This window comes from Chelonoidis abingdonii, chromosome 4 (assembly GCF_003597395.2).
Source record: "Chelonoidis abingdonii isolate Lonesome George chromosome 4, CheloAbing_2.0, whole genome shotgun sequence".
NCBI classification, from domain to species: Eukaryota; Metazoa; Chordata; order Testudines; family Testudinidae; genus Chelonoidis; species Chelonoidis abingdonii.
Window position 1 is genome coordinate 22,976,169 of NC_133772.1, and position 70,247 is coordinate 23,046,415.

The 70,247-nt window shown below is 50.1% G+C and overlaps 2 protein-coding genes and 1 long non-coding RNA gene across 5 annotated transcripts; all 3 read right to left on the minus strand.

Annotated features, from left to right (window-relative positions):
* Positions 1-4,494: 4,494 nt before the first annotated feature.
* On the minus strand, positions 4,495-23,311 carry TNNT2 (troponin T2, cardiac type). Of its 3 annotated transcripts, none has more exons than XM_032791911.2 (9): positions 23,286-23,311; positions 20,722-20,782; positions 20,269-20,385; positions 19,737-19,814; positions 18,832-18,942; positions 17,225-17,334; positions 16,097-16,187; positions 15,019-15,059; positions 4,495-4,718 (listed from the first exon to the last, which is right to left on the minus strand). In XM_032791911.2, exons 2-9 carry the CDS (start codon positions 20,773-20,775, stop codon positions 4,670-4,672), a joined length of 651 nt encoding a protein of 216 aa, XP_032647802.2. In that variant the 5' UTR covers positions 20,776-20,782; positions 23,286-23,311; the 3' UTR covers positions 4,495-4,669. The 3 variants fall into 3 exon arrangements, with proteins under 3 accessions (XP_032647802.2, XP_032647803.2, XP_032647804.2); XM_032791913.2 differs by lacking the exon at positions 4,495-4,718 and adding an exon at positions 11,388-11,423; XM_032791912.2 differs by lacking the exons at positions 4,495-4,718; positions 15,019-15,059 and adding an exon at positions 11,379-11,423.
* An 832-nt stretch (positions 23,312-24,143) lies between these two features.
* On the minus strand, positions 24,144-27,753 carry LOC142046835 (uncharacterized). The gene is made up of 3 exons (XR_012655875.1): positions 27,707-27,753; positions 25,473-25,502; positions 24,144-24,219 (listed from the first exon to the last, which is right to left on the minus strand). It is a non-coding gene; the product is annotated as an uncharacterized LOC142046835 (long non-coding RNA).
* A 10,023-nt stretch (positions 27,754-37,776) lies between these two features.
* On the minus strand, positions 37,777-58,300 carry LAD1 (ladinin 1). Its single transcript, XM_075065995.1, has 10 exons — positions 58,119-58,300; positions 50,019-50,147; positions 48,463-49,009; positions 47,707-47,856; positions 45,337-45,380; positions 42,851-42,923; positions 42,227-42,355; positions 41,586-41,675; positions 40,163-40,240; positions 37,777-39,367 (listed from the first exon to the last, which is right to left on the minus strand). Exons 1-10 carry the CDS (start codon positions 58,154-58,156, stop codon positions 39,362-39,364), a joined length of 1,284 nt encoding a protein of 427 aa, XP_074922096.1. The 5' UTR covers positions 58,157-58,300; the 3' UTR covers positions 37,777-39,361.
* Positions 58,301-70,247: the final 11,947 nt, after the last annotated feature.

Sequence of the window (70,247 nt, forward strand, 5' to 3'; positions counted from 1 at the left end):
CACCTCCGTTTCCCTTTCATCCAGCCAGATGAAGGAACATCAAAACAAAACAAGGACAACACAACAGCTCTTCAATCCCTTTCAAAGGGAACCATCCCCTGTTGACCCTCCAGAGAGTCACTAACCAGTCAGCCCGTTCCCAGTCTCCATTCACTAGACCTTCTGCCTGAGAGATCCAAGATTCCTCCTTGCCTGAAAGTCCTATCCCTGCTCAGGGGAACTTCTCTCCTGCCAGCACCTTCTTCCTGGGTCAGGCCTGCTGCAAGGGGAGCGTCCCACAGCAGCCCACTCCACAGGTCTCCTTGATGAGCCCTACCCCACCCCCTCCTGAGAGTTACCCTGCAGAGTCAGCCCCTTGCTTCCAGCCCTGCTTGCAGTGACCAAGCTGGTTCATCCCCACCTTCCTTTACACAAGCCCTCTTGCAACTCAGCCCAGTGCTAGCTAGTCCTCATCATTCATCACTGGTAACTCACAGGTACATTGCTCCTTCAGCTTCTTTTTCCCAGCTGCCATTTCTCCCTCTGTTTTCTGGTAGTTATCACGTGCCCCTTCCTAGCAATCTCCCTTTCTACAGAGCCCAGGTGCCTTCTCTTAAACCTGAGCGACAGCTGACCAGTCAGCAGTGCACAGGACCCTTCTCCCTCTTAAAGGGCCAGTCACCCTGCGACAGATGGGATTAGTCACATGCTTAAAAGTAAGCACATTTAAAGGCTTTGCCAAATCAAGGCTTGATTTTCAAAAAAGCTCAGTGCCCGTTTAGGCACCAAAATATATGGGCAGATTTTTCCCCTCTGTTCGGCAAGTTGTGTGCGCATTGTGTGTATGCTGGGTGCATGTTGGGTGTACATTGGGTGTATGTTGGATTATATTGGGTGTGCATTAGGTGTGCGTTGGGTGTGCATTGAGTGCATGTTGGGTGTATGCTGGTTGCCAAGCTCTTTGGAATATCTGGCCCCGTATGGAATGTGTGGTCACAGCTGACTCAGGCTCAACACATGACAAAAAGCGGTACCACTGGTTGGCACTTTGAAGAACTGCCAGATCCATCCCCTCAGCAGAATGTACCTGATCCTGGTGGTCTTGCTGGGGCACAGGTTGTGGTCCTGCCAGCCTTATCTCCCCACCTAGACTCTCAGAGAGCAGGGAGTGCCAAAAATGCCTCTTTCTATCTACAGTTGGCTGAGGAGACCATACTACCCACCATGACATGAAGGCCAAGCAAGAGGCAGCTCCCAGCATCATCCCAGTGATCAGTCACTCACAAGCAAAACGTTCTACAGTGCCTCTGCGATTACCAGGTCTGGGGTCCTGTTCCCTTTCCATGTGCACAGCTTTCTGCAGGGCTAAGGGATTCCCAAGCATGCAGCATGGTCCTGAGCCAGCTGATGGCTTCTGCTACCCATCTCTGCTCTAACCTGCACAGCCCCTGTAGCAAGCAGAAAGCTGCTGATGGATGGATGGATGGATGATGTCCCCGGAGCCAGGACCTGGTGCTGTGCAGCCTGACCCCAGCAGAAGGAACATGGGGGCTGAGTTCTGACCATGCTAACATCCACCATCACTCTTACTGCCCTGGATTCCTCTGCTGCTCGCTGGCTCATTCAGAGAAACCACCCTCTGCAGTTAGGCCCCTGGCTGGGTCTCTGGCCCTTCTGAAGCTAGTAGGTGACTGCTACTTGGAGAGGCCTTTGAGGCAAAAGGGAGAGGGACGGGAGCTGTGGCTGGAGCTGGCCCGACTGAGAGCTGGCTCTCCCCACATGCTGACTCAGCCGCTCCCTCGTGGTTCAGCTTCAGAACAACACACATAGGGTGGGGCAGCGCCCGGGCGTTGCCCTGGGAGAGCGCACAGGTGTGGCCTCATCAGCCTGGCCTGGCTGGGGGCCAGCACTGCTTTAAACAGGTGGCTGTGTGGGAAGCAAGGTGACACCCCAGGGTGTGGCCAGCACACCAGGCCTTCGGGGAGCACACGCATGGTGCCACCTCGTGGTGAGCCCAGATGGATGTGTGTCAGAGGCCCTTTCTCTGCATGACTGCCAGGGTCCCAGCACCCACTGCCCCCTGCTCATGGCCTCTGTGGCAGACGACAGATAGGAAACGATCCCTTCCCAGCCAGGCTGAGGCCTCTGCTGCCCTCAGATAGTCCCTATGAACTGGGCTTTTCTGAGCTCTGCTAGATCAGCTTCACCAACTCAACCACACTGGCCCATTTGCCAGGGGGCGGGCAGGGAACACTCCTCTCTGCCCCCTCAGCAAAGGTCAAGCGGGCCCCCTCTGTTCACGTTGGCCTTTTGTGGTGTGGATGGTCACTCCCCCTCAGAGAGGCTCGTTGCAGGCTGGCTGAGGCCTGATGTGCCCCTAATTCCTTGGAGGGGGTAGGATGGTGCCCCCCACCTTCAGGGGCAGTAGGGAGATGCCAATTGGATGACCCCACTGCCAGCCAGCTCAGTTACTGAGCACAGGGCTGGGATAGATGCAGACAGCTCACAGGTGCCATAGGGAGGGCAGCCAGACAGGCAGCCCTGCAAGACGAAGGAGCCCATGAGGTCACCCTCTTGGCCTGCCTCATCCATTCGTGGGCAGCTAGAGCCTGTTGTGGATCCTCCTTCCATGTTCGGGAGATCCCTGCACAGTCCTGGTCTTTACTGAGCAGCTACTCAGAGCCAGTCCCTATTCTACTGCAGGACTCTGCCGAGCAACAGCGAGGTACTCACTGTCCCAGGAGCTAGGCCAGTTGGAGATGCAAAGGTCCCACACCCAGGGACCAGACATGCTCTCCCATGACATGCATGTGCAGAATCATACACTAGCCCCATTGCAAAGAGATTATATCCACCTCTGTTTGCAGTGGATATGCTCCGTACACACGAGCAAATATCATAGCTGCTGTGCTGACTCGTCCTAGCAATATTCCAGGCTAAGAGATTTGATTCCATAGACACACAGGTATGGATTTATAGAGCACACTGGCACACATCTTTAGCGGATGGTGTCAAGAGCAAAGGAAGGCTCCTGGGTCTACCAATCTGGAAGGCAAGGCAGGGAGCTGCTGGGAGATGGCTGCAGGGCCTCCAAGTATTCATGGGAGCAAGAGGTGTTGCAGAGACAACCCATCACCTGCTCCATGGGGCAGGCCCAGAGGCACTGGGGATCTACAATGCCTACCTGTGGGAGCAGAGAAGGTCACTTAGAGATATACAAGGGCCCTGTGCTCCAGGCGAGACTGGCACGTGAGAAAAAGCACACATTCCTTCCATTGCGCCAGGTGGGAACTAGGTAATGAACTACACCAAGTGGATCTGAAATTAGAGAGTGAGTCGTTCCTTCTTGATCCTGTTTCAAGTCACAGTTTTTCACTCTTGCACAAGCTGGACAACCTCACAGCTATAAATCTAGGCCAGAGATTGAGCAAACCAGCCTAGATAAAATATAAACCTTGCACTGCAACTGAAATTAAGAGGCTGGGGCAGGGAAAAAGCTTGGTTAACTGTGTTTTCCATTAGCGTTTATTTTCCTGCAGCTCTGTAGTTCCTGATCAGAATAGGGAGCACTGGTATAGTATGGGAGAGGAGCCATAGCCTCAGCATAAATCTACAGTCCACTGAATTGCCATGTGGCAACGTCCCATGTAGATACTGCTACAGTGCAGCAAAAGTCCCAGAGGCCGCTTTAGCTACTGCTACTACTTGTAAAGTGCAGGAAGGCTTGGTCTGTACTTCAAATGTATAGCAGCCTGGCCATGTCTCTCAAGGTGTGAAAACCACACCCCTAGTGCCAGAGCTATGCCAGCAGAACCCCTAGTGTAGACACAGCTGTGCAAACAGCTGAGTGCTAATGTCATGTGGGGAGTTGGTGTTCCTGGACTGGCAGGACTCCCCTTTCTGGCAGTGGCTCTGCAGCATAGACGCAGCCTAAGTCAAAGCGCTTTCAGAACTTAACCATGCACTGGGGCGGTGGCCACATGAGACATTGCTGCCTGGCAAGCTAGCGCCCTGTAGAGTCACATCCTGGCTTACTGCACCCAAAGATCCCGTGTAGACATGCCCAAATTCATTGGTTTTCAACAGTTTCCCAGCCTAGCTTCTCAAAATCAAGTGGGCTGTTTGGATACTTCTCTGGAATTCATCTAACAGTTTTGGGACCTTTCTGAAACTGAGGTTCATCCAGCACCAGCAGGGAGCAGACACTCAGCTGCTGTAGCTCGACCTAGCTCCACAGAACTCAGCGAGCTTGATCCTCTGGTAGCGTATATTTACATGGTTCAACGGCACCACAGTGGCATACACCAGCTGAGAGTCAGCTCCACAGCCTGTATCTTCTGGATGCAGGGCAGCAGGTCAAGTTCAGCAAGCAGACCATGTGGGAGATGGACTAGGCAGGAAAGGCACGTATCCCTTCCTGATTCTCTTTATTTACAGACACAGCAACATCCCGGGGTTCAATGAAAAGAGCAAGCAGCGCCGACCTAGCAAAGCATTTGCTCCACACACAGACAGTGCTGCCACTGCAGTGAGGGCTGTGCAAGCACAACTGGTTTGTGTCCTTAGGGGTGGCGGGTGGGTTCGTGCAGGATCCATGGTGTAGTAAAACGGAATCCAGCTGGCTGACCAAACAGTAATGCACCGATCCGTGCCTGGGCCTCTCCTCTGCCTCATGCCCATTGGACAGGTGCTACTTCCATCGGCCGCCAACCACGCTCTTCCCACGGGCAGTCTTGGAGCTGGAAGGGAAGCAGAGAAGCACCTGCTGAAAGGTGTTACTTTGAGGGGCTGTGAAGAGAAAGCTGACAGCAGGGAGGGGTCTGGGTTCCCCAGGGGCTATGCTCTCTGCCCAGTCGGAGAGGGAAGGGAAGACTGAAGCTCACTGCAAACAGAGTGAGGAAATCCCTTGGGCAGCCTTCCCTAGGGCCAAATCCTGGTCAAGGGGCCTTTACCATTGGCTTTCATGGAGTTAGGAGTTGGCTCTTAGAAAACACATTTCACAGACAAAGGTTGGACCCAATGAGACTGGCCAAAAAACTCTTTGCCAAGTCACGTACATCAGTCAGCGACACCCCCTCTCCAATCCCAAAGAGTCCTTAGGAAAACGGGGAAGAAGTCAATCCTGAGGACTCAGCCAGGATAGAAATAGCTGCACCATGTCCCCCTTCACCAAGCAGCAGTGATGGTGAGTGGGTGTTATCAGAGTGCATTGGGCCCAATTCTTTTCTCATCTACACTGGCACTCCTGATTTGCACCAGGTGCCAGTCAGAAGAGAATCAGACCCAGTGGGGGCAGGCGAAATGGTCTTCTAAGAGCACTCCAGTCCATGCATTTTATAGTAAAAGTCACCAGCTCTTCTCACTTGGCCCTTCTGACCCCAACAGACAGGGAAGGGCCCAGACAGTGGTGCAGATGTGAACACAAGCTAAGATGGTGTCTCTGTGGTCATTAGTACTGGCCAACGTGTTAAAGTGCATGGGCCAAACCCTTAGCTGGTATAAACTGGCACAGCTCCATTACAGTCAGGAGAGCAATGCTGCCTTACACCAGGAGGGATCCGACCCCAAGTCAGTGAGGAGAAAAGTGACTTATTTCCCAGAGTTCAGAACAAACTCCCAACTCTGTCCTGGTAGCCAGTCAATAGGGCTTGGGCCTTCCCTTCTGCCTCTGCTATGGAAGAGCCCTGCTATTGCTAACTCTTCGATGACCATGGCCCATCCTGGGGCAGAGAGGGCAGGCTGAGACTGCCCAGGTGCCACAAGCCCCAAAGCCTGTATATCTCCAGCTACTTGCAGTGCCTGACAAGTTCAATGCCTCAGAAATTCCTTCTGTTTATAAGGATTAGTGCATCCAATCATGGAAGAGAAACCACTCCATGTGACTAAATGACCAATCACAGAGCTCAAGATCCAAATATAACAATGCTCTAAGGAGTGAGATTTTTTACTGTAATCACTGAACCCTTCCAATAAGCTGAGCCCAAAAGAGCCGGGTATTCTTCTTGCTCTGGTCTATTTGCAGCTGCTTTGCTCAAACCCCAGGACGCTAGGAAAAGTGGCCCTGACAAACATACCATGGTGACAGAAAGTTGCTTAGACCACTCCTGGTTTGCCCTCCCCAGACCCAGCTTCACTTCAGACCAGTTTCCCCGTGCAGCATGCATGCAGCGTAAACCCAATCAGCCCCATGCAGCACAAGGACAGCCATGCTACTCACCCTTTGCTGTAGGGCCGGGTCATGTCAAAGGGGAAGAGAGAAGAAAGATTTGGTGTAAACAGTGAAGAATGCTCCTAGCCGCCACATGACTGGGCCTCAGATTCTCAGAGAGCAGAGTCTAAAAGGCGCTGCTATTGCAGAGTGACATTTACCTCTCTGTATGGGTTAAAGATTGGCTGACGCCTCAAGGCAAAGGCCAAATGACTTGCTAGCTAATGGGCTTCCCTTGTCTCTTTCTGCCCGTTGCTCTTGATTACTAGAGAGACATCAGCATGGGAATGTGATTCCGATTCCTCACCAAGTTCCGCTGCTCTGACAGCTTATTCCCATTCCCCTCCCAAGTATGAAATGACCCTATGTCCAAACTGCCCCCAGCTGTGTGTCAACATGTAGCTGCAGCGGGGTTTGAGTTAGGTGTGTGACAGAAGCAAAAGGAAATGGGCCTGGAGATGTAACACGTGGAGCTAGCTGAAATGTTCTGAAAGTCAAAATCGTGATTAAAAAAAGGGACAAAATTTTTGAGAAGATTTTCACTAAAATGATGTCCCTCCCTTTTTTTAGAAGCTCTAGTGATGCACCTGAGATCACTCTCACTCACTCTGGTGAAAATCAGGAGTAACCCCCTGAGGCCAGATTCCACTCTCATTCACGGCATTGAAATCAGTTACACCGATGTGAGAGCAGACCGAAACCCGCTGATTCTCGTAAGGAGATCAAAATTAGAGGGAAGAAAAAGTAGGCAAGAGAGAACTGGATCCAAAGAGGCTAGTGCCCTGCTCTCACCTGGTGGAAATGGGAATTCCCAACATTCAGTGGAGACTCTAGTTTACCAGGGGATCTGACCCAGAATGGGCCAGGTAGGATCCATGGCACTGGAGGGCCCGATCCTGTCATCCTTACGCCATGTGACAGGACTACTGAGGCCAGGATACTGGTTTAGATGGACCGTCGGTCTGAAACATTCAGGATTGGGCCCCTCTTTGTGCCACTTGGGCTGGCTGGAGAGAGGACATGGCTTCCAGATGACTTACAGCAGTCTGGGCGGGTTATCACACTGCCTGCATTTGCCCCACAGAGGGCAGCCCATCCCCGGTCCTCCGAAAGAGAGTGGAGATTGAGGGGGTCTCCTATGGGGTGGGGCAACACCCCACACAAGGAGCTGGGGATATCACCCGCTAACCTTGTGGGTTCTGAGATCCACTGGAGGCAAGGAGTTTCCATACACAGGCCCTCACGCTATCCCCCTGCAGGAGCAATGGTGCCAGGCCCCCAGAATCCACTGCAGGTGGGTCTCAAAACCAAGAGCAGCTCAAAGAATGGCAACACGGGAAGAAGCAAAAAATCAGAGCCAAGGGGGCTGGGAGGGGCTGGCAGCAGTGGGTGGGAGGAGGAAAAAGGAGCTGAGTGGAAGAGAGAGAGGGGAAGGGTGGGGGACGAGAAGAGACATTGGAAGGGGGAAAGGAGGAGGGAGAAACTCAAATGAAAGAAAGGAGGAGGGAACACAAGGGACAAGGCTCAGCAGGGCCCCGGAGAGTAAGTGGGGTAAGAGGGGAGGGGAACAGTGGTGGAGGAACAAAGACAAGGGGGAGCAGGGACCCTGAGAGCAGAGGAGGCAAGATGAGAGACGGAAGAGATCCTGCTAGGATGATAAGAAAGGAGCTGGGTGTGTGTGTGCTGGAATGATGAAGTGTATTATACCATTCAGTCACCAGGTGATGCTATGTATGTGTAAAATACTGTGCTTAAGCTAAACTCAGCCATACCTGGCAGTGCATTAAAGGAACGCATCTAGTGTGTATCATGGTCAGAAGTAAACTCTGGAGCCAGTCTATATCTGATCCAGGAGCATGACACGGGGTCACAAGTGGGATCGAGAAAAAGGATGGAACAACTCCAGCTGTTGTAAAGAAAATGAATTCACTGCCCAGATCATGTATGATGGTGGCACAATACCAACCCCCACCCCCCCACTCCACACACAGGATGGCTTCCTTCCACAAGTGAAAGGAGTGACAGTATTCTCCAAGGTGGATGCCTCAAGCGGATTCTGGCAAATTCCTTTAGCCAAAGACAGTGCTAAACATGTATTGCACCTTTGGGAGATTTTGTTTTTGAAGATTACTTTTTGTGATCACCAGTCCACCTGCAAGCTCGCAAAGAAAGATGGCAGAACTGTTAAACACAAACGGAGTTATACTTTTCATGGATGATATTCTGATATATTACTCTTCGATGGAAGAACAAGAAAACCCTCAATGAAGTCCTGAGCCTACGTCGGTCAGTCCAGACTGAAGCTAAAGCTATACCAGGCAAAGTGCATTTTCTGCCTAACCCAAATCTAGTTTTTGGGACAGACAAAGATGGAATCAGTCCTAGCACTAAGAAAATGGAATACCTTCATTGGTGGAATACATTCACCAGAACTGAGACATGTACTAGGGATGGTAAGTTACCTTGCTCGATATCAACAAGGTCTCTCTGCAGTGACGAAACCACTGATCAAACTGAACACATCTGGGCTATGGTAAAAGAAATGATCTCCATTGCTCCAGTTCTCAAGTACTACGATATGCACAAATCCACAATCATCAGTGCAGATGCAAGTAGCTACGGACTAGGCGGTGTATCGTTGCACCAACATGGCTCTGAGTAGAAGCCAGCTGCATTTTGCTCTTGCCCACTCACAGAAGCAGAAAAACTATGTGCACCAATTGAAAAAGCCTGGATCAAGTACCACTAAGATGCCAATGTCTGTTGCAGAGGTCGATACAATTTAACCCAATTGCTAAATATGTTCCTGGGAAAACTCTGGTAGTACCAGACACAGAGCCCAGCATCACACTCAGCTAACCATGAGCTTAAAGATGATGTAAAGGTGTCCGTGGACACAGTTGACACATACAGACCAGTCTCAGGAGAAAAAGACTACTCCATCTACAAAAAGCATCCTTGACAGACTCACAGCTTCAGGAAGTTCTAAGTTACATTGGGGTAGCTGACCCAAGTATCTAAAAGGACACTAAGTAAGTGACAAAAAGACTACATTGCACTCAGGGGTGGCTCTAGGTATTTTGCTGCCCCAAGCACAGTAGGCAGGCTGCCTTCCTCGCTTGCCTGCGGGAGGTCCCCGGTCCCGTGGATTCAGCAGCACACCTGCGGGAGATTCGCCGAAGCTGCGGGACAGTGGACCCTCCACAGGCATGCCGCCGAAGGCAGCCTGTCTGCCGCCCTCGCAGCAACCGGCAGAGTGCCCCCAGTGACTTGCCGCCCCAGGCACGCGCTTGACGTGCTGGTCCCTGGAGCCGCCCCTGATTGCACTGCGCAGATAATGAAGTCAAACGGACTTATGAAGAAAGGCAACTGAATTGTAATTCTAAATGAAATGAGAGGAGAAATCCTAAACCTCATCCACGAAGGACATCAAGGATTAACTAAATGCTGTGAGTGGGCCAACCCGTTGGTGTGGTGGCCGGGCAGCAGCAAGGATGTAAAGAATAAAGTATCTGCATGTGAGCACTGCAGAACTAACAGACCAATGCAAAACAAAGAACCTTTAATAACTACACCCCTACCAAAGAGACCTTGGAAGAGACTAGCTGCAGATATATCTGGATTCAGAGGACATTATTACCTAGTCATTGTGGGCTATTTTTCCAAGTATATAGAAACACTTTACTTGAAAGACAACATGTCACAGTGTTATTGAAACACTGAAGTGCTCTTTTGCTTACCTTTAGTATTCCAGAACTAGTGACTGACAATGAACCACAACTCACAAATTATTGGATATTGTCCTGCACAGCTCCTGGTGGGATGACAATTCAAAGTCTTTTCCAAAACTGAAACAAATAGTTCTAGCTCCAAAGTGGCCAGACACAAAGACAATAGCCAAATTGGATAAAAAGGCTCACAGAGTTCACGAACACTTTTACAAAAGACTGCACTCAGAGCACCGCTGGGTCTAGAACCAGGTGACTAAGTTCTTGTCAAATTGGATGGACAAGATGGATGGTTGTCAATAAAAAACATGTAGTGACCAGATCATGTGATCGAGACTGACATTGGAGAGCTCAACAGAAACCGTCAACACCTAGAGATTGTTCCTCAGAAAGATCAATCAATAGAGCAAACTCTACAGATGGTGGATGCAGAATGAGATGACAACTCAAAGATTCCAAACCAACCACAGCTAGTCATTGCAACTAATGGACAGCCAGATGAGCAAGCTGTTATGCATTCCGGTCATATAATTAAAAAAACAGCGTGATTTCAGAGACACTTAGACTGACCACTACTGAACATCAAAGACAGCACAATAGTGTAAATATTGCAAATGGTAGGAATGTAGAACTTAAAGGGGGCAATGTAAAGGAATGCTAACTATATTATACTGTTCAGCCCCCCATGTGCTGGTGTGTGTAAAATACCTTATTTAAACAAACCTCAGCCATAACTGGTAAAGCATAAACTGACCTTATGGTGAACACACCTGGTGTGTACCTCACTCAGATGTAAGCTCTGTAGCCAGTCAATATCTGATTCAGGATCATGAGAAGGGAGGCCAGTAGCAGAGGCTTACGACCACATCATCAGAGTTTGAACCCAGCACCTCCAGCACTCACTGCTGACACTTGAGCTAAAGGAGTCTCAGCTGGCAGCAAGAGTAGGTTGTTATCTTCTCCGTGGGCCAGCCACTAGAGGTGGATGTGGCTCGCCCTGTGCCAGATTAAGGGAAAAGTGATGCAAAGTGGAAGTGACAAGGAGACAGGGAGGTCAGAGGAAAAAAAAAGTGGGGGGGGGGAGGTTGATGGGTTAGAGAAGCAGAGGAAGAAGGCAGCCAAAGGAAGAACAGGGAAATGTGTATGCAGGAGCAGAGAAGAAGAAGGAGGATGAAAGTACCAGCAGGATAAAAACACTGGCTCTGGATCTTCTCTGTGTGCCTGTGAATGTTAGTAGCAACGGGGTGAGCAGGGAAGGCAGAGGACGGGGTGAAGGAACAAAATACAGGCAAGGAAGAGATAGGGGAGGGAGAGGAAGCACAGAGGGGAGGGGAGAGCTGAGAGCCATGGGGGCAACAAGAGGGGAAAGAAGAGGGTCAAGGGGAAAGGCAGAGAGCAGAGCAGGAGAGTGGTGAAACAGGATGGCGGAAGGGAGCCGGGGAAGCAGAAGGCAGCCCTGGTACTTACACCTTCTGGTGATCGCTAATGCGGTTTCGGAGAACGTTAATCTGCAAGAGAAATACAGAAGGACAGTGAGGTGGGGCTGACACCTTGAGTTGGGCAGAAGGCTGCCAAAGGGCAGCGGAAGACAGAGCAGGAAATGGTCTCCCCTAATTGACCCTCTAGAGCGGCCTGCCCATGTAGTGCAGTCCACAGCTCCTGCTTAGTCCAGGCCAGGACATAGGGAGACCCTGGAGGTGATGCTGGGTAGCACAGGCTGTGTTAAGTCAGGCTGGGAGCTAGAGAACCACAGGGCAGGTCTGTGATTTGCAGCTCCAATAGAGAATCCCCTTTCTTCTCATCATGGACCAGTTCTGGCTCTCTTCTGCTGCCAAGGGCACTTTCAACCAGTGCATGGGAATGCAGAGAGCAGCCCGCATGGCTGTTCTCAGTGGCATCGGGTGAGAGGCACTCACTGCCTGCCTTCCGTAGAGGAACTGAAGGAGATTCTTTCGCAAGGCCAAGTCTCTGCAAGTTTTCATCACCATGCTTCTCTCCTGTATGACCAGCCTCTCCAGGCCAGCCACAGAACAACGCTTTCTGCATAGAGGTGAATGGTAGAGACCTACCTCCATGGTGGTATGGAGAAAGTAACAGCTGTTCTCAGCTGTGCCTAAAGGAGGCAGCAGCCATCCTGCCAGGGATCCTGTGAATGATGGGACATGGGCTCTGTGCCTATGGTACCTGGGCTACGTGGATCTGATGTCTCCTGTGCAAACTTGCTACTGCACTGTGCATCTCCAGCCTCACACATAGGTCCTATGTATCCTGCTTGTAGGGACCAAGTGAGCCATGTGCACAGGAGGAAAGGAAGGTGGATGGCTGGTGTGGGCTGTCACCAACTAGAAAACAAATCCACAGATGGCTGGCTAGGAACATTGGCTGTTTGGCTAATGAAGATCAAAACTGCTGACTCAGTTTGTTCTCCAAGCACAGGGACAGGAAGGACAGGAAAGTTATTGCTCATCAACAGTCCAGAGAGGGCTCGTGTACTTACCCAGACATGCCCCATGGCAAGGGATGCATGGCTTCCCTTACTGAGTAAGTCGAGGTCCTAGGTAGCATTGCAAGCCAGGCAAGGTTCAAACACACTTCACAGAGAGGCACAGAGAGAGCAGACAGCACCTGGGTCAACCCGGACCCGAGGAAGGCAATAGCCCAAATCAGTCCTTACTCTGCACAACTACCCCCACACAACTATATCCACTCACACACCCACCTCCTGATTCACCCTGACACATATCAGAGAGGATGAAGCCAACATCTTCAGAAGTGGCTACTTGTTTCGGGCACGAGGCGTCTCAACTCAAGTTCCCCAAAATGGAAATGCCCAATGTCAGTGGCCACTTTTGATAGTTTGGTTTTAAGAGCAAAAACAAGGAAGTGACCTTTATAGATAACTATAATGGGAACATCTAGAGTTATATTAGATTCAGAGATTTTAAGAGTATTAAGAGATTTCCCAGATATTGCATGATTTATTCAAAATTAACATCAACGGGCCAGAGATCTCCTCAGCCAACTCTTTTAGGACTTTTGGGTGCAAACTATCCAGGCCTACTGATTTAAAAATTAGCAGATACTGTTTAACATCCTCCTCAGTAATTTATCATCCTCATTTGATGAGTACATCAACCTACTTCTTTTCAAATACAGAACAGAAATATTTATTGAACACTTTTGCCTTTGCTGCCACATTAACAATTTTACCATCACTATTACTAATGAACTTATACTATTGTTAGGATTTCTTTTGTTCAGGCTTATAAAAACTCCTCTTTATTGTCCTTAGACCTGCCAGCCACGACATTTTACTTGATGTCTTTTGCTTCTCTTATCAATTTTCTACACTTCATAACCACTCATTTATATTGTTTGTGATCTATTTCGCCCCCTACCCCATTTGATTTTTATTTATTTCTATATTGATGTCTTCAATTCTCCACTGAATCAGGATGGACTTTTATGCAAAGTTGTCCTACTTCTGAATTATACGATGACGACAATCTAATTAACTCTTGTTTAAGAAATCCCCATTTTTATTCATGTTTTTCTATCTAAATCCCCCCACCCCCTGTTTCAATTTCACTCATAAAACTTTCATCGACTTTGGGAAATTAGCCCTTTTGAAGCACCAAGTATATATATTAGTGGTTTGAATAGTCATCTGTGTGTTCATACTGACAAAGTAAGCTTGGAAATGTAAATGTATACTGGGGACAGTAATTAACCATTGAAACAATTTATCAAGGTTTGTGGTTGATTCTCCATCACTGACAATTTTTAAATTAAGCTTGGATGTTTTTCTAAAAGGTCTGCTGGAGGAACTATTTGGGGGCAGTTCTCTGGCCTCTGTTTTACAGGAGGTCTGACTAGATGATCAAAATAGTTCCTTTCGGTCTTGGAATCTATGAATCAATTAACATAATCAGGGCATGATTCTCGGTCCCTAGGCAACTACCAACACCCCATCCAGTGATTAATTAATCTTCATAATGATGGTCAAAATGGAGCTGCCTTGTGCTGGGTGCAATATCTGTGTTAGAAAATCCATCATCTACAATTTTTAGGAATTCTGCTGTTTTTCTATTGGCTACAGGAAACCATCAGTGAATGTCTTTCAAACAGAAGTCCCCATAACACCACAATTTTTCTTTCTACTCATTACAGCCAGGTAATTAAGGAGTAACTGATCCTGTCCTTTGGTTTGATTCAGTGGTCTATAAAAGACCCCCCACCAGTACCCTGTCCGGGGCTTTGTTTGTTAGCAGATTGATCCATATTCATTCAAGATCCTGCACTTCTGAGTCATCAATAGCTCTAAAACAGGTAATGGGATCTTTAATGTAGAGCACTCCCCATGTCTCTCACCCCTCTGTCCTTGATAAACAGGTTTCAAAGGCCACGTCTAGACTACGCGCCGTATCGGCGCGTTAAAATCGATTGCTCGGGGATCGATATATCATGTCTAATCTAGACGGGATATATCGATCCCTGAGCGCGCTTATATCGATTCCGGAACTCCACCAACCCCAACGGAGTTCCGGAATCGACATGGCGCGCTGCGGACATCGATCCCACGCGGTGAGGACGGGTGAGTAAATCGATTTTAGATATTTAACTTCAGCTACATTATTCACGTAGCTGAAATTGCGTATCTAAAATCAATTTTACCCCGTAGTGTAGACCAGCCCAAAAAGAGGGTTCAGACATGGGCATGCTTCAGGGCATGAGCTGACAAGGGTCAGGAGGAATCTCCCTCTATGGGGAGGATGTTCTATTGCAACATTACTTGCACTTTTGTCTGTTGCAGCAGGTTCTCATCACTGGCAGGAGACTGTACAAGATAGGAGAATGGGGAAAATCTGGGCTGGCAATTCCTATGTTCTCACTCACTTACCTTCCCATCTATCCATTTGTTACCTACCCCCTAAGTAGACCTCCATCTTAATCCATCCCACCTGGATCTATGGCTCACAGACACAGACCTCTGCTTGTGCTCTTCCCTATGCCAGCAGGACTGTCTGCTCCCTCTCAGCTGGCCAGCATGTCAAGCACAAACCCAGGCAGGAAGCTGCCAGCAGTGGGCCGGGCGGTACTTACTACTTGCTTAGCTCATCGCAGCGAGCAGTGAGCGTGACAATCTGGTGGAGTTAGAGAGAAGAGACCATTAAAAGGCAGACACAAGCAAGCACTCAGAGGGGAGGTTAACAGATAGAAGGCCTGATGCTGTTTCGGGCTCTTGAGTTCACCACAAGTCATGGGCACTTGGGCTCAGATCCTCAAAGGGAGTTAGGCCTCTAAATGTATCTGAGGATCTGTGCCTAAGCACTTCACAGGATTGAGTCCAAAGCAAAGATGTATAGAAAAAAGAACTAGAGCTACAGGCAGCAGGCTGCAGACATTCTGCTCGGGCTGCGGACACCCTGCTCGGGCTGCCACAGTTAGCCAAGTTCAACTGTGGCTTCATCAGCACAACTTCTCAATCACGTGCTAGAGCCAAATTTGGCAAGATTAGCACACAACCACAAGGACTTTGCTTGTGCCGAGGGAGCGTGTGGAGGGTAAAGCAATGTTAGCAAACTCTGGGTGTAGTGATGGGTGCACTGGAAATGTGATAGACAGACATGATTTTCAAAGCCAGTTGAGTTATCCGTTCGCTGTGCTAGGATAGAGCATAAAATAATCCAGTCATTAGAAGACTTGTGAGTGTACAGAACAGGAGGGCAGGACAGAAGGCCAGGTGTTTGCTGCTTAGAGAGATTCCAGCTAGCTAGAGAATCCACAGGAGTCTGCGTTTGGCAGGCTGTTCTGCAGTGTTGATAGCTGGTGTTCTGCAATGCTCATGTGGCATTCACTAAACTCTGGGGCCACAACCTCAGCTGGCACAAACTGGTGTCACTCTGCCGGAGTCAATAGTGCTTTGCCGATTTACACCAGCTATGGGTCTGGCTCAACTCACCTGAACGCACTGGCCTTGCACTTTTGGAGAGCTGTGTTCAAATCCAGGTTAGGGAATGGGAATGGGGATCTCACCACAACCGCCACCCGCAGGAGAACAAGGGAGCTTTCCTCAAGTTTCCCTGTGATACAGATGGCAGGCTGGGTACAATAGCCTCAGCCGCCTCCCCATGGCAGAGATGGGGCCACAGGAGGAAGCTGAGGTCAGAACAACCCTCACCTCGTATTTCTGCCGCTTGAACTTTTCCTGCAGCTCAAATTTCTCAGCCTCCAGGTCGTGGATGCTCTGCCACAGCTCCTTGGCCTTGTCCCTGTGGGGAAAGCCATGGGGAGACAGTGAGGAAATTTGATGAGGCGGGGGAGGGCACTGAGGAGTCAGGGGGGCATGGAAGGTTATCATAGAATATCAGGGTTGGAAGGGACCTCATGAGATTATCTAGTCCAACCCCCTGCTCAAAGCGCGACCTAATCCCCAACTAAATCATCCCAGCAAGGGCTTTGTCAAACCTGACCTTAAAAACCTCTAAGGATGTCCATGTGATTCACCGAACCACACACAGTTCTGACCCCCACCAACCTCCAATCCAAGCTGCGATGAGGTTCTTCAGGCTCTGCCCCCCAACAGGTAGATACAAGGTACTGGAGCAATGCCTGACTTCATGCTGCTTTAGCGCCAGGTCGGGACCTGTTGCCTATTGGTGCTTAGCCCACCTAGGACCATGTGGTGCTCTCGGTCCATGATGAGGACATAACACAGGCATAGGGGGTGTGATCACAGCTCCCCCTGGTGGTCACCCCTGTGACTATACCAGCCTGCTACTTACAAGCCTGGAGTTTCCCTCTTGGCTCCCATGCTGGGGGCTTGTGCTTCTGCTGCTCATGAGTTCAGCCACAGCTGGCAGCCACAGCAGCTGCACAATGGCAACCGAAGCGCATCCCCCTGGCTGCAGCAAGAGTGATGGGGATTGAGGGCTGACACAGCGCAGAGATCCTGGGTGACAGATCTAGAGTTGCTGCTTTCTCACGCCAGCACGGCACACCCACTGCCCTTCAGTGCTCCCCGCTGCATCTGCCTGTTGTCCTACAGCTCAGCCCGGGCAGCCTGGCCACCACAGTCTGCAGCACTGCCCTTGGTGGTGAGGGCTCCTCACACAGTCTGGTACAAGAGCGGGGAGGCTGGCCTCGCTTGGGGTGAATGAAGAGGTGGGAGGGGGCAGGTTGATTTGTTGGCCTTAGGGGATAGCGATGCAAAGGGTTCCAGGACTCAGGCACATGCCCATGGGCTCTCCGCCAGCCTGATAGGTTGTGTGTGGGGGCGGTACTGTCCCGGTCCCACCCTTACCCTCACCTCAACTTGTCTTCATTGAGGTGGTCGATATTCAGAGGCTTCCGCCGCTCGCTGAGGATCTTCTTCTTCTTCTCCCGCTCCGTTTGTTTCTTCCCGCCTTTCTTCTCTGTCTGAAGACATCAGCAGGCCCAAGTCAGAGGTAATTTAACTCCCCGCCCTCTGCCCCAGCTCTCCCCCTCCTCCCCCTACACTGAGCTAGAGTGACCCCCTACAGCCCAATGGCATGGGGAGGTTCTGAAGGGGAAGCCCAGCTGATCTGAGCAAAATGCCCACCCCAGCCAGTCTTTTCAAGAACCCCTCTTGCCATGAGGCTAGTCCAGCGATGGGGGCACTAGACTGAGACTCAGCAGACCTGGGGTCTAGTCCCAGCTCTGCCACTGGCCTGATGGCTTATTCAGGCAAGTCACTTGCCTGCTCTGCGACTCAATTTCCCTTTCCCAACCTTTGTCTTATCTAGTTAGCTTGTGAGCTCTTGAGGGCAGGGACTCTCTCACTGTGGGTGCACAGCACCTGGAACAAGGGAGCCTGATCTCAGCTGGGCTCCTAGGTGGCGCTGTAATACTACCAAAAACGGTACCTCTTCCCAGAAGGGCTTGGGCAGCACCAAAACTCCCAGCCACCGAACACACGGCCTGGAAGACAGGCAGCCTGTCGTGCCAGTAAAGGCCACACGGCATAGTCCTGAGGGCTGAGTGCCCTGCACGGGGAAGGGAACAACAAGGCTGCCCTAGGTGACTGCCATGGTTCTGTCTAGTGGGTAGGGAGAAGGGTGAAGTCTGATGTTCCGGCGATGACCTTAACATACGAGAAATAACATCGCCAAAGGATGCAGGAAGCTTCAGTGAGACTCACTGCTCTCCTGCAGCAGGAGAATCGGGCCTGGGAATTTTCTGATCTGAGCCCAATGTCCTCATAAAACCAAAGGAGGACAGAGCAGTGGAGCTGCACCAGCGGCCCCTTCCCCACAAACTCTGCCCTCGGCTCAGGCTCCTTCTACCTCACCCCCTTAACACTCCACTTGGGGGCCTTCCTTTGATGGGAATTTTCCCAGCATGCTTCCCTACAGCCGACCCCTTTAACTGGGGGATGGAGCCCCCAGCTACAGCCCTAAGGCAGCCATTTGTCTCTGGCTGCTGCAGGCTGCTGCTCCTATGGTGCTAGACTGCTAGTCACCCCTTGGCTGCTTTAGCGTTGTTTCTTCCTAGCTCTGTGCCCTGAGGGTGGTCCATGTACACTCTCTGCACCTAGAGTCAACCCACCACCCCTACCACCAGCCACTCAGTTATGCCAGCTCCAAGGACTGCAGCAGCCTGATAGCAAAGGAACCTCTGGTTTTCAGGAACAGAGACGAAGGAACAGAATCAGGAGTGGGAGGAGCAGGCAGTTGTAAAGTTAGAACCGCCTCTGCCTGAAGTCAGCTTAGCATGGCCCAGGTCATTGGGATACCATGGGGACTGGGCCTGCTGCAAAGAGAGATGCTGCCAGGAGGGTCCCCAGTTGGCATCTCGTCGCCAGGAAGAAAACAAACGCTGAGTCCTACCACTGGGTGAGGACTCTGGCTACCACCACGATGGGCAGTTCCCAAGGACCCCCAGCTGGAATCGTACCTTCTGCAGGTAGCCCCCAAAATGCAGCATGTTGGAGAAAGCCTTCTTCTTCCTGGCTTCCTCTTCAGCCTTCTTCCTGGCCTCCTCTTCTTCTCTGCGGGCTCTCTCTTCCTGTCAGGGGTAGAGCCAGAGCAAGAGGGGTCTCGAGGGAAGCCAGGGGAACTCACTGCTGCTGGAGAGACAGACTCAGCAGAGTGACAGCCACTGGGAACATACAGACAGCTACAGACCAGACCAAGGGCTGCAGAGTCACATGCCATGACAGCTGCTTACACTCCCATGTACTTTGCCATGAACAACTCCCCCAAGCAAGCAGAAGGGCAAGTGAGGCTCAGAGAGGTGGTCACCAGTGCTGGACATCAGCCTGGACAACAGGCTTTGTCACCACATAAACACAGTCACTTAATGGCACGGCAGGTGGTGCAGGCCCCTGTTTGAGCCCCTCCATCAACCCAGCACCTTCTGGAGCTGGGTGCTGGCTCAGGAGGAAGAGTGCCCTGTGCTAAAGCAACCACCACTTCCTCTGTTGCCTGGAGGCTCATTCAAGCTCTCCCCAGCAGAGCACTAACCCAGCCCAGCCCAGCCCTGTATCGCCTGGGAGAGCTGTGAGCAGCCCAGCCCAAGGCTGCAGCTCAGTCAAGGGGCCATGGTGGAATATGTGGCCATTGGCTCCCTGGGCCAAGGACAGCCTAGGAGTCTCGGCCCCGGGTGGGTCTGGAGTGTCCCCGCTGGCTGACCTAGAAGCTGCACTAAAGAGAAGTCCTTCACAGGTAGAAGGATGGTCCCTGCAGTACAAGGGGTAACAGCTGCTGCTCCCAGCTGGTTGACTGGGAAGAAGCCTAGACCCAGCTCCATCGCTGGGGGTTGTGTCAGCCCTCCCCTGCTCTGGGAGGTGGGACACTCACAGCCACGCGGGCCTGGCGCTCCTTCTCCCGCTCACTGCGGATCCGCTGCTGCTCTGCCCGCTCCGCTCGCCGATGCTCCTGCAGGGAAAGAGCAAGGCTTGGGCTTCGAGGCCAGAGGATGACCTCCGCCCCCACATGAGGGACCCAGGGAGAGCTCTCTCTGGATCCCAAGTGACTAGGGGCCCAGCCCCAGGGGAAGCATTTGTTCTGTTGGTATGGCAAGGAGTGCCCGTTTCCCTGCCACATGACCTCTGCTTCCTCCAGACATGGCTGGGCACCGGAGTGATGAGTGGTGGGACACCACACTACCTGGTATCAAATAATGAAAGAAGACACTTTCCAAGCCCTGGGTCCATGCTCCTCAGTCTGGATCGGACCTGGGTCCCCTCTCCCCCCTGAATCAGCATCTTGCTTTTCTAGGGCTTGACCCTGTGCCCCTATGTCTTCAGCAGGGACAGAATATGGCCCTTAATTGGGGACTGGGGGGAGAGGGAGGGGGAGTAATGAGACGATCTGAGGCCTCCAGACGTACGATTCGGTCCTTGAGGGAGATCAGCTCCTCTTCCTCCTTCTTCCTGTTCTCGAAATGGGCATCGATCAGGCCCTGCAGCTCGTTCAGATCCTTCTCCATGCGCTTGCGGTGAATGTCCTGTATGGAACATGGCACTGAACCAGCCATCGCTACTGCCTTCCCAGATCAATAGCCACCAGGGCGCTGTAGGAGCTAGGGGCAATCTAAAGAGGAGAGCAGGGGCTGGCAGACATGGTACTGGGTCCGGTGGGTACATACCTAGAGGGACGGACAGATATGGGATTGGGTGCATACCCAGAGGGGCTGGCAGCCTTGGCACGCTGGGTATGTGCCTGGAAGGACTAGGAGATTCTTGCATGAGTGAATTTAGTGCCAGCCTGACAGCCCTGGTTACTGAAGCCCACGGCTTACCCACCGAGCAGGCCCACAGGCTGTTAGGCACCCAATACTCACATCAAAGTCCACTTTCTCCCCACCCGGGATCTTGGGAGGCACCAAGTTTGTCATGAAGAGCCTGCAATCAGAAGCAGAAAGGAAGTTCTTTCCGTTCGGCTGGAAAACGGATTACAACCTTGTTTAACTCCAGGTAGGAGAAGCTCCATTGTCGGTTAATCTAGTGTTCATACAGACCTGTTAGACAGCACACTGCTGTGAAAGGTGGCAGGAGAAAATAGCATGCGTGTGTGAATTCAACTGTGCGAGTCAATTTACTATTAGCTTTCTAGGAGCTTTAGGGGCTCAGAGGTATAACTGCCTAGATAATTGGGTTTAAAGAGAGTTGTGTTGTCACGTTTGGCACGTATAGACTGTAGGCCCCGTTCTGCCATGGAAAGGGGATCGGTCCCTCACACGGGCAAAAATACAATAAATAATTGTCCAAGCTTTTTACCAATGAAAACCTGGCAAATAAGCTTGCAAAAGACGGCATTCGCACACACCCTCAGCATATGAAAAGGGTGGGGGGGATGGGTCAGTTTTCAGCACAGGACAATGTAATACTAACTTGAGGCTGCCAGCCAGGGTGGACTAGCGGTTGGGGGGTTGTTTTTATAATGAAAACACCTGTCCCTGGGCACCCCTAGCTCCATTTCACATGGATCACTACTGAACAGCGGGAACAACTTTGATTCCTGGCCAGTTCAAGCTAGATTGGAGCAGTCAGCCTAGACATGCTCCAGCCCCCAGGGCTGTCCAGTCCCCCAGTGTTTGTGATAAACAGACAGAGTATAGGGTGACAGCTCACGATGGATGAAATTCACAAGCACAAAGCACCACTCCAATCTCATGTAAGTCCTGGTGTCAAGCAGTTCCTAGGCCTCCTGCTGGCCCTCAGCATGAGGTGCATTTCACCCCTCATCGGCAGTCTAGCTTTTGCAGTGGCAGCTACCAGATAAGTCCCCTAGACACCTACACCAGGAAAGCACCCCAAAGGTTTTGAAAACAGACACACTTTCAAGCAAGGAACCAGAAGTGAGTGATGCTGCAGCCCACCTCAAGCTGCTGACGAGTACCTAGCAGGTGTTTTTCCCTTGATAGGCTTTATGAGGTCAGTTTCATCAAAAAGAACAACAGAAGGTTTTGGGGAAGTGAGTCGTCCAGGAGCTCTGGGGCAGACACTTCTGGGCCTGTGTTTCAAATACGGGAACCTTAATAGCACCATTGAATGCAGTATCGGGTGCTTAAGTATGTCAGTGAAACAGCCTCATCATACACAATAGACAGTACATTGCCATGATTTCTGAATATCTTGGAGGAACTGGGCCAAAGTGCTTATTGGAGTATTCAGATGTAAATGCCCTGCTAACAAGGTACCACCCACAGATCTCAAAGGAGAGGCAGTATCATCAGCCTCATCCTACAGGTGGGGAAATGGAAGCGCGGGGTTGGGCAGGGACCTGTCCGCACTAAATCAGTGGCCAGACTAAATATAGGACTCAGGCATCCTGGTTCCCAGGCCAGTCTTTTGTCTAAAGCAACATGGGCTGGCAGACATCAAGGTGCCAGAGTTTGAATAGTGAGGGCTTTCTGAAGGTAGCAGTGAGCCTGGGATGCAGATTTTGATTCTCAATCCAGCTTCACATTTGAAAAAGTTTCGCTTGAGGCTCATCACTCTTCTTAAGAGCCCTGCTCAGCCAGAGAGAGGACCACGGATTGAGCTCGCTGACTGGTATTTCTGATGCTTCCCTTCAAACCCCTTTTGCTCCTTTGAACCTCATTGAGGTGAGGACGTGGCTAGTCCAGCTCTTCCTTGAAACTGTCAGTAAAAGCAATGTGTGTGTCCATCCAGACCAATTAAGTGCCCAGCCCACTGTTACACAGCAGCATTACTGCATGGGCTTAGAAAGCTGAGCCTACCTGGTGACAGTAGGAAGGGTGGAACTGAGGAGTAGGGAGAGAGCAGAGAAGAGAAGGTTTAGAAGGGTGTATCCTTCCCAGTGGCCTAGAGCACTCGGTGCTCCCTTACTCTGTCCATCTAACAGGGAATTGGGGCTCCCAGGGATTCACGGGAACATTCCCATTCATCTGTAGGAGATTCCTCCACCCAGGCAGGTAGTTCTCTCTCAGGAGATGCTCGGATTGCTCCCGAGAAGGTGCTTCAAGGAATGCATGGGGGGCTTTGGCTGCACTGGAGAATGCGCCACTAGGCTCCTATATCAGATGCCTGAGTGTGAGGTTCTGATTACGCCACTGAATGCACAAGCTGCTCCGGATGGACCAGCTCTGATCACCCTCTCCCTGCTCCACACTCTCCAACTCTCTCTTCCTTTGTTCGCCTTCGTCCCTTCTCCCGCTTGCTTTCCTCCTTTCTCTCTCTTCTCCCCACCCCCCCTCCCTATTTCGCTTCCCTTCTCCTGTTCTGGAGCTCTTTAGCCCTTACCCCACCCCTTCCCTTTGCTCAAGCCAATACTGTATGTACTGCACTGCGTACAGCCCCTGCCCTGCCCTACAGCAGAACGAGTCTGCACACACGCAATCCAAACTTCCCATTCCCCTACATGAAATGCATTTCCACTTACTTGGGCTTTGGCTTTGACTCCCCTGCAGATCCGTGGGAACCAAAGAGAAACACAGAGTTAATGGCACTTTCCACTTCAAAGTAAATATCAGTGATAGGCCAGGCCCCCCCAGACCCCCTTTGCTCCATGCCCTGCTGAGGGTAAACCTACAGCCTGGAGTCACGTATGGAGGAACCAGGCTGTTAGCTAGGGCTAGAGATGGGCCCAGGCTGTCACATCTGGCCAGATTTCGCTCCCCCCCCCATCCACTTAAGAAGTATTTCAGCTCTCAGCATTGGGCCTAGTCTCCTTTCCTACTGCCTGTCCAGACAGCGCTAGCCAGCTGAGAAATCCATTGCATAGGGTAGGCCCTGTTTTTGCCCTGACACCGAGGTACACACCCTACAACCTGCAGCTACTTCAGACATTCATAACGTGGCTCCCTGCAGACTCCCCACCTCAGGCAGGCAGTCTGGGTACAGAGGACACATTACCCCAAGAGGCTGCCCAAACTGTCAGTGCAGGCTCAGGCAGTGTCCCCACTGTACATGCCCACCTCAGCCACAGCAAGCCTGCAGCGTGCCCACACCAGCAGGGAACATAACAGCTCTCCTGGCTAGCATGTGGGTACCGGGTACAGGGCGTCTGGTCCAAAGCTCACCCCCCTATTCAGCCCCTCAGCCTACCAAAGTGAATGGATGTAGCACCCTGTGCCCCACCTCCCCACGCCCGCTGGTCCTGCTGCTGTCTAGTGACAGGTGCTCGCTCTCATCATAGGGCAGGGGAGAGGGCATCTGGGTGGTCAAGAGGATTTGCTGTCCCCTCCCCTCAGGAAGGGATGGGTGTATGTGAATGGGTGCTTGTTCCTTCCCTCCAGCCCAACTCTCTGTGGGGCACGGAGAGAAGACAGATATGTTACCTTCCCCAGACTCCTGCTCTCGCTCCCCCTCACCACCTGTGGGAGAGACAGAGCTTTAGCCCCTGGCCATGTGCCCGATCTACGCCTGCATGGCCAATTGGTGCCACTGCACACGCCTTGCGCTTCAGGAGGCAGCAGGGGTGGACTGGGGGGAGGAGGACGACGACTGAGCCTATCCTTCACTTTATGCCCAGGCAGCACTGCCCACTAAAACAGGGCCATGGATTTTTAGTATCACCATTTTGGGGGCTTGAGACGCGGTGGGCCTCAATTGAGCAAAACAGGTTGACCAAGTGACCCTTAAAGAGTGTAGTTGACCAACTGACCACTAGGTGGCATCTTGCCTAACACATCTAGCTTCTGCTATCCTGCCAGCCCCAGCACTGGAAATCCTGTCATGGCACAGTCAGTCTGAGTGCCTCCAGCTGCTTTGTAGGAAGTCGTGGCCCTGGGAGGTTAAGGTCGGAGCTCCAACACAGACATCCATCAGTGGAGCAAGGGCAGCTCCCAATCGTCGCCTCCTCGCAGAGGGGGCAGAAGCAGAGCCCCGTGAATCACAATGGCTTGGCTTTGCAGCGGTGCGTGCAAACGTGTTCTTCAGGCCTAGCTCAGGCAACCTGATGCTGCAAGGTGCTGAGCACCCTTATTGCCATTGACGTTAGCAGGAGCTGAGAGCTCTCGGCACATTGTAGGGGATATGCAGTAGTGTGCAGGGGTGGGCTTGGAGGGCCAGGTTTTAGGTGCTTTTGCAAATCCCGCTAGGTGCCTCTTTGCATCATTAGGCACCTAAATACCTTTAAAAAACCCAGCCTTTAGTCCTACATGGTGCTGAGCACTGGGCTGATACGTGCTCCAAGGGGGAAAAACAGCTGAAAACTGGCTTCAGGTGGAAACAGGAGCTCTATGGGGTTTCAACGGGAGACACCCCAGATTCCCTCCAAACCAAGCCCTAACTCACTCGAAAGGCCTGAGAGTCCCAAACAAGCTTTTCCATTTACCCCACTGAGCTTAAACTCTGAAAGCAGGAGAATGTCCCCTTTACTGTGTGTGAAATTCTCCCCTGTGCAGCACAAGACCAGATCACAGCAATTCTCATGGGCCCTCTGCACAGGGCAGGCAGGGAGGGTCCCTCCTGGTTGGGAACTTTTTGCACAGCAGGAGTCAGAAACTCCATTATTAGTAGCAGATGAGTTCAACGGATCAGTGGAGACCTGGGGCTCGGAACAAGTGAGATCAGGCCTGTACTGACCAGCGTGTGAACACACCCCTCTCCCCAGTCTTGCTCTTACCTTCTTTTTCTTTAGATTCATCTTCGCGTTCTATTTTAAAAGCAGAAAGGACAATTTGATCAGAGATAGGCCATGCAGGCGGACACATTCCCTAATGAATGCCCTGAGGAATTCCTAGCATTCTTCACACAGGCTGGGTCTGCACAGCTGGCATGTTGGTATTAAATGATCACAGCTGAGACAGCTCTGGACAATTTTTACACTATAAGGGGCAGATTCTGATATCAGTCATGCCAGTGTCGCTTGGGAATGGGCCTAATGAAACCTGCAGAGCCAAGCTGGATTTTCAGCAGCATAACAGAGACCAGAATTTGGCTTTAAGCCCGTGTACCACCAATGACTCTGGTCATCGGCAGGCCGGATCGGACCTCAGGAGCTTAGTGAATGAGCATCTATTACATAAGCTAAAAGCCAGATTGCTCTACAGCCTTAGCTAAGGGCTAACTCATTAATATCTCTTTCCCCTTCCCCCACTCTCTCCCACCCCTTGGTGCCACTCAATAGGACAGAACACCTCACTGAGGAGGTGTGTGGGTTACATCTGGAAATTAACAGGCTGAGGAAAGATACAGACCTCTCCAAAAGCAGAAGGATGCCAGCTCCTAGCTGTGTTGTTTCTCTTTATTTACATGATTTTGTTAATATTTCAGGGCTGATGGGGTGCTCTGTGCTGTACGCCACACAGAAGATGGTAGTGAGTCTAAAGACAGTGGACTGTTCTCACTGCTCAGCACTGAATTGTGTTGCTTTTGATCTTAACTCCAACATGCTTCCAAGGGCTTGGGGAACAGGGAGAGGGAACAGTTACCCCCGAGGGCTGCTCTTGGATCCAGTCCCTGCAGAACTACAGCTCCTTCACTCCTGTGCGAGTTTAACCCATTGGTCAGTCTGTTAGGTGCCCCTACCTGTGCTGAGCTGCAGAGAACAGGAGGCAGTTTATAGTCCCCAGCTAGGGAGCCTGGCTCTTGAGCTCAGACTGTAGCAATTCAAGCTTTTAGCTCTGGTGGGCCCCGGTTCAACCCCCAGTGTCGTCCAAGATGGTGGACATCACACAAACCAGTGGGCCTGGAGAGGGTCAGGAGTAATTGGAGACATGGCTCTGCCCACTACAGGCCAGTCTGCAGAGTCAGCTGGAGAGTAGGAGGAGGAGGAGTTTGCTGCAGCTTGCAAAGGGTTGACTCTGCATATTACCTCTCACCCCTGTAGAAAAGGGCAACTCAGACAGGCATGGAGCCTCAGGGAGTGTCTTTAATGCACAGATTCTGCCAGAGCTCTTTGTGGAGCAGTGCAGCTGAGAATTGACGGGTGGGAGCATGACTTGGACATGAGGCCTGCAGAGGGGAGCAAGACCTTCTCCATTTGGGTGTAGGTATGGCTCCATTTTCCCTAGTGTGATGACTGGGCAGTGGGGCATCACATGACTTATGAGGAGAGGCTGAGGGAACCGGGATTGTTTAGTCTGCAGAAGAGAAGAATGAGGGGGGATTTGATAGCTGCTTTCAACTACCTGAAGAGGGGTTCCAAAGAGGATGAATCTAGACTGTTCTCAGTGGTAGCAGATGACAGAACAAGGAGTAATGGTCTCAAGTTGCAATGGGGGAGGTTTAGGTTGGATATTAGGAAACATTATTTCACTAGGAGGGTGGTGAAGCACTGGAATGGGTTACCTAGGATGTGGTGGAATCTCCGTCCTTAGAGGTTTTTAAGGTCAGGCTTGACAAAGCCCTGGCTGGGATGATTTAGTTGAGAATTGGTCCTGCTTTGAGCGGGGGGTTGGACTAGATGACATCCTGAGGTCCTTTCCGACCCTGATATTCTATGATCCTGCTTACAGGCAAAATTCTCCACTTGGATCTCAACTCCAATATTCTGCACATTCTAGACAAAGTTCTGCAAAGTACCAACAACTCCATGGAAGGAAGCTCCTGGTGCCTTCATGATGGGAACTGAGATCACTAAGCTCCTCGCAGGATCAGCCCCAGATCTACCTTTGGCATCAGCATACTGGGAACTGCACCCCTGAGGGGGAGTGACCCCTTTGCGGAGCTGAGAGGAGGTATGGGTCCTTTGTCCAGCTATAGCTTGAGTTAATGACATGCAATCTTAAGCATCCCTGAGTTTTTGCAGCTCAGCTGTACAATCCAACCCAGCAATTAGGCAGCCCACTGAAATGCATGAACAGGTCAGAGCAGGCTGGGCAGAGGGAGATCTCTCCTAGAGATTCAGCCACCTACCTTCTGCTTGGGTTTCCACAGCCTCTTCTACCTCCTCTACATGCTCTTCTTGGTCTGTGGAACAATATGCAAAGTGAGGGTTGCAACTCAGGCTGATAAAAGTACATGTCACAGGGAGTCAGCACAGGGGTATCCAAGGGGGAAAGGCAAAGTGGCCATGGAATGGAGACAGGTAATGGTTTGGTTTGCATAAAATGGGAATTCACCTGAACCTTCAACCCAAACTCAACTGACCTTGATTATTATTGATGCTTTGGGGGTGGGGGGAGAGTTCCCCCCTCATTTCCACATTACTCTGCCCTGCCATGTTCCCAGCATGACTAGAAGGGGAGGGGCCAAATGCCATCAGAGGCTGCTCTCATGGTATTTCCAAGGGTCTGGCAGTGCCACACGGGGACATCCAAGTCAAGGTCCATCATGCTCCACGGCAACAAGGGACGCAACATGCTTAGTCCTGGAGAAGGGTGGGCAGGGATGGGGTGATTTTCATTGTTCTCTTGAATCACCTCCAGGCAACAGAAGTGGCCCTGGTGGGTGCCCGAGAGAACAGCCTTTAGTCAGTCCCCCTCTTATCCTATCACACACTCTGTTGATACCACTGGCATATCCGACCGCGTCCTTCCACCAGAGGAAGAGTTGTTACAAACAGAGTCCTTTGTGGGAGAGAGAGGGGAAACTCTGGTAGGTGGCTGGGGCTCTAAGAAGGGATTTAAAGGACTGGTGCTACCTGGGGGAGAGAGAGAGGAATAAAAAGAAGGAACCAAACAATGGGCGAGTTTGGCACATGGATGGAAGTTAGAAATACAAAGATGCACCATGGATTCAGATATGATCTTAGGGCAGAAAGGGGAAGCATGGAGGAAGATACAACAAGCAACACCAATAGGCAATGGGAATAAGAAAGAGGTCACACTCCATCCTGTAGATGGATCTGATAGAGCATGTATGTATGTACGGACAACAGATCACAGACATTGCATATGCAGAATGTTGGCAAGCAGTGGGGAAGGGAAAGAAGAAGAAATATTTTACTACCATTTTCATCCTCTATCCATTCTTCTTCTTCTTCAAGGTGGAAAGTGGCAACAGTGAAAGGAATAAGCGGAAAAGGTTAGTCAGGTATCATAAAGCTGTGGCATCTAGCAAGAGCGTCCGCTGGTATTTTATTGATCTCTACTTTCCCATCTATGTCCTACAGCTTTCCTGGTGTTTACCAGAGTCTGCTGTGCAGGTGTTGCCCAGGCGTTAATAAAGCTGTAGAAAATTAAGGCTTTTCTTCACCAATATCCAACAGACATTACAAATATTCTCACTCACACACACAGACACACCAGGGAAGGCTGCAAAGCTGCGAGATGCATAATTCTTCAGCTTCCAGTCCTCATACTGAAAATGCAGCAAGCTCAGGCTGAACTGTCACTCACATAAGTCAGTTGAGACGCCAGCTTCCAGTCAATTATCACATTCTTATCACAGACAGGCTGGAGCTGCAAACGTTTTCAGTCCTGAATTCTCCCCATGCTCAGATCCAAGGATTTAGTTGAGGCTGTCTCTAATTATTCTCGCTAATGAAGCGAATGCCAAATAAACTGTTACGGTGAAATTCACCCCTGTGCAGAGGACTGGAATGAAGCCTACGTGCTTCTGAAGTCACACATTCGCCCTGTGGGTTGTGTCAGTCCTCTGAACATCAGCTGAAGAAAAATTTGTTTAAACATTGGAAGGAACTTCTCAGGATCTTTTTATACTGTACAATATTCGCACAGCTCTGCCCATCTGCAGCCATGCCATGCCAAACAAAGTAGCTAAATAAGCCTGTAGCAACCACCCTGTACCCTCTTGTCCCTTCCATACAACAGGGAAAAACCTACCTTCTTCAACACATTCCTCTGCAGGAAGGGGGAAAAGAAAGGGAGGGAGAGAGAGAGAGAGAGAGCGCTCAGGTTATTGAGGTTACATGGATCATCTTAACGCTTCAGTCTGTCCTGATGTGCAGAAAGATGCTTCCCTTCCTCTTACCTTCCTGTTCCCTGCAAAGCCAAAGGAGAAACCATTGGGTTAGAGCATTGGCTGCAGAGTGGCACATTTCTCTCAGTGGCTGGTCCCAGGAAGGGGGTAGGGGAGGGGCTGATCAGAATTTTTCAACAAGTTGTATTTTCATTGAAAAATGCTCATTTGTCCAAATGAAATCTCAAAACAGCATCCGTTTCAGCATTTTCCAACTCGGGGGGAGCGGGGGCGGGGGAGAAGAAGAGTGTTTTGTGTTGACGTTCGCTAAAGGAAAAATTCTGGTTCAAAATAAATGTTCATTTAAAAATTTAAGATAATTAGATGGAATAAAAGTCAAAAAGGTCAAAATCCTAACAAAACGGTTCAAAATTCAGACATTTTGATTGATCTGAATTTTTCAGTGTTTTTGACTCAAACATTTGAGATTTTTTTTTATTTTTCATCCCAGTTTGGAATTGGGCGAGTTTTTTGGACTCTCAAAAATATTTGCAGGATGGGACAGGCCGTTTCCAATACAGCTTTATGGGGGTGGGGAGGAGAGGGAGTTCAGAGAGCCCTCCATGACTAGTTTACACTATTGTGTTGTGCATTTCTACAAGCTGCGTTTGTCCCCCTAATTACATAACAGTAGAGATGGGACCATGCTGGAAGGTTTTTGTCTGGATCTGGGTCCCAACTTTCCTGAAGTCTGGAGGTGTTTGGATCTCAGGGCTTGGGTCATCCCCACCAGTGGGATCAGAGGGTTGGTAAAGAGAATCAAACAAACAAAAAAATCGAAAAACACTTAATCATGGTTCTCATTTATGGGAATGAAGGATGGTTTTATGGCCTGCAATTCTGAGATCTAATGGTGAAAAGTGCTGTCTAAAGAACTAGAGGGCATTGTTGTTACTACTAATAAAAACTTGAATTATTCCCACAGCTCCAGACAGGGCTGGGTAATAATGAGAGTGGATAACTCTCTATGGGACTTGATGCAGCTGCACCAGAATTGCAATGGCAACCACAGAGCGAGCTGCTTGCTGTACCTCTGCATGAAAAGGACTGGCTGTGGGCCGGAAGATTTTAAAGCACAGCACTTACTCTTCATATTCTTCGATAATTTCTTCGACATCCGACATTTTCAGTTAACTAGCAGGAAAATCAAATGAGAGAGAGTGTTAAAAGCTACAACAACAACCACAGCAGCACAGTCAGTCCTTCATTCTTTGACATAGGGACATTGCCAGCAGATTGAGGGATGTGATCATTCCGCTCTATTTGACATTGGTGAGGCCTCATCTGGAGTACTGTGTCCAGTTTTGGGCCCCACACTAAAAGAAGGATGTGGAAAAATTGGAAAGAGTCCAGCAAAGGGCAACAAAAGTGATTAGGGGGCTGGAGCACATGACCTATGAGGAGAGGCTGAGGGAACTGGGATTGTTTAGTCTGCAGAAGAGAAGAATGAGGGGGGATTTGATAGCTGCTTTCAACTACCTGAAAGAGGGTTCCAAAGAGGATGGATCTAAACTGTTCTCAGTGGTACCTGATGACAGAACAAGGAGTAATGGTCTCAAGTTGCAGTGGGGGAGGTTTAGGTTGGATATTAGGAAAAACTTTTTCACTAGGAGGGTGGTGAAGCACTGGAATGGGTTTAGGGAGGTGGTGGAATCTCCTTCCTTAGAGGTTTTTAAGGTCAGGCTTGGCAAAGCCCTGGCTGGGATGATTTAGTTGGGGATTGGTCCTGCTTTGAGCAGGGGGTTGGACTAGATGACCTCCTGAGGCCCCTTCCAATCCTGATATTCTATGATTCTATATGGGAATAGGGTTTCTGTGTCCATCTGGGATGAACTCTGGGCAGCCACATGGCCCACAATTTCCCACATGGCCACTGATTCTGAGTGTCCAACTTGAGACATGTTTGGACTGATTGTCAGCCATGCTGAGCACCCTGTAACAGCTGTACTCTCCACATCTGAAAATCAGGCCAAGGAGACGGCATCCAGAAATCCAGGCCCCCAAAATCAGGGACCATGTCTGAAAAATTCAGTTGCTTTGCAAGATATTTACAGCAACTCACCGACAGCCAGAGATACCTGAACGGTCTGACCCACGTATTTGTTTAGACTGGGAATTTTCATTGTGATTCACTTGTCTTGCGTCATACTCCCATTACCTCCTCCCCTTTCCTCTGAGCAGCAGGCAGATGAGGCCCTGCACAAAAAGCTCACTGCATACAAATCAGAACCCTCCTCAGATTCCCCACACCTGGTGCGTAGCTACCATGCTGACCGGTGCCCTAGAAAGGCATGGAGACACTGAAGTATCGAGCTGAAGGTGGATTAGATGTCACACGATGCAGTTTATTTGTGGGTGTGAATAAATCCCTGTGTCTCCCTAGCTTTTATATTAACACTCATTTGTCATTTTGGATTTTTTGCTTTTCCACTCACACTGTAAGCTAAATGCTGAGCTGCAGCGTAGCAGTAGGAGTGCACAAGTTGCATTAAGCCACATCTTTCCTTCCCCAATCCTAGGGCCACCTGGGGCAGTTCTGGCCACTAGGGACCCCTGGGGCACCACTTTTTCCCAGCCATGCCTTCCAAGCTGGTGGCTAGCAGCAGAATGGCTAAGGAGCCACCTGAAGATTCCCTCTACATACCTACTGCAGTTACACAGAGAGTATCTTTCCTTCTGTGGCCAGTGAAGCTGGGTCTGGGGCAGCTTTGAATGACTCAGCTGCATCAAGACTCAGCAGGGCCATAGCAGCCAAAGCAAAATGGCCTCTTGTGTCATGGCAGGATGTCCTAGGGAGAGACTGGGGAGTCAGGGGGATGCCACTTCTGAGCCAATGGAAACCCTTTCTGGGTCCCATCTTTTGTGGTGGCCAGACCTTCATTTGTAAATTCCCTGTTACTGCAGTGTCAGTGGAGCAGGGATGGTAATTTGGCTGAGAGGGAATAGCTCATTCCTGAGAGGATCTGTGCTTGTCACAAACAGGTAGGAATGTCTATAATTATCTCACAAAGAAAGGGGAAATTAACCACCCCAGTGCTGAGCCGGCATCTAATAATGGCGTCTTGGCTGAGATAACCCTTCCCGAGCCCCCCTATTACTCCCCCCATGGCTCAGCAACATAGTTCTCCTTAAATAGGAAGCAAGAGCTTAGGAACATCATCAGTCAGCACTGATAACTCGGAGCTCCCAGCCTGGCCCAGGGTACATTGCAACTTCTTCGCCCAGAGATGATCTAAGAGAGAGTTATGTTGGGTGGGAAGTGCAGGGGAGGAGAATAAACCCAAGAAACAGTCTATTTTGCTCCTCAGTTGTTCTTAGCACTAAGGGCTGGTCTCTCACACCTAGCCACCATTTTTCCTTCTGTCGCATTGGACACATGCCATGGGACTGTCTTTTTCTCAGAGAAATCAGCCACTTTCCCCTGGCCACTCAGGAAGGCAGAGAGGCTAACACTGTAACTCTTGCCTTGAATCTCAGAGCTGTGTGTTAGCTCCTCTGACATGTCATTTATCCTGGGTCCCAATCCCTTCTCGGGGGCCTAGTAAGATTCACCAGCAACTCAAGTGTCCTGTAATCTTAAACCCGCCACCATGGAAAGAAAATGACGTGAAACCTCGTTACTAACTCACTTGCTGGCTTTCTAAATGCTGCCAGCCTCCAGCAGCCCTGTCAAGGAGAGGAAGGTCTCTGCACTCAGTACTGTCTGCGCTTGGCCATCCCAGCGAGCAGGTAGCAGTGGGAACTGGAGTCAAGCCTCCTGGGTTCTATTCCTGGCTCTGCTGCTGACCTGCTGCGTGACCCTGGGGAAGTCACTTAGGGTATGTCTACAGCACAAAGACAGACAGCAGAGACTCTCAGAGCCCAGGTCCGTTGGCTCGAGCTGCAGGGCTAAAAATAGCCATGTTGACTTTTGGGCTTGGACTTCAGCTCTGAGACCCTCTTCCCCTTGCTGAGTTTCACAGCCTGAGCTCCAGCCAGAACAGGGACATTTACATTGCTCTTTTTAGCCCTGCAGCCCGAGCCCCAGTCAGTTAACCCTGGTTCTGAGCCTCACTGCTGTGGGTTTTACTTTGCAGTGTAGACATACCCCTAGGCCATGATCCTCCAAAGTTTTTAGGCTCATAATTCCCATTGAAATCCATGGACCTTCTATGCCCCATTTTCCCCTCTGTAAAATGGAGAGAACAATACCCATCCTTGTGAGGTGCTTTCAGTTCTTCAGATGAAAAGGCAGATACAAATTATTTCCATTGGAGTCCTATGCATCTTAAAAGTGTCTCCTCAATTCTATCTACTCTCTCTGTATATGATCTAGGTACCATTGGACAGTGTCCAAAGTCCTCGAAGAAACAGCATAAGGAAACACCTAGGAAAAGGAGCTGGGGAAGTGGCCTTAAATCTGAAGTGGTGATGTTCAAACTGCTAACATAAGATTCACCAGCAAGGCTAACTCAGCAGCGATGTAACAAAGCCTGTTAGCAAGGCAGCTTGAAATACGTTCTCAGCAGTTATTGTATTGCCTGTTGATTGCATTGGACACTAGACTCTGTCTGCAACATTCTGAACATGGACCTAGGAGGCTGGAAAGTTAGTGGGTTTCCACATGTCCATTTGAACACTTTTCACTCTGAGTTTCCTGTTCAAATAAACATCGAAGTGAATCTCTGCTCAAGCCATCCCTTTTGTTTGGTTCCCACCTGGAGCCGTTGAGCAAGCCTTGCCTAAACACCATGCCTTGAGTCTTGTCTGACTCGCAGGCTTTCAGCTCACTGACACATTCCTGAACCCCAGAGAAACTTGCCAACTCTGGCCAGCAGCTCAGCTTTGTCCCAGATCCCCACAATAGATGAAACTCTCCTACCAAAACCCAGGTTTCAGGCACTTCTATGAATAACTCTTGTGTGTTAAACCACCTGTTTAGCAAATCAGCTCTGCTGCACAATGGCCCCCTTCTCCAACGTTGTGTAACAGCTGGTCCCAGCTCCATCTTTTCAGTATTTGTTACGCAGGCCGGGTATAAGAGGCTAATTTAAGGAACTTTGCTGCCTGAATCCAGAAACAGAAATATTACTGATAGAGAAAGACCTTCTACATCCTACAGTCCAGCACAGGCTTGGTCTCAGGATAACAGTACATCTTCCAGGGCTTGGTTCATCCTAGCTTTAAACCTTTTAAGTGATAAGTCTTCCAGCATTTCCTTTGGAACTTAGTTTGATTGCCAACGCTGACAGCCTTGCTGTCACCTCAGTCTCTGTGCCACTATTACTATTTAGCCTGTTCCATAATCTTATTCCATATTCTAATAAATCTGACCACTAGGAAATTTTTCCATGCTAAAAGTTCATTTTGTAAACTCCTTCCATTACTCCTAGTTCCCTCTTGAGCCACCATAATTCCTGACCCTTCCTGGTGCCTGTGTCCTTCGCATACTTCTAGACAGTTCTCATGCCCTCATCATGTAGCCAAAAATCTACCTAAACATTCATCAAGCCGTTCCACGTGATCCTCTTTTGCAAAGTGCTGTGTCACAGACAGAGTTCGGCAAAAATATGAATGTGTGTGAATAAATTTAAGTGACCTCTCTCCAGCTTCATTCACTTCCCACAAGAGCCCAACAAACCACATTAGCTGAGACCACAATATTTAAAGTAGCTATTGACAAATATTTGAGAAAAGCAAAGTTTGGAATATTTGTGCCAGAAACTTGATTTCAAGAGTTACCTGCATCCAGGCAGTGCCCAGAAACACCATGCACTCTGCGCCTCCAGCAAAGGTAGCTCAAATTGCCAGTATCAAACCGTGAATGAGCAACACACAGGTAAGTATTTGCACAGAATTTTTAAATTAACTGATTTTGAGCTACCAAAATAAATAAATAAAAAATAAAAAAATCCAGGAAATCTGTGGACAATTCACAAAGAGATAAATTTATCTGCTGCAAATAATCCCCCCGTTTTAACTGCGAATTAGATGGTCCAAACAACCTTTTTCTAAAATAGCCACTCTAGGAATTCTTTAGGGGGTAAGTTCTCCGGCCTGCGTTATACAGGAAGTCAGACTAGATGATCACAATGGTCCCTTCTAGCTTTGGAATCTATGAATCCTTCTTGATTTTTTTCTTTTAACATGCCTCAAACATGCCTGTTAACACTGGGTTAGAACTATGGACTCAAGTCCTAGAAATGAATGGCTAGGTGTATTTCCAAATGTTTAGCTCTGCAGTGTTTATATAAAGAACAATGCAAAAATCAATAGCTACTATGTAGTTTCATTTGCCCCTTGTAGTGATGCATTCTGAACTCGGCAGCGCAAACATCCTGCACCCTCACTGTGCTTTCTGTCTGCCAATGTCTCTTAGGTTTCTATAGCACTTCTCACCTCCCAAAGCAATTTATGTACATGATGGGTGTAAGTTGCTTATTACTCACCCCAGCGTAAATCAGGAGTAACCCTGCTGGGCCTGATTCCCCCTCTTTGCCCATCCCAGTGTAAACCAGGAGAACTCCATTAAAGTTAATGGAGTTGTGCCAGTGAAAAACAGGTATGAGGAGACTCATGCTATACCCGGAGGAAACCCTTCACCAGAGAAATGCGGTCATCTCTGGAGTGGATAACAACAACTGGGAGGGGGCCAATTTTGGGCAAGGAAGTTGGGGCAAACCTGTTCTGTCTCTGGAGCATTAATACCTAGGTCTAGCAAACAGGCAGGTGGTTGGTCACTCGGGTCCCATCTGAAAAGGGAGTCAACTCCATGGAAGTCCCTAAGCCTGGCAAGCTGTGCCCTGAAGCAGTTTCCTTACCTCTCGCCTAGGGAAAAGGTGAAGGCCCTCACAGCCAAGTGGAAGCTGGCAATGTCTGAGAAAGGCAGTTGGGAAGAGTGAGGCTTTAACAGGACTCCTAAGCCCACCCCCAGGCCAGATGCCTGATTAGAGGAATGCGAGCGTGGCAGGATTTGGAATGTGAACACTTGCTTGCTATTCACAGCCCCTTGTTCAACTCTTCCCGCCTCCCATGAGCCCATATAAGCCCAAGCTGTTGTATGGCCTCAGAGAATTGCTATTTTAAACCCGCAGGGCTGAGATAGACAAGTCCCCAAGGGGCTGACACAAGCCAACCAGCTGTCACTTTCAAGTGGCCAGAACTCCGATAAGCAAAATGCTTTTGCCTGGAGAGGCAATGGGTTTTAGACCTTGGATGCTCGCCTCCAAACTCCATCTTGGGGCTAATCCCATGTTGCTTCCTTGCCTGACAACACCCCATACCCTCTATGCTAGGCCCAGAAAGCCCTACGGCCAGTCAAAGGTTTGGGTCATATAAGCACCAGCAAGCTGGGATGTTCAGCCAGATTCTATACGGCTGCCTGGAGATCAGAGCCAGCTCTCTCAGGATACAAGTCCTCACCTCCAGCTGGACCCAAACCACCACAACTACAGGGCCAGCTCTAGCCATTTCGCCGCCCCAAGCACAGCAGAACACCACGGGGGGCGCTCTGCTGCTCGCCGGTCTCATGGCTCCGGTGGATCTCCCGCAGACGTGGCTGCGGAGGGTCCGCTGGTTCAGTGGTTCCGGTGGACCTCTCACAGGTGTGCCTGCGGATGCTCGACCGGAGCCGTGGGACCAGCGGACCCTCCACAGGGACGCCTGTGGGAGGCCCACCGGAGCTGCCTGCCGCCCTCCCGGCAACCGGCAGAGTGCCCCCCACAGCATGCTGCCCCAAGCACGTGCTTGGCGTGCTGGGGCCTGGAGCCGGCCCTGCACAGCTAGCTCTTGGAGCCACTGAACTCCTGGCCCATTATGGCAATCATAACATTGCTGCTGTCAAACTTGAAGCTCTCAAGCTGGAAATACTCACAGGACTTCATTGCTCCCACCACCCTTAAAGATTGGGGTGGCCGCACCCAGGCCTATATGTGCCCTATGACTGACGGTCCCACATCAAGTCCCACCGACCCCCACCCCGGTTTCCAGAGGCCAGCGGCTCATCTGCCTCATTGTCCAGAGCGATTCACAGCAAGCTTCCGCCCCGCCCACTCCAGAACAGTCAGACCAGGAGCATCTTAAAGAAAGCGCCATTTATTAGGAAACAGTTATATCAAAAGCAGCAGGTTCCTTTTGAAGCCAGCGGGGTGAGAGTGGATCCAGGGGGAGCCTGGGGAAGCCCCAGAAAGCACAGAGGCTCAGCCTAAAAAACCCGCCAGCCTAAGGTTTGCTAAAGCAGCTCTCAGCCTTTCTGCACAAAGGTGCTTGCTCCTCAGGCTGAGGTGTTTGGACACCACCACTGTAGGGGCTCTCTGCTGTGCTCCCTCCCTAGTGTCCTAAAGCTGCCCCTGCCCCTCCCCAGCCTAAGAGAGGGTAGTGCTCCTGGGAGAGGGTTCCAGGCCGCAGCTGGGGAGTGCAGGAGCACACGAGTCAGGGCTTTGGGTCGGGCCCGTCACATTAAGAGCAGCTTTACGGTTCCATACAACCAAGGCAGGGATGAGAACAGGCAGACTCTTGCGAGACTTCCCAGCAGCCATCCCAGGTGCAGACAGGCCTCTAGGTTGAGAGCCCCAGCACTAAGGACCAGAATTGCCAAGGGGCCTCCCTTGCTAAATGGGAGAGGGGTCCTGGCCTGGCAGGGGGGGAAGGGCTAGCACGGGAAAGTTTGAGAACTGCCAACCTCCCATGTGACACGCTGGGAGTAAGGGAGCTAAAAGGGGTCATTGGCCTCTGACACCAAACCAGAGACAATGCAGACACTGCTCCCCTGGAACAGCCCCAGTGAGTGTCCAGGGGGAGGGACAGCGTGGTGCATGTGTGTGAATGGATGAAGTATGAAGCAGTGACGGGTGCTTGGCCAGATGTTCAGCAGTGCCAACCAAGGCAATCCCATGGATCTGGCCCAACAAATGCCACACCCTGCAGCAGACATCCTCCATGAGCCGCATGCCAGCAGCACTTTGGCTGGGTGCGGTGACCCAGCCAACACACCTGAGCCCTGACATACAGGGAGGTCTTCTAGTGGGGGAGGCGAGGTCAGGCCTCATGGCCCCTCTGCTGAGGGATGCTTGTGTTGGGACCTTCTGCTGAGCTCGGAACTGAGTGAGACAGCTCTTCCCTCAGCCAGCCAACACTGCTACCTATAGCTACCACTGTAGGAAGCCTGGGCTGGCTTTTAACTAGGGACCTACAGGGGCAATGCTGTAATGGTGTGAGCCCAGCTGCTGCTAGCAACACTCTGGAGCTGGCTTTACCAGGCTGGTGCGGGTTCCCTGGTTCAGTCTGTTGCAGGTACAGCACGTGGCATAGCGCATGTTCAACTGGAGACACCAAAGCATTGTCCAGGGACAGGGCAGCAAAGATCTCGTACCTCCAATGTGGACAGCACTCATGGCTTTGATACGTCATAGCTAGAATGGGTGGTGGGATGGGACAGCAGGACACGAGTCATCTTCAAAGCTTCTTCCTTCCCATCCCCCAGTCAGAAGTAAGAGGCCCCCCTAAACCCCCAGTGCCATAAGAGGAAAGCAGTATGTGGGTCTCCAGGCAGGGTTGGTCTTATGGGATGGAGATGCTCAGAGACAAAGCCAAGAAGGGATGCTGGAGGATTGCATAGGGCCAGGCTTTGATCATCACAGCAAGAGATTATCCCCAGGGAGTCTTGTAGTGTTACAGCTGAAAGAGACAAAGGGCATCATCAGGCTGGACCAGAGGCTGCAGCAGAGAGAACGGTGCTTTGAACTACCCTGATCAGTGTCTGCACTGAGCTTTAGCCCCTTCTAACAACATGCCCAAACCACCGGCACAGCGCTCCCTAGTGATTTGCAGCTGCTGCCCAGCTCTTCCCCACCTCATTACACCCCTGATTTCCTCTCCACCACATCTTCTCCTGCCTCCTTGTGACCCACCCTCTACCTAAGTTCCCCTATTACCAGCTCCTCTTTGCTGCCCCTCCCATCACACCCCCAGCGAGGCAGGCCAGCCTGTGCACTCAGACCTCTCCACTGTGGCCATCAGGGGCGGCTCTACGTATTTTGCCGCCCTAAGCACGGCAGTCAGGCAGCCTACGGTGGCACGCCCGCAGGAGGTCCGCTGGTAATGCGGATTTGGCAGCACACGCGCGGGAGGTCTGCCGGTAACGCAGCTTTGATGTACCTGCCGCCGAATTGCCACCAAAGTCACAGGACCGGCGGACCTCCTGCAGGCATGCCGCTGAAGGCAGCCTGGGTGCTACCCTCACAGGAACCGGCAGGCACCCCCCTGAGGCTTGCCACTGCAGGCACGCGCTTGGTGCACTGGTTCCTGGAACCGCCCCTGGTGGCCATTAAGGGACAGGTTCTGGCCCTTGCTTTGGCTACTTTGTGCTGCTCTGGTGGGAGATTCCAGGGACTCAAGCCCAACTCAGCCACTGGCCCTCAGCACAACCCAGGCAGGTCACGTGAGCAAGCTCCACACTCCCTCTGCTTTTACCCTGGTGTCACTGGAGGAGTTGTCAGGCTGCTTGGCCCAGAGGTTGCGCTTTGTCGTGCTGTCGGTTCTCCCAGTGTCCTGCAGGGAGGAGGAGGAACAGGCTGTGCAAGGGTTTGCTCTGGGCACAGATGACAGTGCTTGGAACATTGCATTGGTCTAAAAACGAAGATGGGGCCAGACCCAGAACCCTGGATCCAAACAGACCCAAGCGGTTCAAATCCGAACCTTTGGGTGCTGGGATTGGCAAATCCAGGCTATTACATTAGCAACACTGGAACTGCTCCAAAGTTGGCTAACGGGCAGGGATTGGACGGTTGCAGGATAGTCACTTTACATAAGGCAGCTGTGAAACCCCTCCCAAAACACCTCCACATGTCTTTCTAGCAGGGACAGAGCCATCAGCTTGGCAGGGAGGGGCATTTGGGGCAGAGGCAGGCGTGGCTGCGACATTGACAAACTCAGCTATTCCCTGGCATTGCAATAGGAAATCAGCCCTTGGTGCCTCCTGGCTCAGCTGATGGAGTCTGAGCAGAACACAGCTGCATTGCAGCACAGATAGGAGCAGAGATTTTGGACCCAGATTCCCTTCTGCAGGCAAACACCCATGTAAACTCCTCTGCACCACTCCCATATTAGTAACCACCCTGATCTGCAGAGACGAGCTGTCATCCATTCAAAAGCCCCATGTGTTGCTCCGTCAAAGGGACCTCCTGCCAGGCTCCCCACTGCTATGGCATGTCTCCAGCAGACTCCCACTGCCAAGGGATGCCCAGGTAACCACTGCAGCACAAGGGTGGTGCATGGAAGAGCTAGTGTCAGCAGAAGTCCCTGTAGGGTTTGTGGGGTAATGCATGGAGCAGCAAATCCCCTGTCCTCCTCCCCACCCATGGCCTGTCTTGTCATCTGCAGACCCACCAACTCTGCAGAGGGATTTTCGCAAGGTCCCTGAGGAAGTGTGGCTAGTCTGGTGTCCACAAGCAGCCCCCCAGCAAGGGCTTCACTGCGTGTGAGCCTTTGTGATTAGCACATTCACTGTGGGACCTGTTCACTGCAGACTGCCAGCACCCCTTGGGGGTGGGAGGGGGCAGAGGGAGTAATTCTTTGCTGGAGTCTGTGGAGAAGCCAGGGCTCTTTGCCTGCAATTTTAGTGTAACCATGAGTTCCTGGAGGAGCCTCAAAATCCCACCAGGTAGGAAACTCTAAGGCAGGTGAAGTGGCTCGAATTGGAGCTGCTGAAGGGTGCAGAGGACTTAAATCCTGCTGGAACATGGCCCGCACTAGTCTACAAACAGTTCCAATCAGCAGGATCTGGCCCACTTTGCAATCGCCATCATGACCTGGCTGCTCCCTGATACAGGGTCCCAACACTGGGTGGCTGGCAAAGCACCAGCACTTTAGTGCAATGCCCCAGCATAGCCGATACCTTGACTCTTCCATCCTTGCTGGGCTCTTGGGCCCTGCTTATCCACAGGTTGATGCGAGATGTCACCACGCCAGGGAGCCTCAAATTCTCCTGCCACACAACAGGACCAGAGTTAAGACTGCACATTACCCACCGCTGGAATGCAGCCACCCCTGGGGTGCAACACGCTTCCAGTTTAGCATGACCAGCAATGGTGACCATGCCTCACCCTTCCTGTGCTAAACAAGAGCAACTCAGAGGGCAGGGCGCCCCCTTCCGACCTGTGTGGAGCATTCCTACAGTGCACCATTTGGAAGGCGCCTCGGCCAGCTTTTTACCTGCCTTGCTGCAGGGGAGCCCTCGGCCATGCAGCCAGCCTGGGGAGCTGCAAAGGAAATGTGCACCTGCCACATGGGGTCCCAGCTAGCAGCTGCCAGGAGGAGGATCCACCGGGGGATGCAGCACCCAGCCTCTGCCTGCCAGGTGCCACTGAGCTGAGGGACCAGCTGTGTCAGTTCTGCACCCTGAGGGTTCCTCAGCCTCGAGTCTCCCCCACCATCTGCCCAGTGCCCCCTACCTGAAGATGGGGGTGGGGTTTGCAAATTGTGGGACTCATGGGGGTCGCTCCCCCAGCCCATGCTCAGTCCCACCTCAGCCCTCACCTTTCTGACAGGGGCTGGATCAGCTTTGCTGGGGGCATTGACCTCGAAGATGCTGCGCTTGCTGGCCACACCCTCCAAGGATGGGAGGAAACCTCTTGGCATGGTCACAGGTGACTTCACCTCAGATCGCTAGGAGCGGAGAGACAGGACCCATCTGTGTTAGAACCCTAGATTCATGTAGGGGGCCTGGCCTGGTCGTGCCAAGGCTGACTCCCTCCCCCTACCGCTCCTCATGGGAGTCTCAGTGCATGAATGAAGGGCAGCCCAATTTCTCATCCCAGCCCCCTGTCATTTTCCCCTCCCTTCTTACCACATCATCTGCCTGGGAGATGAACTGGGAATGGCCCCACTCCCTCTGTATGAATGGCTGAGGCGGGTCCCTACTCCCCTTTGGCTAGGCAGAGATTCTTCCCCAGCCCCTGCCCTCATATCTTGTGACAGACTCTCCCTGACTCCCTATTGCTTTCCTTTCTCCCCAGGTTATACACTGCACAACCATGCAGAGCTCAGAAGCCACCCATTTTCACCTAGAGATCACAAAACTAACTGGGCATTCACAAGGCCTGCAGGCCCAGCCCTCCCCGGCTAAGGGTCCCTCCCCCATTACCTTGGGGCTCCATTTACCTGCACAGCTGACGTGTATTTCTCCAGTTTCTCCTCGAGCCTGACGCTACTGGCTGGAAGTCTCACACTGGCACTGGAGAGGGGGAAGGGATAGAAAAGAGCAGAGTGAAATCCCCCAACATCCTTCATGCCATGGCAATGTCTGCCTAGTGACAGGCAGGGCTGGGGGAGGTCTATCTGGCACCAGGGGAGCTGGGTTCTACTCCATTCAGGCTCTAATACCATGGTACCAAGTGCCTATTCCCAGCTCTTCACTGGGAGACATGGGGCAATTACATTTCCCTCTCTGCCTCAGTTTCTCCCTCATAAAATGAGGATAAAATACTTTAGCTTCACTTATCGTATTACTACACTAAAGCCAGTTAAGTAGTTCAAGATGTCTGACATAGCCTGTTACCAAATCTAAGCACATCTTTGATGGATCCATCCTCACAAGTTGCCCTGGGGAGGCATGGCACCTATCATCCCCACACTGTACTACTCCAAAACTGAGGCCACAGTGGAACAATGGGAATTAGACACCTAAATACCTTACAGGATCTTGCCCAAGGTCATACAGAGAATCTAGGGCAGAGCATGGAACTGAACTTGAGCCAACAAAGTCCCAACAAGCACCCTACACATGGTGCCATCCTATGCCCAAAGAGAGAGAAAGCAGATGTAGGTTGTAATGGTACTTTACCTATCAGGGAACATCATGAGACCCAGATTTGCCAGACTCCAGTCTCTGGTGTTCATGACCCAAACTCAGAACTCTACCCCTGCTCTGCCCTCAAACCCAGAGACCCAGCTTCAATCTTCATCTGATCCAGAACACGGATGACCAGGGTCAAGAGACACCATCGCAACAATTGCTTTTTCCAGGACTTTCTGGGTCCCCCGGGGATAATGAAGGCCCCATACCAGTTACTCTTCATATTGGGTTGTGTCTCTCATTCCCTCCAGCTGGGGAGGGAATCGTGACCCCCTCTCCCCACCCCCCAGTGATCAGTGAGACAACTTCTCCATTACATTTATGTACTCATTGCACAGGTGTAATTAGTACAGTCACAAAACGGTGGTGAATGCACATTGTCAAACAGCAATGTATGCACATGACAACTTTGGCTCATACCATCTAATTCAAATATTTCCATCTTTCTCCCAGTTGTTTGGGGATCACTTCCCTGGCTCCCCAGCCTCTTACTGGGCCAGTATCCTCTCTCTGCTCAGCTAAGCTAAGCTGCACGTCAGCTCCCTGACACACCAGCCTCTCTGCCCAGCCAGCTGTTTCCACCCCAGGAGTCATTTATGGGGCTGAAATGAGGCAAAAATCTGGAATTCTTTGGGTGTTTCCTTGATAGAGAAGGTTTGATCTTGGGTTTGTTTCACTGGAAGAGAAATAGACTTCATGTTTGTCTGGTTCCCTTCTGTTCATCAGGGAGCAGATTTTCAGTCACTTTTCAGAAGAAGCTCTTCCTCTCTCCTCCCTCACCCCTTTTTTTGCATTGTCCTCAGTGCAGGACTTCCCCTCACTGATATTCAGTATTTTATAAAGTCAAGGGACCCCCAATTCTGATCTCACATCAGTTTTATTCCCGTAGAGACCCACTGAGGATGGAGCGTCTCCTGATTTACAGTAGGGTGAGACAGGAGAACTGAGCCCAGGGAGGAGAGACCTTACTAAAAGGAGTCTCCTGCTTTGGTCAGTTTCAACCTAAGAAGTTCAAATACGAGTCCACTTCTGGAAGGATCACAGTGGAGGTGTCACCACTAGAGCCAAGTGCTCAGCACATTTGCTATTTGCCTAATACTATTTCCCATTCTCTGGCACTGCACAGACTATGAGCCTGGATTTTGGTGCCATGGAAGTCAATGGAGCTTTGCCAGCCACTTCCATGGGACCAGGACAGGTCACCACAGTTAACCACTCCAGTGAAGCCAAATGACAACACATCACACAATGATGCACTGAGGGCAGGTCTCCTGCAAGGGGAAGGTGACACTCCCAAATTCCACAAGAAGTCTTTGACTCTGGCCAGGTCCTGCCACACAGAGGTGCTGGGTTAAACTTGGCATAGGGTTGAAATGCCAAGGTGCAGTCTGGGCCTGGTTAGTAGGAAGCACTAATAGGGGTCTGATCAATAGGGATACAGTATAAGTCAATAGCCAGACAATAAAATAGGAGGACTCGGACAGACAAAATATGCTATCTGGATCTTCTCACCAGAGCCATCCAAACACCCCTCATGTACAACAGTGAGGCCTAATGAACAAAGAGGTTGGGAGAGGAGATCTGACTTCTATTTCAGGAGCAGGAACAATCACTAGATTTGCTGTGCAAGTCCAGGGGAGTGAGGATACCCATCTTCACAGGTGGTATACTAGGATTAATTCATTAAAGTTTAAGGAATGTTTTGAGATCTATGGATGGTCACTGGTGGAGGAACACCAGAGTGATTAGCACCTTTGTGACATTACCAGAAATACAAATAAAACCCACTGACCTTCTGGTTAATGCATTTTCTTCCTTGTCTTTTCTTGAGATCACCTGGAAATGCAAGCAAAGAACATGAGACATGGAACAATGAGAGGGCATGAGACGGGCTGGGAGAAGGCCCCCTTCCCAGGGCTGGGAAAGTTCACACAGCCCTGGTCATGCCCATGTCTCCCAGATTTCAAACATTCACTCCTGGCACAAGTCTGCAAAGATCACTGCTTCGGAGGGGTGTGACCCTGCAAGTCCCTCAGTGCCAACTGGCAGAGGGCCCACCATGCCATAACTTACGTCAAGCCTGGCTCACTCATTGCCTCAACATGTTTCTAAAAGTTGTGTTAATTGGGGACAGGCTTGTCCCACTCCCTCACCCCCAAATAAAATAAATCAGTGACTGATGCGTGTACAGGTTGTGAACAAAGAGTTACAGATGTGTTCTGGAAACAGGTTCTTAAAGGTGTTTGAGAGGCAGAGCCTAGACCCAGCCTGCTCTAGACAAAAGAATGCATATTTACCTGTCTGTCCAGCTGGGTCACAGGCAGAGGCCAATGAAAGGACATTTACATATAAGGTAAACAAAGCTATCAAGCAGGGAAGAGGACTGTTTAACAGTCACGCCTGAGGACAGAATCTGCACCCAAGGAATCTTTCCTGGCTCAAAAACAGAGACAATGGATTTGGGGTAACAGAACTAAAATGTCTTTCTGCCCCTCTTAGCTATCACTTAAGGCAGTGGTTCTCAACCAGGGGTCTGGGGCCCCCTGAGGGCAGCCACTAGCAGGTTTCAGGGGGGTTCAACAACCACGGACAGTGTTAGTCTTGCTGGGGCCCAGGGGAAAAACCCAAAAACTCCCGGAGGGGGAGTGCTGAAGCTCAGGGCCCTGACACCTGGGGCTGAAGCCGAAGCCTGGAGCAACTTAGCTTCACTGGGGCCCTGGCAACTGCCCTGCTTGCTACCACTCACACCAGCCCTGGCTTTTATGTGCGGAAAAAACAGTTGTTGTAGCAAGGGTGGGCTGTGGACTTTTTAATAGGGTATTGGTGGGGGCCTCTGAAAGAAAGAGGTTGAGGATGCCTGACTCAGGGGGTGACATAAGGGTACAGCACCCTCTGGACCTATGAAAGTTGGAGCCCCTAGTTTGGAGAGCTCAGGATAATGGAAACTGAAGGAACATAAGGACATAGCAAGTTACAATCTTTGGCCAAGCAAACGTTGAATTGCAGTCACTAGACAGCGTGCTTTGTGGTGTTTGTAACATGGTGGTCTCTTATTCTTGCTTAATATCGACAAAGAGATTTAAGTGATAAGCTTTTTCTTAGTTTTATTATGAGCCATCTCAGTGCTGTTATATGAAGGTGAAGAGAAGCTAAGCTAACACAGACTGGTGTGTGCTTGGTGTCTTTGGAGGCAGCGAACTTGATTCCTGTGAGTATCCAGGAAGAGGCACTGGACAAGGCAGCATCTGGGGAACCTGGGGGCTGGGATTCACTATTACCTACAAGGCAATGTTTAGACTGGCTGAGTCTTGAAGTGTTTGCTAGCCAGGCAGAGAGGCTGGTGGGGCAGGGAGCGGACCCACAGCTTAGCAGCAGCAAAGCTCACACTTGCCCAGGCAGAGGGGAAGCACAGCCGCTGCTGGTTTTGGGGGTCCTGAGCAGAATTCCACAATGTGAAGACTCAAGGCACAGGACAGACAAGTCGGGCAGCTGGCATGCTGCGCTCACAGACCCCTGGGGCCACACTCATTGGAGCTGCAGCAGGGAAGAACATGGCCCGCACTGCAAGGCCCTTTTGGGGAACCTGAGGCAGAGCCATGACCAGTGATCCGGCTGGGCACTGCCCTTTGCAGAGACCGGCAGCGCCTCTGTAGCCCACGGGACTGAGCGCTTCAATTCCAGCTTCTCCAAACTCCCATGGTCCCCTGGATCCTTGTAATGGGGCTTCCCAAGTCTCAGATGCAGAACACACACAACTCTGCATCTCTAGAAAATGCCACAAGGAGGAGGAGGTCTGGGAATAACTTGAGCCCAGCTGGAGCAGATTCAATAGGAAGGAAAGACCTGGACTGGATTTTTGCACCCATAGGGACTGGACTTTAGGGAGAAAAATAATTTGAGCAAGACTGCAGCACCCACATGCAAGGGCCTCTGCCTCCTCTGCTCTAGCCACCTGGACTCTAGGTGCAGCCTCAAAAGGAGAAAACCTGGGATTGGATCTCTGTGCCCGCTGGAATGGACTCTGCAAGCCCCCAAGCCCGCAGAGAACTGTGCAAACTATTCCTGCTGAGGACAGCCACAGGAAGCCTCTCCCATAGAGCTAGAATAAACACAGCTTCTGCTGCCTGAAGGGCCACTTTTCCCTGCCCATTTCAGCACTCACCCGGAAAGAGACCGTCCTGGGGCTGATGCGTTTGAACGAGCTGCAGTAGGTGACCTGAGTGGGGGAAGCAACCGAGGAGCCTCCAGGTCTGTCTTGGGTGGAGGGCGACCCTGCTGTTTCCTGAGCCCGGGGTGGGTTCCTTGCTGTATCCTGAGGGAGGAACACACCCCACAGACATCAGTCTAGAGCCAGCAGGAAGGTTTCCGGCCATGGCTATGAGAGCCGGGAGCAACGCTTGGGGGTTCAGCACATCCACCAAGCACCTGAACAGCCCAGCCCAGATCGCAGGAACCCCGACAGGGTTTGGCCCATCCAAAGCGCCTCCCTGTGCCCAATCATCACTGAGGCCAATGGGAGGGCTCAAGGTTTGGCTTAACGAGGGGAAGTAAGTACCAGCACTATCTCATCTAGAGGCAGAGTTCTAGAGTCCAGCAACTCCCCCACCCCCAGCCCTTTCGGCAGCACTGCTCTTTCCAGGCCCAAATGCAGTATCGCCATGCCCAGGATCCAAGTCAGGATTTTTAAATGAACGTGTTCCGGGCTTTTTACGGATTAGCGTCGGAGCCTTTGGGTCGCACCCATTTCACGTTTTCAAACTTTTCTCCAGAAGGTTTGATGCCAGACCCTTTTAAAAAAAGAGCCAGGATACTCACAAGGCAGGTCCTCAGAGGTACCTCACTCCCATTGAGGATCTGGGGCTTTTAGGGGATGGCTTTAGTGAGACGGCTGGTAAAGTGCCACAAACATGCCTCTCACCTGCTGGCTGGAGGGACGAGTAACTGGGGAGTCTGGTTTCTGTTCTATGCGGCTTCCTCCCCTTGAGGAGACTTTCAACTCCAGGTGACTATGGTCTTTCTGCTCCCGAGCCAATCTCTGGGGCTGGCCTCCTGTCACCTCCGGCTCCTGCAGGGGCTCGTCAGCTATCAGGTCTTTCTCATCCTGAGCCAACCCCTGATGCTGTTCTCCTACCAGGATCTTCCGTTCTGAAGCCAACTCCAGACATTGTTCTGCCTTTGGGCTGGTCGGCTCTTGGGTCAGCCCCTGGTGCTGTTTCACTGCCAGGGCTTTCCCATCCTGAACTGACCCCTGACACATGGCTGCCTCCAGGTGGCCTGCTCCCATCTCTGGCTCCCTGCAGTTCTCTGGCTGCTCCTTCTCCTTTCTGAGGTTTTCTGAGCTCTCCACCTGCCACCTCTGCCTCCTGATCTCTTGCGGTCTCAGCACCGCCGTGAGCTTCTGCTCGGACACCTCCTCTTCAGCCGTGGCTGCCGCTGGTGGCTCTGCTTCCTTGAGCTGCCGTGGCCTGCAGTGACAGAGAGAGGGCACTGACACCCTTGGACACCCAGGGACACTGGCAGGCTGCTTGTTAGACAGCAAGTGAATCCAGCTCAGCTGAGAGAGGCCAGATTAACACCTATAGAGCCCCCCACCATTTTATCCCAGTGCATCCTGCACACATGGTTACCCCTCTTTGAATCCCTGTTCTGCAGGGATAGGCATAGGTTGTCCTATACAGCTGATGGCGGCAGAGCATTGTGGGGGCGCCACGTCCCAGATCAGCCTCCATCCCTTGGCCCTGGGAGCACTGAGCTAGCACCATGGGAAGGCAGAGCCACTTGCTCTACTTTCCTGGGAACAGCATCCAGAGCAGCCTTAGCTTGCTCTGAAGAGGGCAGGATCCTGCCCTTCATCTCGAGCAACGGGCAAGGGAGAAGGGTGTTTGGAGGAAGGTATTTATACCAGTGGATTCAAATTAAAATATGGGGGTTAAGATTTTCAGAGGAGTCCAAGGGGATTTGAATGGGTAATTTCAATGGAATGTGTGTCTCTAATTCCCCTGAACTGCTTTGAAGATCTTAGCCTTCAGCTTTGTATCATAAGCTACAGTGATTAATCATTCTATTGCACCGGTCCTCCGCAGCTCCCAACAGGATCAGCAAAGTAGCATATTGTTATCCCCATTTTACACTTGGGAAAACTGAGGCACGGGGGGAGTGATTTGCCCAAGGTCACATAATGACTTGGCGGCAGAGTCAGGAACAGAAACCATGAGTCTTGACACTCAAGTCTCCTACTCCAGCCACTAGACCTTTCTGCTTCTCAGAGTCATGAATTGAACCTAGATTCCCCTGTTCTAACTGCCCCACCCTAATCCAAAACCCATTTAATGGGAGGACTCCCACTGAGATGTGGGCTTCGGCTCCAGCCCAGCAGAGCAAGACAAGCAGGGTGGAGGTGCAGCATTCCAGGCGATGCCAGCACTGCAGTCCCAGATAACAACCTTTCTCCTCTCCCACCTCTCCACTGCCTACTTGTTGGTATCCTGCACAGGGGAAAGGGCTTCTTCCTCTGTGTCAGTGGTGGAGCTCAGGTTGCGGTCTCTCCGCCGGCGTTCTCTCGCTTGTTCCTCCTCATCTTCCAGAGTTCTCTGCCTGGCCAGGCTGCTTGGAAAGGAGACAAGGGAAGTGAGGTCATCTCTTATATTGAACCCATTTCTGCTGGTGAGAGAGACAAGTTTGTCTCTCTCACCAGCAGAAGTGGGTCCAGAAAAAGATTCCCCACCTTGCCACTAATATCCTGGGACCAACATGACTACAACACTGCGTACAAGAACTTGCCAGTCAGATACCAGTGGGTTGGGTCACTGTAGGAACGTACCAACCAAGGGACCTCTCTCTGAGCTTGCAGAGTGCAAGTGATCACCCCAGGGGTCAAGGAGGAGCTGTACAGCAGGGTGCAATTGGCCAGTGGCACAGCATCCCAGTCAGATACACGGCGGTGTCCCGCCCCAGTGGGTATCAGCTGGGGGAGGATAGAAAACAGGAGCAGAAATACAAACTGGATTACACAGATCTAATCATGTGTGATGTGTAATCCTGACATCTACACAGGAACAGGCTACTATAAACACTGGGAAATACTCAAATTAAGCGCTTGACTTTAAACCGTAGTGTTCCTTTAATGCAGAGAAGTTACATTTTTAAGATCTTTAAATTTGATATAAACAAACCAGAAGTTCCATCACATGGTACCATATGATCCCCCAATTTGGGTCATCAGCAAGGTTAGAACTCTGGTATCTGGGCTTCCAGTCCAAGGTCTGCAGGGGAGTCTGCTCTAGTGGACACAGACTCTTTCCCTGGCATCACACCTGCTTCTAGCAAAAATCCCTCCCTGCCAACCCCACATTCCCATTTCTCTTGCAAGTCTCTGCTCCTCACTCCTCCACATTTCAGGAAGGAAACTATTTGCTTCTCGTAGGAACCAGCAGAGAGGGACATTGTGAGCACAGGAGACAGATTCCCTGCTCTAAGATCCTGCACCTGGTACTTTTCGTAGGCCTTGACAGCCAATTGCAGGACCGGCCCTGCTCAATCCCTGGGCTGATGCACACTCGGTGGCAGATGGAGCATACTCGGTCCAGACAGTATTTTTTGGGTGGATTTTCACAGGAAGAGCAACACCTATAATCCTGGCATGCTCCTTGCCAAATTTCAATGCCCTGCTCCAACCATGTTGGTGCTAGAGCTTCTTAATGGAACAGTTGTAAGATTTATTTATTTAAAAAAAAAAAATAGGCAAAATGTATTCTCTTCCTTCCCTGTATTGTCTCAAATGACTGACACTTACGAAAACAAAAATTCAGACAAAAGGTAGACTCCTGGGATGAAAAGTTTTAGTCTGAATGGCTGAAGTGTGGTAAAGAGTTACAAGCAACTAAAAAACAAAGCTCTTCTAATGGAAGGTGTCATGCAACCATCATTACCAGGTCTGCCTGGAATTAGAGGTCATTAGTATTCCATCATCTCACATACACCCACCCACACTTTCCAACCAAAGTGGTTTTTTTTTGGCACTAAAAAAAAAAAAAAAAAAAAAAAAAAAAAAAAAAAAAAGTCTTTTTGGTAAGAGATTCAGTTTTTAAGCACAAACTGTAATTTTCTCAGTAAAAAAAATATAAGAAAAAATTAAAGCTTTTGACACCAAGAAAAAACGTTTTTATTCCCCCTCCCCCTACATAAGTTTTGAAGTTTTCCACCAAAAATAATTAGCATATTTTTTCAGCTTTCCTCACACACACACTCGGCCCCACACTGTGCTGCAAATAATGACCGAGATCATTAAAACAAAGAATTTTAAAAATCAAATTGGTTTTCCACCACAGATACTGTTTGTTGACTTTTTGCATGACTCAGTGCAGGGCTCATCTACATAGATTGAGGTTTGAATTTAAACCAAGAGAACTTCTCATGTGGACACTCTTATGCTTGTATAAGAGGGTCATTATTCAGGCTTTGTCTACACTGCCAAGTAGATGTAAGCAGAATCAGGATGAGCTGACATCCCTGACATCTGGTGGTGAATTGTAGAGAGTGTGGAAAGAATTCTAAGAATGCATTGGCATCCACTCCCCCACTTAGCGTAACCCCACAGCAGCTTGGGTGGTGGTGGGTGTAAAACTCTACAGATAAACTCTTGAATTCTGGGGTGGCACTGACCAGAGACTTTTGGGTTGTTGGACTTTGGGGTGATTGGACTTAAGACCCTAAGGGGAAAAGGATACTGCCAAACCTACTTGGAGGTGGGTTTTTGTTCATGGTTTGTGTTATAACCCTGTTTGTGGTGTTTCTCCAATGGGATGCCGCATTGATTCCTTCCTTTATTAAAAAGATTTTGTTACACTCAGACTCCATGCTTGCGAGAGGGGAAGTATTGCCTCCCAGAGGTGCCTAGGGGGGTGTAGTATGTAAGTGTCCCAGGTCACTGGGTGGGGGCTCGAGCCGGTTATGCATTGTGTTGCTGAAACGGAACCCCTGGATACTGAACCCGGCTCTTGTTGCTGCCAACTCAGAGGGGCAGAAGGGTTACATGAACAACAAAAGTTTTGTCAATCACAGGTGCTTAAAGAAGCCCCCCGCCCAAAGACAAAAGTTTGCCGCAGCACGTGGCAGTGTAAACGTCTCATTGTCAACTCTCCTGTTGACAACGCGAACCCTGCTTGTAGGGGGTGGAAGTATTTTGTCAGCAAAAGCACCAACAAACAGTTTTACACTGCCTGACTTTTAGCAACACAGTCCTGTCGCTAAAAGCTGTGTAGGGTCAGGACCGGTGCTAGGGGTTTTAGCGCCCTAGGCGCACGGCAATTTCGCCACCCCGCGCCCTGGTCCCGTGGAGCTGCCGCAGTCATACCTGCGGAGGTCTGCTGGTCCGCGGCTCCGGTGAAGCTGCTGCAGTGGTGCCTGTGGGAGGTCCACCGGAGCCGCGGGAGCAGCCAACCGTCCATAGGCACGACTGAGGCAGCTCCACTAGAGCCGCCTGCTGCCCCCTCTTGCGAAATGCCACCCACCAATAATCCTGGCACCCTAGGCAATTGCCTAGGCCGCCTAAATGGAAGCACCGGCCCTGTGTAGGGTATGGCTACACTTGCCGCTGTACAGCGCTGCTGCGGGAGCGCTTCCCCAGCAGCACTATGAAGTGCGAGTGTGGTCACGGTACCAGTGCTGGGAGAGAGCTCTCCCAGCGCTGCAGGTACTCCACCTCCTGTGGGGATTAGTTTACAGCACTGAGAGCCGTGCTCCCAGCGCAGGAGCACTGTTTACACTGGTGCTTTACAGCGCTGTAACTTGCTGTGTTTATGGGGGTGTTTTTTCACACCCCTGAGCGAGAAAGTTGCAGCGCTGTAAAGCGCCAGTGTAGCCAAGCCCTTAGTGTAGACAAAGCCTCTGTTTGGTTTGTTACTTTGGAAGTGATTTAAACTGAAAGCCACTCCTATTTCAGAATAGGAGCGGCCATGGAGGGAGTTATAGCAGTATAATGCAATCAGTTTAAGTAATACCAATATAATTATACCAGTTTATAATAGGTAGAACTTCCCCACACAGATAAGCCCTCAAATGATGAAATCACAAGTCAATTTCCTTCTTTAGAGAAGATCTCAGACATTTTAATAGCGTAGGCCACATCTTGATTCTTCAGCTGATATGCTTCCCACCTCCCCTGCCATTCACCATTGTGTAATGGCCTAATGGAAACTAGACATTTAAGTGGCAATGTGGCATGGGTGTATTTTTGTCTGCCTTTAAACGCAATGCAGTTGCAAGAAACAAGCAGGAGAGGCCTGCATCAGGTGACCAGCCAGCTCTCTACAGACCACCAGCATGTATTTCTCCGATCAACAGCAATCTACAGACCACAGTTGGAGTACCTTGGCCTGCTCTCTTCAGTTCTTGTGCATTTCACAGCACTGCAGTGTTTTGGACTCCAACCTCTTCCTGGGAATACACTTTTGTAAAAAAAAGTGAGCAAGTGTTTCCACTAGAGTGTATTTTAAAAAGGAAGATAGTAAGACCATGGGAACGGCGTGTGGTTAATGGTTTAGTACAAACTTGGTTTTTGTAGATTCTAAACTTGGGGGGGGGGGGGGCAATTTTACATTTAAAACATTCAAGTGGAAGTGGGCTCAATCCTGATCCTGTTGGAGTCAATAGGATCAGAAACAGGCCTAGCCTAGCATTAATGCCATTGCAAACCCCAGGAGTTGTAGCTATCACACTGTGCAGGTTAACAATTGCCGTGGCAACGCTACACCTTTACACATGTCCTCTCTGCCCAACTCCCTGTTCCTAGGCTGCAAGGTGTGGAGAGGGGAAGGGGAAGGAGAAGGCTAGAATGACAGGGTGAGGAGAAAAGCAGAAGCAGAGAGCCAGTGGCCTGGGAGGGGAGAAGAGTGTTTAAGAAGCTACAAGTCTCAGCCACTGAGCTTGCAAACCTGACTTTCTAGGTAGAAGTCACCTGCCCTCCCTTGGAAAAAGAAGGAGGAGAAATGGCACCAGAATTTGAGGCAAGGAACTGAATGAGCTTGTTACTGTAGCATGCATGAGTCATGCACCCTTCCCTTTGTGTTTCTTTCCCTATAGCAAAAAGATGACCCCACCCTCTTTTACAATAACCCAAGTCTGAAAGATACAATGTTCACTAGACATTGACACCAAACGAGGATGATTCATAGCCAGAATTAATCTGACATTTGGTCCTGTAGCCCTTGCACTTTGGAAGCAAGTTGACCCTCCTGCCTCACCATCCTTAAAAGAAAAAGAAAGCTGGCTACTGTGTAATCCTTCTGATGGTGCTTTGCATGTCTTTAAATTACTGCACACACAGCTAGGTTTCCAGACTGCATTTTGGGCCTCATCCCAATCCCATGGAGATCACTGGGCTTTAGATCATAGAATATCAGGGTTGGAAGTGACCTCAGGAAGTCATCTAGTCCAATCCCCTGCTCAAAGCAGGACCAATCCCCAATTAAATCAGCCAACAGATTTGTGCACCATATCCCTAAATGGTCCCCTCAAGAATGGAACTCACAACCCTGGGTTTAGCAGGCCAAAGCTCAAATCACTGAGCTATCCCTCCCCCACTTTTTGTGCTCACAATCAGTTGCTTAGATGTGCAAAATTGTGCTCTACTACGCAGGATGTTATAGTCATTGACCTGATCTCCAGTTGCACATTTAGGTCCTGCAAGCATTTATGCACCTGCTAAACTTGACTAGTATTGATTTGACATTGTTGCCAAATAGATAGAATGCTGGCATGAGACTCAGAAGATCTAGATTCCATTCCTAGCTCTGTCATTAGCTTTTGGGCAAGGTCACCTTCCTTTGCCTCAGTTTCCCCACCTGTAAAATGGGGATAATACTACTGACCTCCTTTGTAAAGCACTTGGAGATCTATGCTAGAGCTAAATAGTAGTAGTAGTTGCAGCTGTGATCAAGTTAAGCATGTGCATAAGCTTTTGCAGGATTGGAGGCTTAACTAGAAGGCTCTTAGAAAGAAATCCACCCCTCTGTAGAGGACCAGACCCAAATCTATGGTGCACTTACAGATCTACCTAAGCTCATATTAGAGCTGGTTGGAAATTTTGGCATGAAAAGTTTGTCCAAGATTTTTTTTTTTAATTGAATCTTCTCACTGTTTTTTCCTCCCAAGATGCTCTCCCCCACCCTACAAGTTTAGTTAATCATATTCTAGAAATTGTTTACAAAAAAGTCTCTCTTGTACCAAAGCCTTCATTCGGGGGGGGGGGGGGGGTGAGGGGGGTAAGATTCAAAAGCATTTTAAATATAAACATTGATGATTTTATTAATAAGTTATTTTAGTAGAACTATAATGGACAATTTCACACACAAGAGAGACTTCAAATGGGTCAGTTTCAAACCCTGCCAAGTGGAAATAATTTTGAAATGTTGATTTTTGTGGAACTGTTTTCCCAGTTATTGACCAGTTTCTGATGGATTATTTAAGTGGGGTGTGGGGCTTTTCCTGGTCCTCTGCACATGTGTATATTTCACCTTTTATTGATGAAAATAAGCTGGTTGTATTGTGTGTGCCTTTTAACCCCACAGAGCCAAAGTGGCTGTTGATGAGTGAGCTGTGTTCTGTTCTGGCTTGTGCATCATCAAGAGAATTATTAACTATAGCTGATTGAATAATCCACAATGGACTACACTAGTCAATGCATCTTATTTCCCCTCTCCCCCATCCCATTTTAAGAATCTCCAAATTATTCATTATCAGAAAGATTTTTTGCAAAATTTCTGCCATGAATAATTCTTAGTCCACAGATCCACGTGTTGACTGTTCACAAATTGTGTCATTTTTGGCACTTACATGTCATCCAGTAAGGGAACAGAAACAATCCTGCCAGCTTTGTGGCACTAAGCTTCTTAGAGCAAATTGTATATTGGATACTAGTCACAGGCGGCAATTGGTTCTGCCCATTTTAGGCTGAGAGCTTTTTCAGGGCAGGAATTCTCTCTTCCTTTGTATGTTCAATACCTACCATAACAAGACCCCCATCCTGACTAGTGTCTTGGGCACCACTACACTGTAAATAATTTTAGTATTTATTCATGTGTATTGGTGGAATGACTCAGCAGAAGCCAGACAGATGAAGCCAGCACAGGCTTTTCCTGCAGCAACAATGTTTATAACCAGAAGTCAAAAGAAGTTACCATAAGAGAACTACAGAAAGATTCCCCAGCATGGGATTCAAATCAGTTCTATGGCCCTTGGGGGTAGAATCTTCCCCCAAAGCATCCTCCCAAGCCACTAGTATATAGCCCTTTCCCCTCCGTGATCACTGGGGCTAAAGGAATGGGAAGCAGAGACCCTCCTTATTCAGTGGGACCAAGTACCCTGACACAGGGAGTCACTTCAGTGCGTGACTCTTTCTGTTCCCTAATTGGGTGTCTGGTGTAACTAGCCATCAAAGATTTTACAGTCACATGAGCAATTCAAAGTGAATCATTGATTTCAAGACCAGAAGGGCTCATTATGCTCACATGTGATGCAGGAGGTCAAGCTAGAGAACCTCACCCATCAAGCCCCAAACTTCTATTTGAAGTGTGGTTTTCCCCTCCCAATAATACATCCACTCCTGCAGCATTATTAACCCCATTATACAGATGGGAAATGGAGGCACAGAGCAACTAAGAGGCAGATTTGTAGCGGTATTTACCTGCCAATTTCCCATTGAAATCAATGACATTTCCATGGGTGTTGGGTGCCTAAATACCTTTACAAATCCAAGACACAAGATGGGGGAGGCAAGATCTTTTGATGGACCAGTTCTGTTGGTAAAAGAGACCAGCTTTCCAGCATACACAGAGCTCTGTCATTGTTTTGAGTTGTGTTGTGTTACTATCTAGAAGCCTAAACACCAAGATTCCAGCCCCAGGGTGCTGGGTGCTGCACAGACACAGAGCCAATACAGCCTGCTCCCACTTACACCTTTGTGAGTGGAGACCCTACATAAGCACTCAGGAAAGTGGCTCCACTCTCCAATGTAGAGGATGAGCCTGTGGGGAGTTAGAAACCCAGCAGCATGTAGACAGAGCAGATTAGAGCCAGGGTGGCTGGGATGCAATGAACACAGGACTCCTTTACAGTTTGTTTAGGAGTCATTTTCCAGAGCAAAGCTCCCCCTTTCAGCTTTGCTGCACAGCTCACTTCTCAGGGGGTCTCTCTCCCCCCCTTCAGCTGCTGCTCATAGGGGTGCTGGAACAATTTCTATAGTGGGGGTGGGGCTCAGAGCCATTGAACCAAACTACAAACCCTGGATAGAATGGAAACCACTTCATATCAGGGGGTATAGCCCCCCAACTCCTAGTTCCAGCATCACCTATGGCTACTTGTCCTTTTGAAGCTTGACAGCCACCCAGGCTCTGCAGGGCTGGCTTTGTCCAACCCAACTTGAAATCACACAGGCTACTATCCTTGCCTGCTACTTCACATGGCTCCTCTTGCATCCCCACCTGTCCCGAGCTAACAGTCTTCCTTTCCCCTGAGCCCCCCCCGCCTCACCCCCCTGGAGGGGCCAGAAAGCGTTAACCATTAAACCACAGCACCTACCTAGAGAGCGCAGACCAGTTCTTCCTGTTGAGAGACATCCCGGCTCCCCCTGACTTTCAAAGAAGTGGGGGAACTTCCCCAGACATCAAGACAAATTCAATCCCCACTCTGCAGAGATCCCTAGAGCCAGCAAGACGCAGATTTGAAGCTCCTGGAGAAGCTGGAAAGGGGACTCCTACACCTTCCCTATGCACCTTTACCCTGCCTGCAGCCCATTTACTGCCGGGGTGTGTCACATGGTCTCTTATCTACCTTGACAGGCACTGAGAGCTGTAATTTGTCTATTAGCAGCACCTTACAAAAGGCACCCTGCGCGGGCGTAATCCAGCTTCTGGACGAGCAAACCGCTCCTGGCTGGCCACTTGGTCCGAGTTCAGCCCCCCGCGCTCGGTGCACCAGCCCTCCAAGTTGCCCTGGTTTTCAGGGGCGACTCCGTGCTCAGAAGCCTGTTCTACCAGCCTCTTGCTTTCTGTCCTCAATTCCCTCTCTCGACTGAGTACGTAGGAAAGGTGGAGTTCCCTCCAGGTGGGTGGGAGGAGGCAAAGTCAATCAGTCACCTGGCTCCCCACCCATTTAACCAGGACAGGCAACCTCCATCGCAGGGGCTTTTAGAAGATGCAGTTAAAGAGACACCCATCATCTGAAATCTAGTCAGTGTCAAAAGCTGAGCTCAGATCCCTTGTAGGGGCTGCTTATGTGTGTGGTTTAACAATCACATCTTCCTATTATTTAGGAGGGTTGCTTGTATAAAAAAAACCACAGGAACTAACTCAGCAGCTATGCAGGAGAAGCAGTGGATACCCCAGGACACAAAGGATTTGACTTTATTAATGGTCCACCCAAACCAGTATCCTGTCTCTGACAGTGGCCAGTAGTAGCTGCTTCAGGGGGACACTCAAGGAACCCCAATCTTGGACAGTTATGGACTTACCAACCCCCAAGGGAAATTGTTTCCCCCTCACAAGCAGATAAGTGCCTAAATACCTCTGCATCTGGGCCTAACTCCCCTTGGGAATTTCCAAAGAGCTCAGCTTCCACTTTGACAGTTGAATACAATGGCCACGTTTTGAAAAGTACCAAGTCTCCCGTTGCTCTCCATGGGGGTGGGGCATGTTCTCTATTGTTCTCAGTATGAATGTGGAGAGCCTCCCTGGATGCTGGTCTCTGTTGAAAATCTGGCCCTCTGTGGTTGATTTATTCCCAGAGGCATCAGGGTTTACATTACTTGCATATTTGTATCCCATCTACAATAGCTTGCACTTGTTATCCATATCCATGTCTATTCTCTTTGGAATCCTCCAGGCCTCAGTGGCATCTTGTGGCAGTGAGTCCCACAGGTTAACTGTGCATTGAGGGGAAAAGTAAATATAATCAATAAAAGTAAACAAATATTTCAATCCCTTTCAAATGTGCAGCTTTTGGATTATCAAAGCCAAACTATCTAAGCCCCTTGGGTTTGCAATCAGGGTGCCTGGCTCCTGAGAACAGGTGTTTTCTCCTTGAGACTTGCAGAATACCCATCTCCCAGCCAGAAGAGAGCAACATTGGGACTGTGGCCCACATACTGGCCTGTGACTTGTGGGACCTAGGTTCAAATCCTAGTTCAGCTACAAACTCCCTGTAAGACCTTTAGCAAGTCACTTATGTTAGGATTTTCAAAGGGAACCCCAGGAAATTAGGCCCAAATCCTGACAGGTATTTAGACATCCAACTTCCATTGAAATCTGGCCCTTACTGTCTAAAGCTCCTAGGAATTCAATGGTAATTATGTACCTAAATCCTGTAGACACATCAAAAAATCTCTCAGCTCCCTCATCTGCAAAATGGGGACAATAGCCCTTCTATATCTCTCAGGGTAGCTGTAGACATCAATCCATGAATGTTTGCAAAGTATTCAGATGCTACGTGGTGCTGGGCATTCCTATCCAGCACAGCTTGGTGTGGGAGCTGCAGGAACCTGTTCTGAGGTGTCTATTAATAATTGCAGATATCCCTTCTGTAGCATCTGGGCTGCTATTACCAACTTTTCCCCCTTCCTACATTTCATTCCCATCTCCAACCAACCAGACTCTGTGGTTAGTTTGCTTGTTTGTTACCTACCACATGTGCTGCATGCAATTCACTGCCCCGCAGGGTGAGTGGAAGGTGAATTAACTGGCTTTTGACAGGTTGGTATAGACAGTTAACATAGCGTTGCTCAGATGAGGGGTTTCTGGTTCTAATTATGGTTTTAAAAGATAAATCTGTCAAAAGACCATCTCCTCCAAGCAAGACTCACCCTCAGTTTTTCTTTCTGTCTCTTATCACCCACCATCTTTTAAATCATTTTTTATATACATGTAGAAAATGCAACAGGTTTCAGTGTAAGAGAGAAAACCCAAAATATTCCGGAGAACAGAGGTATGTGCAAGTGACAAGTTTGCTGTTCTCCGGAATATTTCAGATTCTTTGCTGCTTTTGCAAATGCTAGGTAGTCTACCCAAGTCTCAGCAGCAGCAAAGAGAGCACAATACACGTTTTGGTTTTATCTATAATGAACATGGAACCCGATGCCAAGGGATATTACTGAGGCCAACAGCTTACTAGGATTTCAGAAAGGTTTAGGCATTTGTATGGATAATAGGAACACCGCTGGCTAGGATACACATTTAGAAGGGATGTAAAACCTCACTGCTTCTAGGATTAAGAAAAACAAGCAGCAGCAGCTCTAGCCCGTCATTAACTACCTGTGGTTAGGAAAAAATGTCCTGGATATCAAAGGTATTTCAGCACCTTACTCCCTCTGAAATCAATGGGAGTTAGGTGCCTAAATAGCTTTGAGCATTTGGGCCAAATAGCCTTTGAAGTATCTGTGACAGACAGGCTATGGGACCAGACAGGCCAACAGTACGATCCAGCCCATGTGGAAATTCCAGTGTTCTAATGTTATTTTTATACATACAGGGCCAAACTCTGCTTTCTTCCCCAACTATTCACTTCAGCGCCAGTCACACCAAGTGGCTGAGACTAACAGAATTCAGCCCAAAGTGTTTCCAGAACCCCAGAAAGAGGCATTAGTTCACCAAACACGGTCCCTCAACCAGGGCACAGTCAGATTTCCAATTAGGCACAGTAGGCACGTGCCTAGGGGCACCGACACTCTAGAGGCAACTAAAAGTTAAAAGTTTTATTTTTTATGGAAAACACAAAGGTCAGCTGTAGGTGGGGGGAAGAGGGGGAGACTGAAGATGCTGTGCCTATGGGCATGTAAGGTGTGAATCTGGCCCTGACCCAGGTTAATGGAGCGTTGTGAGCTTGGGGAATTCAGTAAGGTGTGTGGTTCTGTATAAATGAGGAGACGCCAAATTGGCTGAGTTGTTCTAACCCATTTCCCAGCCTCTTATTCTGTTTTATGCTCTTCTGGGGGACCTGGGATTTTGTGTTCATGGAGAAGAACCTATGGGCCAGATGCTCAGTGGGTATGAATTGACACACATCCATTGAAGCACTACACCCATTTACACCAATGGAGGGTCTGAACTGGCATTTGATTTTTCCCGTATGGTCTCACAAACACCACGGGGCAAATTCTGTTTATCTCAGTTACACGGTGCAACTGGCAGAGACCAATTTGTTCCTTTGCAATAATGTGTTGCATTAACAAACCCTGTTTGCATTTGTCCAACTGGGCCAAATTCTGCTCTCAGTCACACTGGTCCGTCCAAACTGGCTTCAATGAGGCCTGCATCCATGTGAGAGCATCCGTGTGAGAGCAGATTTCCCTCATGGCTGGCTGGGGTGGGTCATGGCCAGATGGACTCCAGTCCAGCCTCACTGCAGGGATGAAATCACCAGTGGCAGCTATGCTGCAGGGTAATGGGGGAGGGGTCTAGGCTCCCACGTGGGCCAGGATCCCGCCCCCGCTCCGCAAATGCAGCTGCTGTCTGGCAGCCTGGCAGCCACAGGGCACATGTGGGGAAGGGCTGTATTCTTCAACCAGGGTCTCCTGAAAACCTTCCCAGAGGGGTGAAACCACCTAGCACCCCTAAGGCCCTGGAAGGCTGTGCAAAAGGGCTCAGGTGTGAGGCCCATGGGTCAATTCCACCCACTGCTGCAGTCAAGGGCTGATGATCTTTGCTCCTGCATCTGGTCTCCCTGCACCAGGCCAGGCTAGCCTCAGAGTGCTAGCAGCTCTCCCATCCCCTCCCTTGGGTCAATCCTCGTTTCTACCCCTCTGTGTTCTATCTAGGCCCATCCCATGCCAGTGTCATTCTCCGTATTACGGCATGGACAGCTTGCATTGAACACTGCAGTTATGGCTATAAGGGTGGGTGGTTAAGCTCTAGAACAGCCTTCCAAAGGAGCTTGGGGGATCTGTACTACTGGAGATTTTGAAGAACAGGTTGTGATGGTCTCTAGGTTTACTTGGCCCTGCCTCAGCACAGGGCTGGACTTGATGACTTCTCGAGGTCCCTTACAGCCCAGCATTTCTACGATACTATTTAAACACCGCACACAAATGTATCTATGAACATAAGAATGGCCAATGGCCCATCTAGCCCAGTGTCCTGTCTTCTGACAATGGCCAATGCCAGGTTCTTCAGAGGGAATGAACAGAACAGGGAACCATCAAGTGATCCATCCCCTGTTGCCCATTCCCAGCTTCTGGCAAACAGATGCTAGGAACACCCAGAGTATGGCTAACAGCCATTGATGGATATAATAGCCACCCAGGCCAGATGCTCCCTGCAGTCCGAGCCCTGCCTTCCGAAAAGGACAATGACCTTTGCCCTCTGCAGCCACATCCACAATCATCGCACATGCTCCGCACAGCGTCTGGTCACCACATCACCGGGGGCGTCATGCACACATGTATGGGGACATCAGCCTCCTTATGACTTTCCTTTCACCAGGACCCCCAGCTCCTTCCTCTCCCTCCTTTGAGCCTTTTTTAGTGTCCTGCTTTCCAAGAAACAGACCGTGCATTTCCCACAACCAGTGATACTATCAGGGCAGATCACAGCAGTTACCCATATCCCTCATTAAAAAAGAGAACTGACACAGATAGAGACCTTTATGGCTTAGCTCCCGAGTGAGCCCTTGACAAAGGGTTCTTTGTTCCATTCTCCCAGGAGGCCTTTCACTTTCCCTAGATGGCAGTTTATTGGGGCTGGGGTGCCAGTGTCAGGCCTGTGATTTCTGGTCTGAAATCCCCTAGGCTTTCAAGGCACCTGAGGGAGGATTAGAATCGAGCTGGAAAACGACATTGCAGTGATATACATGGCATCTCTGTAAACAAAGTTGCCACGCCCAGGAAACTGAAACCAGGTTTGTCTGTTTACTTTTGTAAAATACTCAATGACTGAGGCACTGAGAACACCATGGTATTGCCTAACCTTAACAGCTGGTCCAAAAATGGGCTTCTTTTCCATGGAAAATTTAAACTTTTTATTGAAAAATTGGACACCATAATAGTTCTGAAATTTGTTGATTTAAAAATGCTGCCATGGTGCTTCATGGGAATTGTAATTCGTATGCCTCACGTCTTCTATGGCTCAGGTTCCCTGGCTGGGCTACATTTCCCATGATATACCACCATCTCCCCTCATAATAATGGGAAGCAGTTGCATCACAGGAGTCCCTGGCCATGGTACATCATGGGAGATGTTGTCCAGCTGGGGATCCCAGCTCATAGAGGAGAACTGGGAAGAAGAGGCACCTGAAATACAAGTCGCATGAGGCACTGTGCTGGGATAGCCAAATGAAGATATTTTGGAGAAAACGAACATGAGAATTCCCCTCAGCATGGAGAAGCATGTTGGGTTCACCACGTGGAAGCTCGTCACACCTGCTACCAGTCAGTAGCTAGCCAGTTTGGTGTTGGTAAATCAGCTGTCGGCACAGTTGTGTCAGGGTTTGCACTGCAATAAAGAGGATGCTGCCATGCCGGGTTATATAGCTTGGCAACACACAAGAGCTTGTTGATGGCTTTGTATGGAGGGGCTTCCTGAACTGCAGAGAGTCTGTTGATGGGACACACGTGCCTATTCTTTGCCTCTTAACTAGGGCAAAGACTTTATTAACAGGAAGGGGCATTGCTCCTTGAGGTGGCAAGGCCCAGTTGCTCAATCTAGAAAGGATTACCAGTTGTAACCATGCCTTAGTGGGTCACACTGAGGATGCCAAATTCAGGACAAACTGCTGAGAACTAGGGCAGATACAGCCCAACACTGGTAGCTAATTCCCCATAGGATATACGAAACCAGCCACAAAATTAAACTTCTCTTTCACCACACTGGCTAACAAGAAGTCATAAAAGCATTTTCCTTGGGCATCCTAGTCCTTGCATTACCACAGAAAACAGTGGATTTAAAGGTGAATGGTTCTTTACAACCAGTCTCATCAAATAAATGGTTCTTCTGATCCCAGAAGACCAGCTACACACCCAGTTCAATAAATAACTTAGATCTTACCCAAAAATCACGCTGATGCCAATCCTTTAGTATCTAAATTCTAAAGGTTTATTCAAAGAAAGAAAGAAAGAAAGAAAGAAAGGAAAGAGTTAAAATTGGTTAAAAGAATCAAATACATACAGTAATTGCTAAGTTCATGGTTTAGACCATAGGCACCAACTTTCTCTGGCACCAGTGAGTGCCCATGCCCCCTTCCCTTTCCCCACCCCTGGTCCCACCCCGACTCCACCCCATCCCCGGGCCCGGGCCCCCCCCCCCTCGGGATGGCCCAGGCCCATTTCAACCATCATCCCCAAAGTCCCCACCCTAGCTCCGCCCCCTCCCTGCCCCTATTGGATCCCTTCCCCAAATCCCCATCCTGGCCCCAACTGTTCCTTCAACATGCCTCGTTTTCCCCTCCTCCCCCTCCCTCCCTGCCTCACGAATCAGCTGTTTCATGGCACAAGCACTGGGAGGGAGGGGGAGAAGCAGGATACTGTGGTGCCCTCATGGAGGAGGCGGAGGTGAGCTGGAGCAAGGGGGCACAGCGGGACCACAGGGAGCTGCCGGTGGGTGCTGAGCACTCACCAATTTTTTTCCATAGGTGCTCCACTCTCGGAGCACCCACGGGTGGGCACCTATGGTTTAGGGTTGTTGCAGAGATGGAATACACTTCTGGCTTAAGTCAAGTCTCTGGTTGCTTCCAAATCATTGGAAGGTCCTCGATCCCTTGGTTAGAATGCTCCCATTAATATAAATCCATATTCCAGAGGCTTGGACAGGATAGAGGCTGGAGCAGGACAGAAGCAAAATGAGTGCGTCTCCAGGGCCTTTTATCTCTTCTGCCATGTGGAGGGACACCTTTGTTCTTACTGTGGAAAATGCAGCAACAAGACGGAGTTTGGAGTCACACGGGCAAGGCACATGTCCATGCATTTTGCCTAGTCACAGAAGGAAATTCCATTTATTGTAGATAGGCATCTCCCATGGTGCATTGTTAGTTAAATGTTCTTTTGATGAGCCACTCAATTTGAATAGTCCCACCAAGATGTGCTGGCTAGCTACCTTGTGGGCATTACCCCAAGAGCAAACATTTGAAATTCAGGTATAGAGCCAATACTTATAACTTCAAACACAAAAATGATACATGCATACATATAGCATAACCATAACCAGCAAATCATAATCTTTCCATAGACATCTGACTTGACGACCTTTGTACAAGATTTGCTGCAAATATCTAATAGTGGTTGCAACAATGATCTATATGATCATATTTCAATCAGATAACGTCACATCAGTATTAATGAGGGGGTTGTCCAGAAAGATCCCACGAGGGTATCTAGCAACAGAGAGACCTGTGGCACCTTTAAGACTAACAGATGTATTGGAGCATAAGCTTTCTTGAGTGAATACCCACTTCATCAGACGCATGTTTGGGTATCTAGAAATTCAGGCCTGTTGTCTGGCATGATCCAGGGAATGAGTATTTCCCAGAACATGACGGACCTCAGGGCAGTCATGAGTAAGGCTAAGATTTAGTCATGGAAGTTGCAGAAGTCACGGAATCCGTGACTCCCAGCAACCTCCATGACTTCAGCCTGTGGTAGTTGGGAGCTGCAGGATTCCCCGGCCACTTCTGGTGGCCCCACAGCTCCTGGCTGCTGTGGGGGGGTGGGTGAACCCCCCAGCTCATGGGTGGTGGGGGAACTCCTGAGCTCCAGGCCACTGGCGGCAGTGGGGGAACCCCTGAGATCCCAGCCTCTGCAGCTCCCACAGCTGCCAGCAGCAGGGGTACCCTGCAGCAGACCCCTGAGCTGCAGACAAGGGTATCCTGCAATCCCCAGCTGCTGCAGGTGGCCGCTAGCCCCTGCACTGCTGTCCCGCTTCAGGGATGTGGGGACCCACAGATCCCCATTTTGTCATGGATATTTTTAATAAAAGTCATGGACTCATCACAGCTTCCTTGAATTTTTCTTTTTCGTCTGTGCCCTGTCCGTGACTTTTATGAAAAATATCAGTGACAAAATGGGGATCTGTGGGTCCCCATAGCCCTGAAGCGGATTTTAGCCCAGGAAAGCTTATGCCCAGATAAATTTGTTAGTCTCTAAGGTGCCACAAGTACTCCTATTTGTTTTTTCATGAAAAGTACATTACACTAAATGGCAGAGCTCCCACTGCTCCTGAAGCAATTTTAGGCTGGCTGCTGGTAGAGCTCTCTGCTGAGCCAGCTTCAGGTTGCCTGTCTGCATGGGATTCTCGTGTCATGTCCATATCTGCTGGGTCCTACCATCCTTGGATCCTTTGGCCGGAGCTCATGGCCTATTGTGGAGTCAAGGGAGCTTTTGGTGGGTTTTGGGGTGCTTGCCATATTCTCATGGCTGCTTGCTGTGTTGTCTGGGCTGCTTCATGGATAACTATCCACCATGTCGTTTTCTGATTCGGTGGTGACACCGCTTGCAAAAATGTGGTCCAGTGGCTCATAATTTGGGCAGGTCATGGACATCACTGGGGCAGTCCTGTTCTGGTCCCTTGTTCTCAGGTCCTTCTGCCGGAGCTCCAGGACTTTGACTCAGTGGTGGTATCTGTGCAGGGAGTGCCCCATCGCCTGGCTTTGCTCCAACAGTGCCTTGTGGATGTCTGCATTCCGGAGACTCTGCTCCAGATGGGACAGGATGTGCAGCTATGCAAAGAGGGCAGTCCAGGCTGGGAGCTCTGCAAGGGTCCACATGGAAGCATGGGGTGGAGACCTATCACTACTATAATTGGTGGATGAACTTCTCACTACCTGGTATCAGAAAGGGGCCTTCCTGGCTGCCCACCAGCATTTAAACAGAGTGGTGACAGCCAGTCAAGATATCCCTGAGCCGTGGAGTGTCGAGAGGTAGATGGACAGGCTGATCTGGGTGTGAAGCAATGCAGTGTGGGACAGTCATTGGAGGAATGCCAGCGGCAGACTAGTTGGAAAGGTGTCCACCCAAACCTTCAAAAGAACAAACACACTTCAAAATGCTGTTGCACCTCTTCCAAGGAGCATTACTTATTGCAACCTCAGAGGCCAAATAATTGGGCTTCAGAACCGGTTGTGTGTGGATGCAAAGGCAGTTGAAGGTGACCTAACTAGAGTTACTCCAGTGTAGCCACTCCATGAAGACCAGGCCCTAGTGGTGAACAAGAACATGTTTCTCAAGGCAGTGATTCAAGAAATGACAGGCCTTGCTCCATGAATCTGCCTCTATCAATACATCCCGAAGAAACCATATTCCTCAGCCTGGAGAGCTCTTGTGGGAATCGCATCTTGCACCGGGAGCTCAGATGTCTTTTAAAAACTGCTAAATCAAACTACTAAAATGACTTGGAGAAATTAGTCCCATAAAACTAATTGTATGTGGTGCCATCAGAGCAGACAGGACACACGCCTGGCCATACATTGTTTTTATTAACTGGGAGCGCAGCCCAAGGCTGCAGCAACATGAATGTGTGACAGCGCTGGGTTCACCTCCCGCTTCTATCAAGACCCAAATCAATACCCTTTTCAGCAAAGCAAGGGCCACCGAGACAGACCCAGATGCCCTTGCACAAACGGGGCAGCATCTTACGGCTCCAGGAGTGGGCCCATTGATTTCAGCAGGGCTGCTTAATCAAAATCTGGCCCATTGTTCAAATACAGACCTGTGCCCATATGGAGAAGAGGTGGGGGGCGGGGGGCTACCTGCCTCCCAGTCTGTGTAACAAGGGAGGGGAGAAGGGAGCAGCCCCCAGGAAACTGCCAATCTTTCTCCCCACACAGGTGGGAGGGGCGGGAGCAAGCCTGAGCTGTGCTAAGAATGAACAGCTCCACCGGGCTTAGAGCGGGAGGGGCTGAAGCATGAAGTGTCTTAGCCACAACTCACCCCCACAGCCTGTCCTGGCAGTCCCTGGACGGGCTGCTCATCTGGGCATGCCCAAGGCTTATCCGTTTCCCTGCTGCAGTAGGCTGAGTGAAAGATGAGGGGAGACTTATACCCAGGGGGTCTGTGGAGGGCCATGGAGTTGATGTCATGTCAAGCAGCGAGGCCACTGGAGAGGGGTTTCTGCCAGCAGCAGACTGTGCTGGCACATTGTCTTTTACAGAGCCCAGAAGCACATTCCAAGGCCAGACGGGACCAAGGGGGGCGTCCCCAACAGAACCCTATTGGTGCGTGGCTGTGATGTATTTACATATCCTGGGCCCCCTGCTGCCCCCTCCCACGCTAGGGAGCTCGCCTCCACTGGTGGAAAGGGAGAATGCCCCACACCGAGGGGGTGAGGACGGGAACAGATTGTATCGTGGTCTCCGGTTAAAAACACGCACTGTCCACCCAAGTCAGCCCACCAGGTTGGCCCTGAGCAGGGAGGGAGCTTCAGTCGGACTCTGGAGTAAAGGCAAGCTGAGGGTCATTCAGCCCCACTCTCTAAAGATCTGACCAGTGGGGCTTATGGACACTGATGTAAATCCAGAGGAACACCACTGGAGTGCAGTGCATACCTGAGATCAGAATCCAGCCCTGATGCCTTTGGACTGCATTGTTTGTTAGCAGGCTGCAAAGTTTAATCTCCCAATGCCATGTCTACCTGCTCCAAACAGGACATGGGCAAGCTCTGCGGGGGGCCCCAGGTGTGGTAATGTTTAACTTTGAGCTCTGTTCTGAGGCTGGGCACTCCAGCCTGGCATTAACCAGTGCAAAGCAGCAGAGTGTTTCCAGGCAAGCTGTGCTTTGACCCAAGCACTAGAGGTGAAGTAAACCTTACCCCTTTCCTCCCTCCTCTGTGACCCCACGCCCATGCCTGTTAACTCCTCACTATCACTGATGGCCAGGCAAACTCCCAGCCATCAGCTGAGCTGGGGCAAATATTTGGACATCTGTTAAAATGGCTCCACCCAGGCACTGATTTGGCTGTTCAGCTGTGGCACAGCATTCTAGGGTTGCAATGAGACACCTGCAGCTGGCCTGTGCTGGCTGATGGGCTCATAGGGCTTGGGTATTTAATTGCAGTGTAGACCTCTGGGCATGGGCTGCAGCCTGGACTCTAGGACCCCATTTTTTATTTGCTGTGTAGACACAGGAGAACAAGCGAGAGGCTTGTAAATGACATAAAGGAATGTTCCTGGAGAGACAGCCTCAGCTTTTATTGTCTTGATCTCCCATGTTTCTAACATACAGATTAGTGCTGGTAGAAAACTGGCCAGCAAAATGGTGGGGTTTTTTCCCAGTGGAGAACAGTTTTTTGACTCAACAGATATATTTTTCTGAAACAATGTCAACTTCTGTCAAAAAGCATTGAGGGGTTTGGCAGCCAAAAATATGACAGGTTTCTGTGGTTGGTGAAAAGTGAACAATGTGGGGGTGGGTGGTGATGAAAGCCCAAAACACCTTGAAGGAAAATGTAGACAACAAAACCAAAAATCATTTTTTGGGGGGAAAATATGCGGGGGGGAGGTGGAATCAGCTCTGATATAAAAGCTTCACAGTCCTCCAATATCTTCCATCTGAGGCTCTCAAAGCCCTTCACAGGCCTTAAGTGAGCTTCACACACCGCATTCTAGTAGGTATGTATAGTTATCCCCATTTTACAGCTGGAAAAAGTGAGGCACAAAGGGAAAGTGACTTGCCCAACACCACCCAGCAGGTCAGTGGCAGAGCTAGGAATATATCCCTGGACTCCAGGCTCACTGCTC

Excerpts from the sequence above, each read along its gene's own strand:
- LAD1 (XM_075065995.1), bottom strand. The coding sequence starts at position 58,156 with ATGTCTCTCAACAGGAAGAACTGGTCTGCGCTCTCTAG. Across the intron at positions 47,857-48,462 it reads CTCGTCCCTCCAGCCAGCAG|GATACAGCAAGGAACCCACC; the intron begins GTGAGAGGCATG and ends TTCCTCCCTCAG. Across the intron at positions 41,676-42,226 it reads ATCCAGCCCCTGTCAGAAAG|GAGAATTTGAGGCTCCCTGG; the intron begins GTGAGGGCTGAG and ends GTTGTGTGGCAG.
- TNNT2 (XM_032791911.2), bottom strand. The coding sequence starts at position 20,775 with ATGACAAACTTGGTGCCTCCCAAGATCCCGGGTGGGGAGAAAGTGGAC. Across the intron at positions 16,188-17,224 it reads CTCAATGAAGACAAGTTGAG|GGACAAGGCCAAGGAGCTGT; the intron begins GTGAGGGTAAGG and ends CTTTCCCCACAG. Across the intron at positions 15,060-16,096 it reads TCAAGCGGCAGAAATACGAG|ATTGTCACGCTCACTGCTCG; the intron begins GTGAGGGTTGTT and ends TAACTCCACCAG.